This window comes from Marmota marmota, unplaced genomic scaffold (assembly GCF_001458135.2).
Source record: "Marmota marmota marmota unplaced genomic scaffold, marMar, whole genome shotgun sequence".
Taxonomy (NCBI): domain Eukaryota; kingdom Metazoa; phylum Chordata; class Mammalia; order Rodentia; family Sciuridae; genus Marmota; species Marmota marmota.
Genome location: NW_025999960.1, coordinates 20,498,854 through 20,570,942, shown reverse-complemented (window position 1 = coordinate 20,570,942; position 72,089 = coordinate 20,498,854). Strand labels below are relative to the sequence as shown.

The window sequence follows — 72,089 nt, the reverse complement described above, 5'->3', positions numbered from 1 at the left end:
TTCTAAGAAGTGAAGGACTTGTACCACACATTTACTATCTACCTTAACAGTCCTTTCCAAAGAGCTCAGCTCCTAAATAACCCCTCTTGAGGAATGGCAAGGACAGAAAAGTGGAGGGCTCTGATAACACCGGAAAGAACAAAGTAGAAGCTCTGAACCATGAAAGCAGTCTTAGAAGCCATATCTCTGGGATCAGCCCAGTTTCCAAATTCAACATAGAAAGGTTTGGCTTCAATCTTATCTAGTAGTTCCCTGTGGCTATGGACTCTCATAAAGGAGTATCTGGGTACCTATATAGTGAATAGATAATAAGCCTTTTTGACCCTGTGTTTTTTTGTTACTGTAACCAAAATACCTGACAAGAGAATAACTTAGAGGAGGAATAGTTTAGTTTGGTTGCAGAGGTTTAGTCCATAGTCACCTGAGTTCATTACTGAGTCTGAGGTAAGGAGGAACATCATGGCAGAAGTGCATGGTGGAGAACTGCTCTTCCATTCACAGCAGCAAGGAATCTGAGAAAGGAAGGGGGGAAAAGAGCCACAGGAACAACAACCCTTCCAGGGAATGCCCTCAGTGACCCACCTCCTCCAGCCCTGTCCCACCTGCATACAGTTATTACCAGTCTATTCAAACTAGGATGGACTGATTTGGTTATACCTCTCACAATCTAATAATTACAACTACAGACCACCCTACATTAGCACAGGAATTTTCAGGAGAAACCTCATATTAAAACCATAAGAAAAGTCAAATGGGACATTTGGCTCTCCCTGCACTTTCTTCCCTGGATTTCTCCAATGTTAACTCCAGTGCTAATGTCTCCCCATGGAAAGAATTTGGAGAGTGCTGCTGCTACCAAGAACAGGAGGGATGGCACTCCCCATACCTTCAAATCTGGCTTACTCTGGGGATAAATTTTTGTAATCTTTCAATAGAGTTAACTAGGGTGCCTTTCCCCTGACTCAAAAGAAAAAGGAGTCGCTCTACACATCATCTTCCATGGCTTACTTCAGTATAAAGTGCTACCTCAAGTCTCCCCTTCCTTCCAGAGTGTGAGACTTCTGCTTGATTTCTGCATTTCCTTCTTTTGCTTCCTTCAGGAATAATAACAGCCCTACAATCTCTCCATTGGATGGAATAGGAGAGAATAGGAAGGCGGGTACCCCCTGTCTTTATCTACCCAGGCTTCTTCCTGAGATTTATTCCTACACTCTTTCACTGAAAGAAGACAGAGGGACCTCAACATTCCCAAAAGACAAAGTTCACCTTCCTCTCTGGTTTGCGTTAGCGGTAAGCACAAACCAGAAGCATCCCCTTACAAGAAGGATGTGAGACCTCTGCTTATTTAGGCAGGAGAGTGGGTACTCACCACCTATTCTTCCTTAGCTTGCTCTAGCAATAAATCCAGATCTTTGAACTCACTCTGGAAGTAGTTTCTGCAAGCACTTAGTGTTCCAAATTTTCAATGTTCACCCAATGTATTGGTTACTAACTCACTGACTTCTTGGAGTTGATAGAGTTCAGAATTCCTGAGTCTCCCAAGCTATGAAGAGAATAAAAACATGAACTTAACATTTGACAACCGTCTCTCTAGCTTGGATGTGAGAAGGCTGATCAAGAGTTCAAGCATCTGCCTCACATTCAATGCTTATCGTAACAAAATTTTATTGTCATTTTTTCACAGAAATAGAACAATTAATTTTAAATTCTAATTTTAATTTATTAAATTAATTAATTTTAATTTCCTATGGACTAAAGAAAAGAGACTAACTAGCCAAAGCAATCTTGAACAAGCCAAACAAATCTGGAGGCCTAAACTTCCCTCATTTCAAAATGCATTATGAAGCTATTATAATCAAAGCAATATGGCACTGGCTCATAAACAGACACAGCAACAAATGGAAGAGGATAAAAAGCTCAGATATAAAACCCAAATTAGTTTATTTTTAACAAAGTTTCCATGAACACACAACAGAGAAATAACATTCTTTTTAATAAATACTGTTGAAGAAACTGAATATTCACATACAGAAGGCAAAAGTTGAACTTTCATCTCACACAGTAAAGTTGGGCTTCTAAACAAAACTACACAAAATAGATAAAAGACTTAAATATAAGAACTACAACTGTTGACTTGCTAGAGGAAAGCAAGGAATGAGCTCAGGGCATTGCTTTGGACAATGAGTTATTGGAAACAACTCTCAAAACACAGGCAGAACAAGCAAGAGTAGACCAAATGGGATGACAGCAAGCTAAACATATTCTGTTTAGTCAAGGAGACAATTAATAGTGAAGAGACAACCACGGACTGGGAGAAAATATCTGCAAATCATGCATTTGACAAAGGAGGAATATCTGAAATATATAAGGAACAAAATCAACTCAGGAGCAAAAAAAAAAACCAAGTAATTAGATTAAGAAATTGGCAAAGAATCAGAACAGGCATTCTTTAAGAAAGAAAAGCAAAGGGCAAACAAGTTTGTGAAAACATGCTAGGCATCTCTAAACATCAGGGAAACTAAAGTTAAAACCACAATAAGATATCACCTCACAAAATTTTGAATGCCTGTTATATGAAAGATGAATGATAACAAGTTTTGTTAAAGATAGAGGAAAGGGAAACCTATACACTGTTGGTGAGATTGTACATTATTAGTAAAGCAATTTGAGAAAATAGCATGGTGGTTGCTTCAAAAAAACTAAAAATAGGTTGCCATATGGTCCAGTTGTCACACTTCTTCACACTCCTGGTTATGTATTCAAAGGAAATAAAATTGGCACAGGAAAGAGACATGCTACTCCCAGGTTTATTGTGGTACTACTCACAATATCTAAGATATAGAATCAACTAAGTTGCCTATCAGGGGATCAATAGATAAAGAAAACATGGTATAAACACAATCAAATATTAGTTGGGCATAAAAGGATAGAATCTTGTCTTTTACAGAAAAATGGATGTAAATAATGGATGTTATGTTAGGAGGTATAAGTCAGACACAGAAAGAGAAGTACCACATGTTCTCTCTCAGATGTAGAAACCAAGAAAGTTAACTTGAATGCAGAACAGTGATTAGCAGAGGCTGGCAAGGGTTGGTGTACACGGAGAGTGAGAAAACGAGTCCAGCTGTGATTAGCAAACACTGCATACATGTGTTAAAGTATTATTCTGAACCCCACAATTAATACATAGCTAGAAATGTTCAAAGGGATGGCTAATTTTTCATTATTTGAGAAGACATAATTTCAATATTTATTATTGGAATTACTGGAATTTTCAGAGGTGAAATGATTGAATTGTAAAAGCTGTAACAATTAGTCCATCCTAGTTTGAATGGACTGGGTGGCTATTGTAGGCAGGTGGTGCATGACTGGAAGGGATGGGTCACTGGAGGCAGGCCCTGGAAGTGTGTATTTTCCTTATGCAACCCTCTCCTACTTCCTAACCCTGCTATGATCTGAGAAACTTTCCTCCCCTGTGCTCTTCTCCTATGAGAGCAATGGAGTTGTCCATGTGTAGTCCAAGGCTTCTGAAACCATGAGCCTCAAACAATTCCCTCCTGTAATTTGTTTTTGTAGGGTACTTTGGTCACAGAAAAGGAAAGTTAACAACATGCATCTTTGTCTTTTACAATGAGACATCAAAAATGAATTAATCTGATGATGTTGATCATGTTATGCAATCTAGTGTAAATAAATTTCTCAAGAAAAATATCTTTGGGCTGGGATAAAAATACTAAAGATAAATATGAAAAGAAAATTAAGAAAGAAATGTATTCATAATAATAAAATGAATAAAAGTTGGTAGCCTTGGGCACTGAAAACTTTAAACCATTGATAAAACAAAGTTAGGAATATAAGTAAATGAAAAACATCCCAAGTCCATGGATTAGTTAATTTGTTATAGTTAAAATATCCATACTAACCCATCATGATTTACAAAGTTGATGTAACCCTATCAAAATTCCAATTACATTTTTATTGTTACTGTATATATTTATTAGTTGAAATGTCATTGGTATGACTTAGAAACTGAATATTTAACTTGAATTAAAAATATATATCCTTCCAAAAATGGCTAGTAGCTCATTTTTTAGGCAGTATTGTCCTAAGTTGTCTTTCAAACACCAGGTTAAAAATAAGACATATTAAGAGCTGGGATTGTGGCTCAGTGGCAGAGTGTTTGCCTAGCACGTGTGAAGGAAGCACTGGGTTCAATCCTTAGCATCACAAATAAAAATAAAATAAAGAGATACATTATATATAAATGATTTTGTTGGAAAGATGATTGAGCTTGAATTAATGACAAGTTTCATCTTTTGTGGGTATATGGTTGGATGAACTTTGACAAACATGAAATTATGCAACCACTGCCAAAATCAAAATATAAAATATTTCTGTCACCTCAAAATGTTCTCTTATGATACTTCTCTAGACAATTCCTACCTTCAGCCCAAGGAACTACTCCCTAATTATATTTCTGTCCTAATAGTCCAGTCTTTTCCAGAATAATATAAATGGAATTATATTTGTATGATTATAAAACTAATTTATGTCTGTTTTTTTCACTCAGTATACTAGTTTTAAGATCCATTCATGCTTTTAAATGTGGGTATTTCATTCAATTGTATGTGTAAATTACTTTGGGATTTTCCATAGTTGCCCCAGACAGTGAATTTTTGGTGTTCCTATTAAATATTTTGTTGATTTTTCCTAATCATTTATGATACTCCTCAGGGATACTTTCTCTTCATTTTTTACTTAAACTACAGGGGGGCATTTTATTGACAATAATGAGTACTTTTGTAACACTGGTCCCCAGAGAAGAGTTTGTTTTAGTTTTATTTTAAGAGATTCCCTGGAGTTTATAGTAAGTAGAAAATGATGTTACTGTAACATTTGTATCTCTTTCTTGGAAGAGTTATTTATATTTCAACAGTGATTTTATATTTCCCAGTTTTTATTTCATTTCAAAGAGCATGTATCCAATTGAGGTTTTGAATAACAGCAATCTCAATTATGAGAACAAAATTTCAAAAGTTCATCATATCTGGAAGGGAAGCTAAGTGCTTCTTAAAATTATTGACATCAAACTCCCAAGTTTCCAAATGCATGTGAATTTGAGGAAAGGTGGAAATTCTTTACTTTGCCTCTTTCCACAAAAATCATTGGTAATAAATCTTATTGGATAATAAAATATTATTATATAAACAAATTTAATTGTCACAGAAGGGAATGAATTTTAGCTCAAACTGAACTGTAGCTCAATAAAGGTAAGTCCACTATAATTTTAACTTAATTTCAAAATCAGAAAGCAAAGCAAATGAATAAGGGGTAACTCCCAACTTTATATACTGACAAGTAATATCTATTTTATTCACATACTGTTGATTCTGTTTTATTTTCTTTCTCTGCCATTTTTAATGAATTATTTGCATGGATGAAGTGATGTAGGAAAAAATATGGAGCAATTCTTCCTTAGAATTTGACATGGCATGGATCTAGAACACTCTATTAGAAAAACGTGTTTCAGAAATTATTGGACTAACTCCTAGAAAAGCTTGAAAATCAGAACAGGGCAAAAATGGGAATCTTAGATATAGCAATGACAGAAATATGCAATATTTTGGTAAAAGTCTGTGACCACTTAGTTGGTGAAGAATACAGGTGTTTAGTTTTTATGAAAAATTATTAAAACTACTCATTAATATCTGTTTCAGAAAATAACATTATGCATGAAAAATACTAGTGTTTTGTCCATATTAGTTTATAAAAGAAAAGCAATGTTGATACATGGAAAGAAAAGCAATAGTAATAAAACAAAGGCAAAAAAAAATAAAGATAAAACGCAGGATTTTAGTAACCCATTTCTTTTAAAAGTCCACAAATGATGCATATAATGAAGTAGATGGACATATTTAATCAAACAGAGGAATAGAATAATATAGAATTAAATAGAATTCCTATATGTAAAAAGGTTAAGAAATATTATTCTCTTCTTCATATTCAAAAGTGTTGTAAATAATATGGTGGAAGTAAAACAAAGCACCCAAATCACATAAATATGTAAAAGAGGATGTTTCAAAAGATTATCTAGGGCTGGGGCTGTGGCTCAGCAGTAGAGCGCTCGCCTAGCACATATGAGGCCCTGAGTTCCAATCCACAGCACCACATAAAAACAAATGAATAAAATAAAGATATTGTGTCCCACTGCAACTGAAAAATAAATAAATAAGATTATCTAAAAATAGGACCAAATATTGTTTATTAAAATATATAATTTATGCGATTTTATCATTTTTTCCTATTGCTGGTAAAGGAATATTCACTTAAATTAAAAAAATACAAAAAATTGATAAAACTAATAGAATATTATTATTGTAGAGAATATTTAAAGAAAAAAACAATAAAAGTAGATTTTTCAAGTATTAGAAATCTATAGAACTAAGTCACTACCATCACAGTAACTATAATATAAGCCTGATTTTGAAACATCAGTGATACTCATTCTAAAAACACAAACAAGCTTAGAACAGTTTGTGCAGTTATGATAAAAGTAATGGAAAATTAATTTTAAATAATTAATATATAATTTAAATTATAAGTACAGGTAAGAGGTCATTTGGAAATAGTAAGCGCATATTTACAAAAATTATACATCTTTCAAATTCTGGAGAAAATTTGGATATTAAAGAAGGCAGACTAAAAGATATTTTGAATTAACCTATAGCATATAATTTTGTGTCATCTGATACTCTGGCTAAAAAAAAAAATCAAATGAATAAATTTGAGAATGTATATCCATCTCTGCTTTTGTATATGTGTGTGTTGTATGTGTTCTAATGCATATGTATTTAATTTTTGCTTCTTTTCCTATACAGATTTGATAAGGTTCACAAGAAAGAAATGAAGAACCAATCAATGGAAATAGAGTTCATTCTGTTAGGACTGACAGATGATCCACAATTGCAAATTGTGATTTTTCTGTTTCTATTTCTCAACTACTCATTGAGCCTAACAGGGAACTTAATCATTATTCTTCTCACTCTACTGGATCCCCGCCTCAAGACTCCCATGTATTTCTTTCTCCGTAATTTCTCCTTTTTGGAAATCATATTTACAACAGTGTGTATTCCCAGATTCTTGATAACCATTGTGAATGGAGACAAAACCATTTCTTATAATAACTGTGTAGCTCAATTATTTTTTATCCTTTTACTGGGAGTTACAGAGTTTTACCTCCTGGCTGCCATGTCCTATGACCGCTATGTCGCCATCTGCAAACCTCTGCATTACCCAGTCATTATGAACAGTAGAGTGTGCTACCTACTGGTGCTCAGCTCCTGGGCAACTGGATTCTTAATCATCTTTCCCCCTTTGGTCATGGGACTCAAGCTGGATTTCTGTGCTTCCAAAATCATTGATCACTTTATGTGTGAAACATCTCCTATCCTACTGATCTCTTGCACAGACACACATGTCCTTGAAATGATGTCGTTAGTCTTAGCTGTGCTGACACTTGCGATCACATTGGTATTAGTGATTCTCTCTTATGCTTGCATCGTTAGGACCATTCTGAAATTCCCTTCTGCACAGCAAAGGACCAAAGCTTTCTCCACCTGTACTTCCCACATGATTGTGGTCTCCATGACATATGGTAGCTGTATCTTTATGTATATAAAGCCATCCGCAAAAGAAAGAGTGACTGTATCCAAAGGTGTAGCTTTGCTGTATACCTCAATTGCCCCTTTACTAAATCCCTTTATCTATACTCTAAGGAACCAGCAGGTGAAAGAAGTCTTCTGGGATGTATTACACAAGATTTTGTGTTTCTCAAAAAACAAAATTTAAGAACCTCATACAAATTAGAAACTTACCTTAAAAACTAGAAAACCAGTTTCATACTTTTATCATGATCATGTTTTTCTACCTCATCAGTTACCTCATGAAGGAGATTCTCTTGAAAAGTCTTATCACTCTTGAACACCCTTCATTTTATTCTTTCACATAAAATATTCCTCTCTACTATCGTAACTTCCTTCAATCATTAAATCCAAGTTGTAATGAACATCTCCGTATAAACTATTAGACTCCCCAAAACATGACTTTGAACTTCACATAAGTGTAACTTGATGGATATGATTCGTTAATTAATTCAACATATTGTATAGTTATCTTGTTCCAGACATTGGGTAGAGTAAAATCCTTAGTTTTAAGAAGTTCTCATTACCGAAAGGTCACATACATATAAACCAAATATTGCTACACAGTGTGTAATTAGTGTTATAATAAAGGTTTACAAAAATATTATGGCAGAGATAAGATTACTTCTGTGGAATTTAAAAGATAAGGTATCATGTCCAGAAGAAAGTAAAATCTCTGCTGAAAATAAAAATATGTGGAAGGAAAGAAGATTGAGGTATGAGTATGTGTAAATTACACAGGGGTTTAGATAACTATATGCATTTGGAGACATTATTAAGACTAATGGTTAAAATAGAGTTTTGAGATATTTTAAGTTGGTTTATTAAAAGTTTTACCAAACACTCTCTATGATGCTGCATAAATCATGCAAACTTTTCTTGACTTAGTTTCTCCATATGTAATGTAGGAGAAGTAAAAACCATTACCTCTCATTCAGCAAATACATGCTATTGGAGCTGCTTATCACTCAGTGAAAGATAACACTTTAAGTTTGTGAAGAATTCAAGAATATGCTATTTGATATGCTGATGTAAGTAAAGGCAACAATAATTAAAGAGGTGTAAAGATTACAACATAAAAGGACCTATTAGCCAAAATACTCTTTTGGAATTATATCTAATGAATCATTAATTTATGAATATTTTTATAGTGATTACCTAGATAGATTTAAATTGTAATTTCTTTTTTGTTTTCAAATGATGCATAAAATTTAAATATAATTATGGTGTGTTCTCTGATATTCAATACATATACACACAATAATACTCAAATAAGGATATTTACTAACCCATGACTTCATACATTTCTCAGTTCTTAATGGTGTATATCAGGTTTTTATTCCTAGGGCTACTGGGTAAAAATATCAGCTGTAGTCAATACAGCCTTTATTTAATAAGCATTTCATACTATTTTGAAGTCATAGACTTTCTTGAAACTTCCAACTAAAGTCATTGAAAGAGTATGTAAGATGGAAATTTCAATATCCACCACTTTTATTTTAGGGAGTTTGCCCTTGGAATTGAAATCCAGCATGGGATGTCTTAGAATCAGGAGACAATTGAGGGACCATTGTTTTAACCTGTTTATAAATTTTGAGGTTTAGTGGTGAACCCAACCTAATTCCATTTTAAGATTGGGAGCCATCTCATCACAAAGTCATGAAAAGTTAATTTCTGTTTTAGTATAAATTATTGTGATTTCTAAACCTGTTTGGAATTCCTGCCTGTACCTTGAACTCACCCATGCCTGGCTTTCCCTGACCAGATAACAACCCTCTCTGAAACCTCAGGAGTGCCTCATAAATTCTGATGTTGGGATCTGAATTTACTCCCTACCTTGAAATATTATGCCATGTAGATCATTAATCTACTATCTGCCTTTGTATTATGCTTGTCAAAATCCCGTTATCTGTAAGTTCTCAAAACACCCCCCTTTGCAACTTTTTGTACTATAAAACCATGTCCCTGGAAAGCTGGGGTCTGATCTCTAGAGTGGGATTTTGGGTGAGACAGTTGCTGGCCAACATTTATGTACACAAATACAAGCTTGTTTTAATTTGATTTAAAATTGGAGTCATTGGTCTTTTCTATGCATCAGGGGTTCAACATTAGTATATAAATGGATGGGTCTAGATTACAGGTAATAAAGAGAGAAACAATTATATATATTTGGTTATTTTCACAAATTAAAAGTTTAATTGTCTTTAATTTTTTTTCCTAGAAAGGCTTAATTAAACTTTTAGTGAAAATAATCAAATGGACATAGTTGGATTTAATTCACCATTTCCACCCCAAAAATGTACATTAAATTATTTTAATAAAGTTGTTTATAATTATCTAATAAATCTTTTCAGGCACACAGAAATTACCTAAATGAATAGTTATCCAAAGAACTGAAAAACCAGCCTCTACCTCAGAGCAAAGCCTGTCCAAGGAAGGGGGCATGACCCTTGTCCTTGGAAAGACCCACAGAGTACTCCTAGGCACATACCCACCCTGCTGAGTTGTTTATCTACAAATAACAGGAGAGATCTGCTGCTCCAGGTGTCCCTGACTCAGTCAGCCTAGGTAAGGACCCATAGCAACCCCCTAGCAATCACCAATCATCATGAGACAGGGAAAATATCTGGGATGCCAGATGACCCTCCCAGTAGTTTATGGTGGTTGATAACATGTTGGGAAACCATGTAGTTCAGCACATACTCCCCTTGAGGCTTAAACCAATCAGTTCAAATAAATCCCCTTCTTGTACTAACCAATCACCCTTTACCCAACTTGTTCCTGCCAGAGAATGTGCTAATCCTATTTTAGAATTGTTTTATGATTTTCCCGCGGTGTGTGATGATTTGCTAAGAAATGCTATGATGTATGTGAAGTCCCTGCCTTCCCCAAAGAGTGTATAAAACTGCTGCAAACCCTGGGCTCAGGGCCTCTCAGCATCACCAGTTGCTGTTTGCGCATGGAGGACTGAGCTAGCTCCCAATAAACACCTCTTTGCTGCTTACATTGATCTTGGTCTCTGGTGGTCTTTTGGGGGGTCCGAATTTGAGCATAACAGAACCAGATATTTCAATCAAATAAAGACTCAAGTAAATCACTTGAAAAATGAACCAAGATAAAAAGATGGATATTTTAGTATATTTTACTATTGCTTTAATTATTTTCTGCTGCATTTCTTACTTGATAAATATTAAGTTATAGCATGGGTTCTAATCATTTATTTCTTTCTATTTTTCAGACCTTTAATTTATCCACTTAGCCCAAAGGGAAATGTTGTTAGGCTATGTTTTTCCTCAAACTTCCACATTCCTTTTTCTTACAGGCTCTCCCAATCCCTTACTTAAGTAAAGGTTTCCCAGGGTCCTGATTTACTGTAATAAACAACAATGGAAGCCATCCTTTAGAAATATTTGCACAATTTTAAACACATCTATATATTTAAATATTTTCACCTGCATGTAAATGTCTCATAAAGCAAAAAAACAAAAACATACCCAACAACTTTTAGCTGAGCTTTAGGAATTATGCTACATGTTTTTAAACATAACTAATTACAAAAGGTCTAGTTTATTTATTTGGAATATTTTATTAACTTATGTATATAATAAAATCACAGAGCTTCCTGTCCTAGTGATACCGCTGGTTATCGGTGATGAGTTCTGCTTCCTCACATGTTTAAGTTTGAACATTAGAGAAGCACGCTGAGGCAAGCAAGCAGGGCTTATTTAAAAAGGGGTAACATAGACTTCTGGGAGGGAGCAGGGGATCATAACTGGTATACTGGTATCTCAAGAAGCAAGGTGTTCTGCCCTTTTATGTGTCCTAGGCTTTCTTTGTTCTCCTGCCCTCTTCTTCTTATTTCTCTCCTTCCTCCACAGGTGACTGGGCCCAGGAATGCTCAGTGGGATGGCCAAAAAAATGGGAAACAGGTGGGCTGAAGGGGGAAGGGCAGGAGGGAGCAGCCTAGGACACATTAACAACCTTAGAGATCCCTATAGGGAGGGGCAATTCCTGGAACAGGTTACCTTGGCAACAGGTTGGAGCTGGGACAGATTCTTGATAAGGATGGAGGAAGGGCTCTGAAGGAATTAACATTTTAATCCCTCAGGGGACAAGCTTTGGTTTGGGGGAATTGGACTATTTCATTTAGCAAGAGAGTCTCCAGATCTATCCATTTACATCCAAATTCCCAGGACTTACACAAAATTGGCCTGACTCATCTGACCTGACTTGATTTACCTATCTCTACTGACTGCCTGTCTAATTCTGGCTTCACTAGTATCCCTACACTTTGGAAGTTTCTCTCTACAGGACAGAATCCTCACTCTCAAATGAATCCTCACACTCAAATGAAAGTGTTCACATATCAGGCCCTGGGGCATAACTCACTCACATTCCCTATAACTGTATCAAGGAATATTTCCAGGTAACTTGACTGGGAGATTTATATATCTGCATCCTTGGTAAATTTACTTCTTATTGTAATTTTCGATTGTATCTCCCAGGCGTGCCTTCCCAGTGTGAAAGTAGAAATATATGTGAACTCAGATCAATCATTGTTTGTCTCAGGCACTTTATTCCATAGTATACAGCAATTCTGGCAATGACAATTTCATTTTGAATTATAACAATTTTCATCGTGTCATGTCATCTAAAGAATTGATTTGCTTTCAAATTCTAATTTTATATGAATCTCATCTTTATTTTCTGAAATCTCAGTTTACATCTTTTTAAAATTGGGTCTACTTAGTTATAAATGAGAGCAGACTGTATTTTGATAAAATTTTATAAGGATAGAATATATCTTAAGCTAATTAAGACCCTATTCTTGTGTATGGGCACAGTGGTGGAATTCACTTAGATATTTTAATATACATATTTAGAAAAAATATGTTAGGTGTATTCTACTGTCTTTCCTATTCCTATCCCAACTCCCTTCCTTTCATTCCCCTTTGTCTAATCTACTGAACTTCTCTGCTTCCCTTCACTCATCTTCATTGTGCGTTAGCTTCCACACATCAGCAAAAACATTCAAGCTTTGACTTGGGGGAATTGGACTATTTCATTTAGCATGATAGTTTCCAGATCCATCCATTTACCAGCAAAAGTCATAGTCATTCTTTACAACTGAATAATACTCCATTGTGTATATATATATATATATATATATATATATATATATACCACATTTCCTTTTGAGAAACTGATGTGACTCCATTTTTGAAAACCCAGCTTCTACCTCAAGGCCTGTCCAAAGGGAAGGAGCATGACCCTTGTCCTTGGAAAAAGCCACAGAGCACTCCTAGGCACATAGCCACCCTGCTGAGTTGTTTGTCAGTAAATAACAGGAGAGATCTGAGGTGCCTGGTGTCCCTGACTCAGTTATGCTAGGTGAGGACCCATAGCAACCCCCTAGTAATCACCAATCAGCATGAGACAGGGAAAATACCTGAAATGCCAGGTGAACTCCCCCAGTAGTCTCAGTGGTTGATAATGTTATGCTCGAGTTCGGGACCCCCAAAAGACCACCAGAGACCAAGATCGATGTAAACAGCAAAGAGGTGTTTACTGGAGCTAGCTCGGTCCTCCACTCACACACAGCAACTAGTGACACTGAGAGACCCCGAGCCCAGGGTTTGCAGCAGTTTTATACACTCTTTGGGGAAAGCAGGGACTTCACATACATCATAGCATCTCTTAGCAAATCATCACACACCGAGGGAAAATCATAAAACAACTCTAAAACAGAATTAGCACATTCACTGGCTGGAACAAGTTGGATAAGGGTGATTGGTTAGTACAAAAGGGGGATTCATTTGAACTGATTGGTTTAAGCCATGAGGGGAGTACATGGTGAACTACATGATTCCCAACATGTTATCAACCACCATAAACTACTAGGAAGGTCATCTGGCATCCCAGGTATTTTTCCTGTCTCATGCTGATTGGTGGATGCTAGGGGATTGCTATGGGTCCTCATCTTGCCTGACTGAGTCAGGGACACCTGGAGCAGCAGATCTCTCCTGTTATTTGTAGATAAACAACTCAGCAGGGTGGGTATGTGCCTAGGAGTACTCTGTGGGTCTTTCCAAGGACAAGTACCCCAGTCTGGCTGGGCACAAACTCATGAGTCACTCAAGCAGGAACAAACTTTATTTCCAAAACTCCCGCGAAATGCCATGCACGTGGCTTCTCCCAGGACACACTACACTAACAGTAAATCCCTCCTCCAGAATTCCCTCCTACTGCACTTCCCCAACCAATGGGAGTCCCATGAGAGCTCCAAAGTAGCAGGCAGAGGCGGACAGCAGGGGTCTAATCTCCAATTGAATGCACATCTTAACATAATCATTATCAACTCAATGGCTTGCTGGCATCACCTTTCAACCAAAAATGCCATGTGTCATTCCTACTTGGCTATGGCTCTCAGTAGACAAGGGTCATGCCCCCTTCCTTGGACAGGCTTTGCTCTGAGGTAGAGGCTGGTTTCTCAGATAACATGGTAGGAAACCATGTAGTTTAGCATGTACACCCCTCACAGATTAAACCAATCAGTTCAAATGAATCCCCCTCTTGAACTAACCAATCACCCTTACCCAACTTGTTCCCACTAGTGAATGTGCTAATCAATGTTAAGAGTTGTTTTTTTACTTTCCCGCCATATGAAATAATTTGTTGTGTGATATTGTGACACATAGAGTATCCTCAAAAACCTATAAAATCTCACTGAACAAAGGACTGGGGCTCACTCCTCAGGACTGATGCATAGGAAATGGTTGTGAGTCCAGGCTCAAGCCTGCAATAAAGACTCTTGTGTGATTGCAGCGGATTCTGCTCCTGGAGGTCTATTGGGGTCCCACGAATCTGGCATTACACTTTATTCATTCATCTGTTGATGGGCATCTAGGTTGGTTCCATAGCTTAGCTATTATGAATTGTGCTACTATAAATACTGATGTGGCTGTGTCATTATAGTAGGCCAATTTTAAATACTTTGGTTTTATGCTATGAAGTGGATCAATGGTAGTTCCATTCCTAGTTTTTGGAGGAATCTCCGTACTGCTTTCGAGAGGGGTTGCATCAATTTGCATTCCCCCAAAAAATGAATGAGTATTCCCTTTTTCTCACATCCTCTCCAACATTTATTGTTACTTGTATTCTTGATAATTGCCATTCTCTCTGGAGTGACATGGAATCTCTGTAGTTTTCCTTTGCATTTTCCTAATTGATAGAGATGTTGAACATTTTTTTTCATGTACTTGTAGATCATTTCTTCTTTTGAAAAGGGTATGCTTAGTTCTTTTGCCAATTTATTGATTGAGTTACTTGGGTTTTTTGTTGTTGTTGTTGTTGTTTAAAGTTTTTTGGTGTTGAGCTTTTTGAGTTCTTTGTATATCCTGGGAAATAATTTCCTATGTGAGGAGCAGGTAGCAAAGATTTTCTCTCATTCTATAAGCTCTCTCTTCATGCTTTTTGATTGTTTCCTTTGCTGTGAAGAGATTTTTTAGTTTGATGCCAATCCATGTATTGATTTTTTATTTATTGTGCTTTAGGACTCTTGTTAAGGAAGTCAGTTCCTGTGCCAATATGTTGAAGTGTTGGGCCTACATTTTTGTCTAGTATGTGCAGTGCTTCTGGTCCGATTCCTAGGTTCTTGATCCACTTAGAGATTATTTTTGTGTAGGGTGAGAAATGGAAGTTAACTTGAATGGAAGCATATTATGAAACAATATTTATGATAACTAGGCACATACTTGATGGCATTTAATAAATTAATTCTTGTAATTTCTTCTCAATCATAGATTCAAATATACACCTTGAAAGTTAAAGAAACTTGTAAAATTTTGTAGTAAACTTTCTAAAAATACTGAGCATAATTTTTCTTTTATAACCAAATATTGATTTTGAGAAGAAATGGTCACTGTATAGTCTCATAATTGCTGGTAAGGACAGAGTTGGTGAATTCTGTAGCTATGCCTTTGTTGATGCTACAGGTAGTTTAGTTTTAGATCAGACCCCTGTACATATTCAGACAACACCTACCAGTTGAAAGAGAACGAAGTACAGAGGGGCTTTATATATCATAACATTATGTAGGTTTGAAAGTGCTTTCCACAAGAAATAAAATCTAGTTTTTTATAAAGTTGTTTTTTTTAATCTTGGAACTATTAACATTTCCAACATGATAAATTTTTGTTCTCTATGGGTGTCTTTAAATAAATAATATCTGAAAAGAATGGCTATCCACATGATCAATAACTCATACCATATATGAAACTTAAATAAGTCATTACTATAAAAATAGTTATAGTTATGACTAAAGTAAAAAACTTACAGAGAAATACAAAACAGAAAATACATGTGATCTTGGGAAAATTGAAGTGTGAGTCATAAGGAAAAATAATTGATAAATATAAATAATCAATATTATGCTCCTCAAAACCCATTGTTTGTGAATGGAAATACAAGCCACAACATGGGAAATATATATGAAAATTGCATATTTGAAAAAGAATTTTATCTACAATACATAATGAATTCCAAAATATAATAAGAATGATAAAAAATAAAATGGGCACTTATTTAAGCAATGATTTTATCAAAGGAATTATACAATGGCAGGTGAGCATAAAAAGGATGATCAGCATCGCTGGCCTTTGGAGAATTGAAATTATAATTTCAATGAGATACATCTATATCCATTTTGGAATGGTTAAAGATAATATATATTTTTTTCAAAACAACGGTTGTTAAGAATGTGGAACCTGGGGCTGGGGATGTGGCTCAAGTGGTAGCGCCCTCTCCTGGCATGCGTGCGACCCAGGTTCTATCCTCAGCACCACATGGAAACAAAGATGTTGTGTCTGCCAAAAACTAAAAAATAAATATTAAAATCTCTCTCTCTCTCTCTCTCTCTCTCTCTCTCTCTCTCTCTTTAAAAAAAAGAATGTGGAACCACTGAAACTCTCACTCACTGCTGATAGAATATATCACCATTTTAGAAAACAGTCCGGCACTTTATTAAAAAATCAAACATTGGATACAAAAAAAAAAAAATCAAACATTTATCTAACATATAACCAAGCCATATAGTCATAGATATTTTCTCTGGAAAAATGAAAGCTTATGACTCCATAAGATTTTATAGTCAAACATTCATAGTAGCTTTACTGTAACCAACAACAAGACACAATCCTAACACCCATCAACAGATGTTATGATAATAAGTTATGGTACAGCAATGAAATGGAATCCTGGTAAGCAATCAGAAATAAAGTTTTCTATATATGGAGCAGTATGGATAAATATAAAAATAATTAGACTGTGTGAAAGAAACCTAGTTAAAAGTTAAAAATACTCTATCATTTTCTTCATACATTATTCCAGAAATTGGAAAGCAATTTATAGAGACATAAAGTGGATAAACCATTCCAGAAGAATGCTGAGACATGGTAAGAGGGATTACAATGTTGAATTAGGGATCTTTTGGTTTCAATGACTATCTTCATTACCTTGATGTGGTAATAATTCATCTTTATATAATTCATAGAAAATATGAAAGATTTTATACAATGAAGATTACCTTACACTTTAAACATAAGTGTTTTACAGTGCAGTATACCTTGATAAAGCTTTTTAAAATGTACTTAACAGAATTGACAATATGGTGAAAAAATACTGCATATAACTCTGTGGGTTTTGCCCATACAATCTAACCTATTTTCTAAAATTGTATTATTAACAAAAATATCTAATATTCTTTTGTATCAGGAGAATTTCAATTAAAACCATTAGCAGATATAAGATTTGTTTCTCAAAAGACAGAGTCTTCTTCTCGGTCCTGGTTCTTTTCTGCCAAAAAACAAACAAACAAACAAACAAAACAATGTGTTAAATAATTCTAACCTGAGGATGTAACACAGAGATTCTTCTCAGGTAGCATGACTATAGGTCTGTACATTGAATATTTCAGCCAGATTCCAGCCAGAAAGCATACATTTTTTTTTTTGTACAGGTATTTTACCTATTAAATTGGTTTCTAACTTGGCTTCAGGAAGATGATAAAACCACATAATTTGTTCAATCCACATTCTTTATTTGTTTATAAGGTCAATACTTCTACTTCTTTGATGACCATCTTATTTGATAAGCTATACCCTGTATTTTGGACCCCTTTAACAACTCTTGAGGAATATGAAATTCCCATTTAGTATTCAAATTTGTAAATTTTTTATTTATTACTAAAATATGATTCACAATATTAGCAGTGAAATGATTCTGAGAATCTTCTCAGACTGCTAAATTTTGAGTACTAGCCACCAACTCCTAGAGTTCTATTTAAAATTTCTTCTGAAAGGTTCATCTTTGGGTGTTTTGATCCCCCCCCCAAAAAAAATTATTGTGAGATCATTTAAAAATAGCATTGAGTTGGTCCATTTTGTTCACTTATAAGTGTAAACTATTTAAATTATTGTCACTACAGAAAATATTACAGATGTCTATCTAGAGTTTTTGAAACCATAGAGCAAAGACAAGAAGCATGGAGGAAGTGGGTCCCTTGTTTCCTGTGTCCTGACCAGGCAAGATTAGTGATGGCCTGATCTTTCTCTCCCTCGTGGCTGCACACATCAAAGGGTTATTAAAAGCAAAAATATATTCAGTGTAGACATAGCATGACCCATCTATAGACAGAGAATAGCCTCTGTGTTCCCTGGGAGTCCTGTTCATGTACTCCTGTAGTTCCTGGTTTTGTCAGGCCTGCAACATACCACCATGAGAACAACCATGGTGGTATGTTGATAGGTCCCTTCAATTTGCGCGGGGATATTTCCTAGTTGGTTTATGCTTTTTAAGGCCTGAATTCCATGTTGGAATGGGGGCAGTCCTTGTTCTGCCCTTGTGGTTTGTGATCCTACCTTGTGATCGGGGCTGAGGTATCCTGTTCTCTAGAAAAAAACTGACTGCACATACTGTCTGCCTGAGAAAGCTGATTTTTTTCTCCCTCTGTGACTGTGTCCCTATGACCTCCCATTATTCCTGCTTATCCCTATCTATCCTACCCATCACTAACAATGCCCTACCAGACTACAGAAGATCTTTAACTTTCTAGTACTTGAAACATAAATTCCTTAGGGTTAGTGGACTGTGGCTTGTGTGGGTAAGAAGTAAGCAGAAGAAAATTTATTAAAAAACAAAAAACACTCCTGACACTCTAAATACTTAGAATTCTCTCTCATATGTTTTAATATTCAGATATATATTTTGTACTATGACATTTTATTTTATAGACCTCACTTTACTATCAATGAAATTATCAACATTCAATTTCCAGGAGCTTGTTTATTTTGTATAGTATGATACAAGTTCTTAGATAGCTGTTTAGTGAGGTAATGAATGAAAGAATGAGCATAGTTTTCTTCCCAGGGTTTGTGATCTGATGACTGAGAAGTATATTTCCTAAAATAGCCTGGTGTAGAGATATTGTTATACATGGGACACATATAGATCTTAAAGCCTAGACCTGTTTTAGCTTGGCAAAATCAACTTGCTTTAACAGTAAATATATATCCTTCTGTTTGTTGCTCTTTTTCCTGACTCTTCCCTGTATCAGAAATCATCTACTATGCTTTGAAATGGTTGAAAATCATGCTCACCAACCAGGACATCAAAGGCATCTAAAATAACATGAGTAGATTTCATGGAACTAAGCATTCAAAATGGCCAGAAACTTCAAGCAATACTATATAATGGGGTTAAATTCAAGGAGAATTTGAAAAAATACATCTCATCTCTTGCAACCTATCCACAACAATGATATTACTCTGAGTAGAGCCAACAATAAAAGTAGTGATTTGTGATACCATGATTTGATTTTCATAGACTCTCCATTGAATTATATGTAGCTGAGTCAATATCACACATGATCTGTATCTGTTTGTTCTGTAAGAACAGAGGACCAACTGAGAGGCCATTTCCCAGAGTTTCCTTTTCAATGTGGTAAATTAAAACCAGGAGAGGACTTTGTACAAAACATGGAAGTGGGCAGAGAAGCAAAGATTATTGTTCCCCAGAGGTGCTGTAGTCAGGCTGCTGAGCTAATGTGACATCCAGAGTATCTTCTCACTAAATGTTTGAGAATTACCTACTTTGATGCTAAGGTTTTGGTAGACACTCTCTCAGTAATTACTGAAACTCAATGCCATTTCCCATTTACACTTCCTGCACCTTCTCTGCAGGCTCCAACCTGAAATCTTCAGTACTAATTTTCTCAGCATTTTGTCATCAACAGTCACACTTTGGCTTTTGGCTCACTCGGGTCTTCAAAAGCAAGTTGAGTCTTTGAGTCTATTGAATTACAGAAACAAGATATCAAGTTTATTTTCAACTGATGGGGGCCCAGAAAGAGAGCAACAAAACATGGAATGTGTTCCTCTACAGATGTCCTTCTTCTTTTCCTGTAGGGTTAATTTCTTAAGCTTCCCTGCCTAGATGATGGGAATTGAGGAGTGGAATCAGCAAGACATAAGGAGATAGGCCATTCTTATTAATTCCACTATGACAAATTTTATTTCAAAAAGACATATGGAAGGATAAAAACTTTCAGATTGGCATTTCAATTTACTCACTTTTTACACTATTCAAAGAAATGATGCACTTTTGTGGAGATATCCCTCAGACAATAAAATACCAAAGTATTGGAATAAGGGGAAAAACTGGCTATTTCCAAAGAGGAGACATGCTGCTAAATCACATCAGCATAAGGAAAAAGTTATGGATGCATGCAATAGCATAGGTGAACTTTTTATGCTGAACAAAAGAAGTCAGACATGAAATTCAAACAGTGTGGTGTCACTTATGTGAAATTTCAGAATAGGCACTAATCTACACTGACTAAAGATCAGCAGTGCATCCTTTAATTCAATGGCTTATGGAGGTGTTTTTATATACATGCTTTAAATATATAAATATTTCCTCCAACCAAGATATAAATGAACTGTAGGTTGAATTTCTATCATGAATTAGTGTCACCTATAGTGTTGAGAAACTACTAAGAACCAAAGCCTGGAGTTAACTTATTTTTACCACAAATGACAACTATTTATATTTACATATGACTTATTCTTAATTATTACAATTCCATAGGAGAAACTTTTTCAATAGAATATCCTTTCCTTTTATATGTTATAGCTCTCCCCCAACACCCTTGAATTGTTATTTCCCTTATTCATCTTTCAAAGTTCATCATCAGTGCTGATTCTTCTTGGAAGTTTACTTTGAACTTTGAAGTTGCTTACATATTCTACTTTTTTCCTATCACAACATCAATTACATTACATAATAAATTGTCATGTTGTGTGTTTTTCACAATTTTACAAATGCAAAATGCTTAAGAGCAGATGTAATGCTTAGCAATTAACATATATATCACAATATCAAACTAAGTATATGTAGAAAGGTTCACTTGCAAAAAGCATTCAGTAGGGCTGGGGTTGTGGCTCAGTGGCAGAATGCTTGCCTCACACATGTGAGAAACTGGGTTCGATCCTCAGAACCACATAAAAATAAATAAACAAAATAAAGATATATAAAAAGCATTCCGTATATAAAACTACCCTTTAGAAGAATAACATTTCCAGGTAAAGATAGAATTTATATTCTGGATTGAAGAAGACAATCTATTCCTAGAGATTAGGAAGATCCACTTACCAAGAACAGCAGAGAGACTTGCAGATAGACTTAGAGAATCTAGTAAGATCTAAATAGTCAAGGGAAGATATGGCATAGATTTAAACTAATATAACAGATTAAAAAATTTCTCATTCATGTTCCAACAGCATGTTATTTATGTCTAAACACTGTCTTTTGTTGAAAAGAACAAAACCTTTGGAGCATATGCTTAAGAGCTTCTTTCACCTGCTGGTTCCTCAGGGTGTAAATGAAAGGGTTGAGTAAAGGAGAAACAGAGGTATTGAGCACAGCTACATCTTTAATTAAAGTCACCCTTTCTTTTGCTGATGGCTTCATATACATGAATATACAACTTCCATAAGTAATAGAGACAACTACCATGTGTGAGGAGCAGGTGGAAAAGGCCTTCCTTCATTGTTGACCAGAAGGGAATTTGAGAATAGTTATGATGATGAATGTGTAGGAGAGGAGCACTAAAAACAATGTGATGTCAAGTGTCATCACAGCTAAGACAAAAGCCATCAATTCTATGAAACGTGTATCTGTGCAAGAGATCTGCAGGACAGAAGATTCACACAGGAAGTTATCGATCACTTTGGAAGCACAGAAATCCAGCTTGAGTAGCATGAGCAAAGGGGGGAAGATGTTTAAGAATCCAGCTGACCAGGAGCTGAGCACCAGTAGGTAGCACACTCTGCTGTTCATAATGACTGGGTAATGCAGAGGTTTGCAGATGGCGACATAGCGGTCATAGGACATGGCAGCCAAGAGGTAAAACTCTGTAACCCCTAACTGATAGAGTCTGTAAACAAGTCAAAATAACACCTGGCATTTTGCCAGGGGAATGTTAGAGTTCGTAAACAAGTCTGGATGGTGCCTGGAAAACATGCCAGAGGGAGTGGTTTGAGAAGTAACAAAAGCGAGCTATTAAGTGTGGAGATTCCTGATTGGTTGACTGATGTATCTAGTTTATGCTAATTAGATAAGCTGTGTGGAATGTATAAATACTGCTCCTGTCCTACAATAAACGGCTCCTACTCCTGCTGTATCAATGTACACAAGTTATTCGTCACCCCCCGGTTATTTTGCTGCAGCCAGCCGGACTGCGGCACCTAACAGGAAAAAAAAGAATAACTGAGTTGCACAACCATTGTAGGAAATTGTTTTGTCTCCAGTGAGAATGCTTATCAGGAACCGTGGAATGCAGACTGTTGTAAACAAAACTTCTAAGAAGGAAAAATTTCGAAGGAAGAAATACATTGGAATCTTGAGACAGGAATCCAGCAGTGTGAGGATGATGATGATTAAGTTCCCCATCAGGCTCAAGATATAATTGAAAAATAGAAACAGGAAAATCATAATCTGTAGCAGAGGTCATCTGTGAGTCCAAGCAAAATGAACTCTATCTCCAATGATTGATTCTTCATTTCTCTTTTGTCCTATCAAATTTACAGAAAATAAAAACTAATATCATGAGTAAGAAGTTATTTCTTTCTTTTCAGCTATATAAAAGTTCCATTTTCAGAAACTTACCAATTCACAAGTATTTCTCAAGTCAGCTTAGAGTTTATCACAATGAACATATCCTTCACATCATTTGTCATCTTTATAAGAACACTGAGAAATCCTTCTCTTGTCTGCAGCTGAGTAGGTCCTCCTTGCCAGTTTATAGGACACTTAGTCATTTGAAATGCAGCTCTTCAATTTTATTAGTGTTAATCTATGACCAATCTTTCAAATGCTTTACCACATAGGCTATTTAAATGTTTGATATTTTTCTGGACCCAGATTGAACTCTGGGGCACTGAGCCACATCCACAGCCCCTTTTTGTATTTTATTTAGTGTCAGGGTCTCACTGAGTTGCTTAGGGACTCACTAAGTTACTGAGGCTGGCTTTCAACTTGAATCCTCCTGCCACAACCTCCTGAGCCCTGGAATTACAGGCATGTGCCACCATGCCTGGCTTGATTTTTTTTTTAATTTTTTAAATTTCTGAATTTAGGCAATATTTCAAATAATTTGTAATTCAAATGACACATGGTTATAGAAAATAGTTTTTTTTTTCATGTAGCCATAATAACTAAAAATTTAGGGATACATAAAAGAGTATAGGATATTTCTAAGGACGAAATTGTATATGAGGATCTAGTGAGTATTCAGCAGGGTGAACATGGAGGTATCAGATCAAAGCAGTGCTTAGCAAATAATTGAGAAGCATGAAAATAAATAACACAACTTTCACATGTGTGTCATCACTTGAACCCACTATGGCAAACACTGACACTACTGTATGGTTTTCCTTTACCATTTTCTGTCTTTTATCAGATCTGGATGGTGGGGTTAGAGAGGAAGATCTATGGAATAACAGTGATAACTAGTGCTTAAGTTACATTACCAAAATTATATTTTAGGTAGAATCATTCAATGCTCATTCTTGATTTACAGGTAGTATGCAGGTAAGAAAAATAGATTGTATTTCCAGAATATCTTGACAGGGAATTAAAACTTTACATATTCTAGCAAGATTATAATTCTATAAATATAGTGAGTATTGATTATTTATATGAATATTTAGAAGACACCTAAAGCTTGGAGAATGCACCTTTTGCATAATATATAAGAGTTGAGATGGCATATCAGTTCTTGATGAAGATGTTGTAAAGTAGAATGACATATAATGATATTCAAATGTCAGGAAAATAAGCTACTAAATCTATAACCATAATATTGTGCCTATTGAGAACTCTATATGCAACAATTACTATTCTTGGTGCTCTGCATGTGTTATGTGGGACAAAATGAAATTAAACATTTAAAAAATATGTGCTCAGGCTTGCATTCAGAGCAAGATGTCAGGTTAATAGAGGTTATTTTCAGAAGCCCTGGCTTTACAGTTGCACAGTTTTCTAAAAGCTTTATTTAATTTTTTATAAGTTTTAACTAGAAGCTTAATTGTGGAACTATGCTTCTAAAAAGAATTAGTGATACCCCTAAAAACTTTTTTTCTTAGGTGTTTTTACAATCATAACAAAATATTTAAACCTATTATTAATGGATGCTATGTAAAATCTTGTGTCTTTTGTGCTTTTGGGGTCTTGTCCAAAAATCCTTGCCTATTTTGATGACTTAAAAATTCCCCCTCTATCTTCTTCCAGTAGCTTCATAATTTCACTTTTCACATTTAAGTATTTCCTTCTTTTTGAGCTAGTTTTTGGAACTAGTGAGAGATGGGATCTAGCTTCATTTCTCAGCATTTGTATATTAATTTTACCAGCACTCTTTATTGGAAAGACTATCTTTTCTCCTATGCATGTTCTTAGCATCTTTGTCATAAAACAGTGGCTATGGAGGTGTGGGTTTTTGTCTAGGATTTCTATTCTGTTCCATTAAACTATGTGTCTGTTTTTATCTCAATACCAGGGTTTTTATTTTTTAAAATTTTTTACATTTATTTGTTCTAATTAGTTATACATGACACCATACTGCTCTTCGAATCATTGTATACAAATGGAACACAATTTTTCACTTCTCTGGTTTTATACAATGCAGGGTCACACAATTCCTGCAATCATACATGTACCTAAGGTAGTGATGCCATCTTATTCCACCATCTTTCCTATTCCCATGCTCACACCCCTCCTTTCCCTCTTCTTTGGCCAATCCAAAGTTCCTCCACTCACCCCATACCCCCCATACTAATTATGTATTAGCATCCACTTATCTGAGAAAACATTCAGCCTTTCATACCATGCTTTTTTGATTATTTTAGCTTTATAGTATATTTTGAAGGCAGGTAATGTAATTCCTCCTGCTATATTCTTTTTACTCTAGAGTGTTTGGGTTATTTAGGGTCTTTTGTGGTTGAATATGGGTTTTAGGATTTTTTTTCCTAGTTCTGTGAAGCATGTCACTGGTACTTTGATAGAGATTATATTGAGCCTGTAGATCACATTGGGAAGTATGGACATCTTAACTTTTGATTCTTCCAATTCAAAAACATGGAATGTCTTATTTTTTTCTGTCTTTCATCTTTAATTTCTTTCTTTAATGTTTGTTTTATTGTGATATTATTCCTATGTATTTCATATTTTTCTAACTATTGTAAGTGAGATTTTTCTCTTTATATTTATGTAATTCACCAATGACTTAGAGAAATGCAAATGATATTACATATTTAGGTTATATCCTGCAATTTTGCTGAATTCATTTATTACTTCTAATTGTTTCTTGGTGAAATTTTTATGAAGATCATGTCATCTGCAAACAGACAATTTTAATTTTTCCTTTTTAATTTGGATGCACTTTACTTCTTTCATTGCAGAATGCTCGGACTAGAACTTCTGGTATTATGTTGATAACATTGGTGAAGTATACATCTTCATTTTGTTCCAGATCTTAGAAAGTTTTCAACTTTTTCCTATTCAATATGATGATAGCTCTTGACTTTTATACACAACCTTTATTATGTTGGGTTATTTTCCTTCAAACCCTAATTTGTTCATTGTTTTCATCATAAGGGGATAATAAATTTTATCAAATGGTCTCTTCTGTATGTATTGAAGTGATCATTTTTTTGTCCTTCATTCTGATGACATAGTGTATCACATTTATCAATTCACATGTAGAACAATCCTTGCTTCTTTAGGAGGAATAGCATTTGATCATGATGAATAATTTTGGAGTGTAGCATTGGATTCAGAATTTTTGTATTTTGTCAAGAATTTTGAATCTGTATTTATCAAGAACGTTAGCATATATCTTTCTGTGCTTGCTCACTCTCTCTCTCTCTCTATGACTCTGTGTGTGTGTGTGTGTGTGTGTGTTCTTGTCTAACTTTGATATTAGACTAATAGTGACCTCAGAATCATTTTGTGAGAATATCATTTTCTTTATTTTTGGAATAATTTAAGAATAATTAGTATTAGTTTTTCTTTAAATGTTTGGTGGAATTCAACAGTGAAACCATCCTGTCCTTGGCTTTTCTTTAATGAAAGATTTTTGCAAAGCTCACATGTGAGGTGGAATTAATATCCAGACTATATAAGGAACTCAAGGAACTCATTAGCCAAAGAAAAAAAATAAAGATATAAACAAGCAAACAAAAAAATCTGATTTAAATATGGGCAATGAACCTAACAAGATATTTATGACAATAAAAGACCAACACAAATATGAGAAAATCCACAGTGTGACTAGTTATCAGGGAATTGCAAATAAAAAACACAGTATCACCTCACTCCAATGAAAGTGACTATCATCATAAAGACAAAAGACACCAAGTGGTAGTGCAGATATGGAGAAAACATTACACTTGCACATGTTGGTGGGAATGTGAATTAAAACCAACATGGAAAACAGTATGAAGGTTCCTCAAAAATTAGAAATAGAATTGTCATACTCTCCAGTAATCCCACTATGATCACATATTCAGAGGAAATGAAATCAGTATATCAAAGGAACATCTGTACTCCTATGTTTATTGCAGACTATTCAAATTAGCCAAGAGATGAAAACAATCTAAGTGTTCATTAACTGATGGATGATAAAGAAAATGTGGTACAGCCTGGCCTGGTAGCACACGCCTGTAATCCAATGGCTCAGGAGTTTGAGTCAGGAAGATCCAGAGTCCAAAGCAGCCTCAGAAACTTAGATAGTTAATAAGCAACTCAGTGAGACCTTGTCTCTATATAAAATACAAAAAAGAAAAAGGCCTGGGGACCTGGCTCAGTGATTAAGTGCCCTTGAGTTCTATCCCTGGGTACAAAAAAAGGAAGGAAAGAGGGAGGGGGGAAGGGGGGATGAGGTACAGTGTCACACCAGAATACTACACAACCTCATGGGGAAAAAATGAAATTTTGTCATTTGAAAAAGCATGGATGGAATTGAAGATTATTATGTTAAGTGGAAAAAGCTAGGCAAGTACTATATGATATCACTCATACGGAATCTGAAAACGTTTGTTTCATGAAAACTAAGAGTAGAATGATAGTTAGCAGAACAAGGCACAAGAAGGAAGAAGGAGAGATGGGGACTGTTTAATCATTGGGAATTAAGATACATTTAGATAAGAGTAAGAAGTTATTTGCTGTTGCACAGTATGGTGAATACAGAAGACAAAAATGCACTGTATATTTCAAAAAACTGAAAGAAAGGATATTGAATGTTTTCATCATGAAGAAATGAAAAATATTTGAGGAGATATACGTTTACCCTTACTTAAATAATTCAAAATGTACACACCAAAACTTCACATCATATTCCATAAATATAATCTTAATGTTATATGTATCAGTTAAATACTCAAAAATAAATTCACCCACATTTTCTTTTAATACTGTTTATTTTCAATTTTTATATTTAGATCAATAAATCATTTGCACTCAATTTTTAGGTATGATTTAAGAAATGACCTATCTTTTTATCTTTCCAATTATGTAAAAATTTGCCCAGTAATACACATTTAAAAGTTCATATATTTCACATATAATATAGTCTATATCAATCTTTTCATTCTATTCCACTTTATGTAATTATTAATACTTCTACAACTTGATATTTTCATTAACTATTTAATGCCTGATTATTGTAGTTTCTTGTAGGTTTTATTTTCTTAACAAATTCTTTAGGCCATAGTTGCTTTATTATTTCTTAAAAAAATGTGTTCTACCTATATTCATAAGAAAAATCTTGTTGGTATTTTTATTGAACTTTTATTAAACTTTTAGTAAAATAAGTGAGAACTTTCATAATTTTATAAAGAATAATCCTATTGAATCACAAAGATTTGTTGTTTTTTCCCTACCTTCAGAGAATGTGTATGATTTTTTACTTTATCAAACGAGTTATTTTCTTCAAAGTACAAAATCACAAATCCTAGCCCAGTCAAATAAAAAATAAAAGGAGAGAAAATTAAAATTAATGAAATCAGAAATGAAAGAGAAAATATTAAGACAGATGCTTCAAAAATAATAGAATCACAATAGACTATTATGAAAAAAATTCATGCCAAAAAATTGAATAACCTAGAGGAAATGGACACATTCCTAGCAATATATACTCTACCAAGACTGAATAAAGAATACCTGAATAGACTAATTACAAATAAAACTGAAGTAGTGATCAAAATTTACCCCAAAAAAGAAAGGCCCAAGATAAGACGGTTTTGAAGATAAATTCTACCAAAACTCAAGGAAGAATTAATACCAATTCTTTAACTCTTTGAAAAAAATAGAATACTTGCAAGTTCATGTTCTCTGAGATATCTATCACTCTAATACAAAAGCCAGAATATTTCAAGTATTTGACCACAATAGAAATACCAATTCAGCTTTGAATAAATAATATTGTGAATGGAATGTAAAATTACCTCAATAAGTAAGTTAGTAAACAGAGAATTTGTTACTAAAAATTTCAAGTAATGGCCAACTTTAGAAAATGAATATAAATTTGTATGAATATCTGAATATAGGAATTATGACATGTTTTGGGAAAGAGAACAGTAAGGGTAAGTAATATAAAATTTAGAAAATTATCTTTTGGATTACCCAGAAAAAAATTTCAAAATTTTGTGTAGAGTTTATTTTATGTGTAAATAATAATGAGTTTTTAAAGGGTCTAATCATAGACTAATGCCAACATAATGTTAAATAACATTTATTAACTTAGTAAAATTATTGAAGAAATATTTCCATTAAAAAGTACAAATAAAATTATTTATTTAATGGATAAGGGAATTTGTATTACTATTTAACTGATCCAACTTTTAAGATATTTGTTTTGAGATAATAATGAACATTCTGACACATTTATTTTTTTAGTTATGATATCATATATATGTATGTAAATTTTCTTATAAAATTTTATCTATATTTTCTTTTTTATTCATATATATATATAATCTGTTCTAGTTATACATGAATACATTTTGACACATTATACTTAAATGGAGTATAACTTCTTGTTTTTCTGGTTGTACGTGATATAGAATCACACTGGTCAGTGGTCATATATGCAATAGGGTAATAATGTCTGGTTCATTCTACTGTCTTTTCTACCCCGCTACTCCTTCCCCTCCCTTCACTCCTCTATGCCTAATCCGAAGTACCTCTTTTTTACCGTTTTCTTTTGAATAACAAATAAAGGTCTTTCACTTTAAATATTTTCTTTCAATTCAGAAAGGTTAGTTTGATGAGTGAATAAAACATGGCTGTATGCATAATCAAAATGGAAGTGTATAACTCTTAGAATCTATTTTGAAAGATGTTAATTCAAATAGTTAATTTTATGGGTAAATCAACTGGTAAATTAGAATGACTTTTGAGGGACAGGTGCCACTGAGATACTAAAAAATTATATATTAAACAAACTATGAATGAAGTAGCACAGAGGACTTAGTGATAACTCTACCTTGAAATGAAAAAACAGGTACTTAAGAAAAGTGATGTTTGAACTGGCTACTTAGAGGGCTCAGAAATGTTATTATATGAAGTATTTCAAAATAAATGACAGCTAGCCAAGCAGTTTAAATAGCACGATATTGCTTTAAGCAAATTGGTCCTCACTGATACATAACAGAATCAAAATTAGTGAATCTATTGGTAATACCTTAGGTTTTACTTTTATTACATTGCCACAAAATATTTACACATACGGGTGTATATATATGTACATATATGTGTGTGCGCACATATATAATTTGTGTGCTATTAATATTTGTAAGCATTAAATAATTCTCAAAGATCATTAGGTGTAAATTGGCAGGTTAGGAAAAAAACATGTATACATAAATAAAAAGGAAGACTATAAACAATTTATAATCAATTGTTTAAATATTTTTTGTCCTGAAATCATGTTTATAATCTATATATTTTCTACAATTCAACTCATTCTACAAATCTACAGAAACTTCTATAATTGTCTAATTATATATTATGTTTATTTTTCTCCCTGGTTATATTTTATACCATCCCTTTGGGTGCTATTTTCAAATATATTTTGTTCCAACCAATATACACAGTTTTAAAAACTGAAATGAAAAAAAGGACAATCTGATCTAATATACAATATTTTTAATATATGGAAAAAATCATGAAATTGGATGCATACCTTTGAAAATACTATTATATTTGATTAATTAAAAATTTTGTTTATTACACAAAATTTAAATTTCACAGACCTAATAAATTCAGCCCTAAACTAGGAATTTTCTAAGCTAGAACTTGAAGCTTCTACCATCTTAGTTTCACTGACAGGAAGTATGTCTATATCAATCTGCATATCTGTACTATATACACCTAGATCTGACATATATGTCAAACAAATAATATTTGAAAACAAAAAGAATTAGCATTGTTCTTATTTCAAAATTATTCACAAATCATTTAGAATTTGATTTAGGTGTATCCCAACTTAAGCAGAGGAAGTTTGGGGAGTTTGAGAATTTCAAATAAGTATTACATTTCAATATTGATTTTCAAAACCAAATTAGTAAGATTATCACATTTTCTTTGATGAAAATCATTATAAACATAACATCTTACATCTAAAAACTAAGGATTGTTACTTTACAGTATATGCACATATACATGAATATGTGTGAATATATATACACAAATATCTAAAATATTTAAATATATACTTCAAAGATAAACAGTGCTCAAAGATGAACATCAAAAACTCTACTACAATTTTCTTTTAATTTATTCAGTTACAATATACATCAATTAATTAGAAGCATAAAAAATAAATATTACTTCTACATTGTTTTTAATAGGTCATATATCAAATGCAATTTCAAATGGAACAATATTTTATAGCTAACATAACTGGCATTCTTAAAAGACAAAAGAGACATATTGAAAGTAGAAGCTTACGATTTTCACATGTTAATACAAAGAAAGCTAAGAGAACAGGGAAAACAAAGTCAAAACAAAAGGGAGTTTTAATGGAGATTCAAAGCGAGGCTACCATTTCAGACCAAAGTTTTAAGAAAAAATATTTTTTGAAAGACATAAAGATGAATATCAAAGCAATGAAATAAATAGAAAAGGGAGAAATGATCTCTTAGAAACTGTTGAAACTACCTGAGCCTCCTTTATTCATATCCTTTGAATAAAGAAGTAGAATATTCATTTCTTTGAAAAAGACACAATCCTGTGTATCAAATTTAAAAAGGCTTTTTTCACTTGTTGATTCCGTAAGGTATAGATGAAAGGGTTCAAAAGTGGAGCTACTGAGGTATTGAGGACAGCAATTCCCTTGGAAAAATATATTCTTTGTTTGATTGAAGGTTTAAGATACATGAAGATGCAGCTGCCATAGGAAAGGGATATCACGATCATGTGAGAAGAACATGTGGAAAAAGCCTTTTTCCTCTGACTAGTTGAAGGGATTCTTAGAATGGTCAGGGCGATATAGGTGTAGGATATTATCACCATGACTAATGTGACCAAGAGTGTCACCAAAGCTGAGATGAATCCCATCATCTCCAGGAGCTGTGTGTCTGTGCAGGAGATCTGCATGAGGGGTGTAGTGTCACAGTAGAAATGATCAACAACGTTGGAGGCACAGAAGTCAATATTGAGACCTAGGACGAGTGGTGGGAAGATGACAAAAAAGCCAGCAAGCCAACAACTGAGGACCAGCTGAATGCAGATTTTGCTGTTCATGATAGTCATGTAATGAAGGGGCTTACAGATGGCCACATAGCGGTCATAAGACATAGCTGCCAATAAGTAAAATTCTGATGCTCCAAGTAGGAAGGCAAAAAACACTTGAGTAACACAACTGGCATAGGAAATGGTCTTGTCCCCAGTTGCCATAATAGCCAGCAATTTAGGGATGCATGTAGTAGTATAGGAAATTTCTAAGAAGGAGAAATTCCGAAGGAAAAAGTACATGGGGGTCTTCAGGTCCGTATCTACCAGGGTAAGTGTGATGATGGTCAGATTGCCAGTGACGCTCAGCAAGTAGGTAAGAAGCAGGAAGACAAATAACACAACTTTCAATTCTGGGTCATCAGTCAAACCTGCCAGGATGAACACTGTCAGTCTTGTGTGGTTTCGCATTATGGTGCTCTGACATTTACCAGTTCTGGATAGAAAACAAATAATAATAATCTCTACAGAAAAATAACAGCAATAACTAGTGTGGAGGTGACATTAACAGTGGTTTTTCATGGAGAGCCAAATAATCTTCATTGCTGTATTAAAGATGATTCTGTCAGGAAGAATAATAGTTTGTATTTTCAAATTGCAGGCCGAGAATGAATACATCAACTTGCAATTGTACTGAAGAATAATCCATATAAGGGTAGTAACTGTTCATTCTGTTTATGTGAACACAAGGAAATTTTATAAAACAAAATTAAAAGAATTTAAAGAGAGAAAAATGTTTTTGCTTTCTTGAGAACACACAAGATTTGGAATGGCATCTCATTTTCCTGTTCAATTAAAGAAAGTCAACTCAATAAAGTTCAAGAATTTTGCATAATAAAATAAAGTTGTGCCTACCAAATGAAATGCAAGAGTACTCTTTTACTTAAGACAAACACAGAGACACAGACACACACAGTCCTGTAGTTCCATCTACAGGACTAGGAGATGTTCACTATTACATTCAACCAAACAATCTTAAGTGCATAATTGTTTTCTCATTTACTTCCACAGTTGAGACCCAGGTTCAAAATGATGCACAGGAAATAATTCCATTTACTCTTAGTATTGGCATTGTCTCATTATCTGTGGTCTCCCCAACCTTCCTGCTCTGTACCCCAATACCAAATCAATAGGAACTCTCTGATAGTGTGTGTAGTAAGCCACTGCAGTTCTCCTCTGGGATTGTGGTTCTGGGAATGGACCAAGGAAAGTGAATAGTGAGACACCTGAATATACAGACAAAGAGCAATACATACATGTGGATTTAGGAAGCTCGGTGAACCAGGAGAAGTGAAAAGAAAACTAAACTTAAACCTAGACACATAAGAAGGAGTTTTAGGAATAAGATAATGAGCTTAATTATCCTAAGATAATTAGTAAATATAATGGGGAAAAAATTTAAGATAGACATATATAAATTAGTAAATGAATATCATAAGGGAGACAGGTTCACTAATAAAATTTATCTCCATATGCTTCTAGTTATTTTAGTTACATTTTTATTCTTTGTCTAAATTAGAGATTGAAAACATGAACAATTTTGAGTTCAGCCCTGGCCTAAAAATAAAAGCAATAGTTGATAAATTCAAAAACATAAGGAATCACAAAACAGGACTGACACAAATTATAGGCAGGTATGCAGTTTCCTGTCGTGAGAATATTCAAATGTCCAACTAACAGGCAACTAAAGAGATATTAATAAATAGTTATTTTCTACATCTAGCATATATTGAGACAGTGAAATTAAGAAATAAAATTGTGTTTGTACAGCAAGTACATTGGAGATCTAGTATTTAAGTTAATGATATCTCCAGGGAAAAGTTTCTTCCTGCATATCATCATCATCACATGCATAAAATATTTACAGTTTCATGATAGGCATGGCATTATATGATAGTGCATGTAATTACTTGCAACCTGCAAAGCATACATTATGATTAGGAAAGCATATACACAAATAAAAATAGACATATAAGGGCAAATAAAACTGGTTTGTTATAATATCTAATGAAGTATACAGGAGGAATTTGAATTCTAAAGTAGATCTTAAAAAGAGAAAAAGAAATGAGACAAAATATTCTTAGCAGAGAGGGTCAGCTGAACAGAAAGTAAAAGGCACACTTGAATATATTAGAACAAGGAGTGGAATTCAGCTGCTAAAATTATGCATGTTAGAAAGGTTCACAAACAACTGAAAGAAATGACTGTTATGTTTATTAGAAATTTATTCACATTCATATGATTTTGGAAAAATCTATTATAAAATTTTCCTTATTTATGCAGATTAATGACATAATCAATGGCAAGAGTTGTCAAAATCCATACATCTAAAACACATAAATTAAAATTTCATCATATCAAATCATTTCATTGTTCAACTTCAACACTCATTCACAAATTATCCCTTAACATACACTATAAAGAGAAAATTCATATTCGAAGTCAGGCCTCTGAATGTAATTTTTTTTTAGTTGTCTTAACTATCATGATAAAAGATGAATTTAAAAACAGAAAGAGCTTTTCAACTAAATTATCATGGTATTCTATGGACTATATTCATCGCTTTTCCTATATCATTTTTAACTCTTACAAATGTTAATTATTTTGATCTTTTGAAATCCTAAAGCAATGCCAAAAAAAATAAATCTTTAAAATGCAAACATCAAAATAAAACACAATTTTTTTGGTGGTGGTTGGGGGTGGGTACTGAAGATTGAACCCCGGGGTGTTTTACCACAGAGCTATGTCTCTGGCCCTTTTTACATTTTGAGGCAGGATCTCACTATGTTGCTGAAAGTCTCACTAAATTGCAGAGGCTGGTCTCAAATTTATAATCTTTCTGTCTCAGCCTCTGAAACTACTGGGATTACAGGCATGCAGCACCATACCCAGCTGAAACAAATGTATTTTAAGGCCATAAAGACACAAGTTTATTGAGATAAAATCATCTGAGCCTTGATATTTAACAATTTTACCATACTGAACTGAGCTTGCAAACATTCCACTTCTCTCTGCATGTTCTTATCTGGGATAGTTTCTTCTCCTTTATCTGGGATAGTTTCTTCTCACCTGAAAACAGCACTTTTGGAGATGATTTAATTAGTTGTTTTATGGCATCACCACTAGTGTATTAAATCTCCCCTTCTCTGTAATTTATTTATTCATGTACTGAATCCTTTTCTACACATCACCCACACTGCCATATAAAATAAATCAATCCTGATCCCTTGACTATTTATACTTTCCATGCCCTGAATGAAAATAGCTAGACTGTGAAGAATTCTCAAGATGATAAGCAATCCAAGAACCATTTCCCTAAGAGGTTTTATATTATAAAAGCAGTCTCCCCAAGCACTCTACATTTTTAAAAACAAAATATATATGAAAAAGAGACTAAGATATACCTCCAGAGAATTCAGTATAGATCGCTTTAATATGTGTTTGCCTATCTATTTATGGAAAGGAAACATTTTTTTTTTTCAGAAAGCCACCTAAATGCACATAATTATTCAGATTATAGCTTAGCCATGCCTCTAGCATCACTTCTCTAATGACTGGTATGCCTTGAAGTTCCTAATTCAGTATCTTGAATTTGGGGGGGGCACTCAGTAAATGCAGTTGATAAAATCTATTTCTTCAAGCCTTTCATCATGTGCCATGATCATCTCCAATTAGTGACTGAGAATAGTGTTGGGGAGGATATCTGTGCTGTTTGGCCTGGAGGGTGGGTGGTTTGTGGGAACATGTAGATGCTGGAGTAGCCCACCATTATCTCTGTTATCCTAATAGAGCCTTCAGACTCAACACTTAAACTTAAGTCTGACATCAGATTGTCCAACCCAACAATTAAATGTCAGTTTCTTAAAATAGTTTGATAGTTCTGCATGGGAAGTTTTCTTCTAGAGGAAGCCTCTACAAACAGTTCTTTTTTCTTTTCTTTTTCTTTTCTTTTTTTTTTTTTTCACCTTTTCAAAATCCAGGAAAGGCCCTGTGACCTTAGGGTCCCGTGAAAAGAGAGAGAGTCATTGGAATTTGTTGAGAGCCACAACCGAGTCAAGATGGTGCCTGGCATTTTGCCAGAAGGAGTGGTTGAGAAGTAATGCCAGCGAGCCATTAAGATGATGATAATTAAGTTAAGCTGTGTATAATTATTAAGATAATGACTGATTGCTGTAACTGGATGATGCTAAGTTGAAACAAGCTGTGTATTCAGTTGTGTATATAAACCTCTGCTGTCCGGCAATTAGGCGACTCCTGCTACCTCGGGTGCCCGCTACTTTTGAGTTCTCTCGGAGTTCCGGTTGAGTTCCGGTTGAGCTCCCGTGGAGTTCGGGCAACAAAGTAGTTCCTGTTTGAACCTACAAGTGGCTCGTGACTTCCCAGTTATTTTTGTGCCCAGCCAGACTGCGGCAGGAATTCTTTATTCTTATATAGGGGACACACAAGGGGAGGTTCCATGGAATATTATATCCCAAAAAGGGAAAAGGGGTAGGATTACAAAGGAACAGGTTAATGTAACTCAATCCCACTGGGTAATGCCAACTCCTGGTGCCACACCTCATTATCTAAGAGGAGGTACAGGGCGCAATTATTGTTTAGTATCTCTTGCTCAGAACTTGAAGGTGTGTATTTCCAGAGCGGCTCCCTTCTTTCTTTGAAAAAGTAAGTGATGAGTCACTATCACAAGTTCCTGAATTCTTGTTCTGAAGGCATGACATCTGGCAGCTCAACAGAGCTATAAGCATCATAGCTGGAGACTTAGGTCTTCCTTGCTGTTGTATCATCTGCTTAGCCTGCAGCCTCAGATTCTTCCAACAGCTTCCATGAGGGTAGCTTCACCATTGGGTCTCTCTGGGCCATCTTCTTTCCCCTCATCCTTCCAAGGCTCCTCTTCTTGCTGGGAGTCAGGGCTAACATCTCTTGATTGATCCGCAGTTGTTTGAACCTTGGATTTAGGTCCTTGTCTTTTCAAAATCTGGGGATAGCTCTGAAGAAAAAAAATTGCAAGTACTTCTCCCCAAGACCTCTAATATCTAAATTATTTACTCCTCAAGTAGGAGTGATACCTGTCTTGGAGATGAGGAACACGTCCTTGTACCCCAGTGTTGAAGATTGAACACTGAGAAACACTGAAGCCAGCGCAGAAAGCAAGTTTAATGAAAAAATTATAGAAATAGACTTCTTTGAGGAAAAGGGGCCCCAAAGCTGGATGTCCATGGGAGGGGGTATATTTTTATAGACTCCTTTATAGCTCCTTTATAGATTCCAGAACCCCCCTTTTAATTATTCCCTTCATTTTCTTCTCCTCTATGTGTCTAAGGGCAGGAAGGAGCAGGAGATGGAAATTAATCGTTAGCAACCCAGATTGCCCAGGAGCATGATCACAGAGGTTGACACCCATTGTCCTCTGTTGGGTAGCAGGTCCTCATTTTCTCTTTACCCCCATCAGTCATTATCTACACTGACTGCCTGGCCTTTGCCCCTCATTAGGCCAAGGGGGGGCTGCAGGCAGATTGCTTTTTTGGCAAAGAAAGCCGGTGGGGGGTTGGTACAATGCCATTTTATAGAACTATTCTCTTAACCTCTTGTTTCCACCATCCTCATCTCTCTGTCCCCTTAAAACAGGTTTTACTCTATTTCCACTTCCACAAAATGTGGGAGGTTAATTCCAGGTGTTAAAGTTATATCTTTTTATTTTGTTGGTTTGGTTTTTCCTCTGTCATACCTTTGGTAAATCAGAACTTTCATCTGGAAGGTAAATAAATGACAAGGTCATGTTGATAAAAGTTAGCTAAAATAAAGTGTGAGTCCCTTAGACACTTCTCACAGTCCGTTTTTTTGATGCTGTAACAGAGTATCTGAAGACTGAGTAATTTTTAAAGGAAAGAGATTTATTTTGGCTCATGATTCTGGAGTGTAGGAAGTCCAAGATCAAATAACTGCCGGAGGTGAGGAACTCATACTCATTAAACTCATGACAGAAAGCAGAAAAGCAAGTGGGTCAATCAGGAGAGAAGAAAGAGAATTAAGTGCCCACAATAAGAAGCCTATTTCTATGATAAAGGGATTCAGCTATTCATGAGGTCTCTGACAATATGGCTCAAACCCCTCCCATCAGACCCAACCTTTCAACACTGCTAAATTGAGAAATTAAGGTTCCAACACTTGGGCTTTGGGGGGATACTATTAAAACAATAGTATCTACCTTGTGTCAAGATTACAACCCTAAGGCTATGCTAACCAAATCCAACTGGGTTTGTTGTTAAGGCAAAGAAAAAATACTTAATTCCCAGGAGTGATCACAATGGAATCTTGACTTTGCAAAATCAGTCCATTTAACTTCCTACCTCTATTTCTTGACCATTACCCAGGAACTAATTGAGTGGAGATAATTCCTTTCTGGAGAAAGCTCTTTTCATTGACCATTATTGCCTTACCTGCTCCTTCCTGCCCTTAGAGGACTACTAGCCTCCACCTCAGTCAGAAAGAGATGACTGAGGTGGAGGCTAGTAGTCCTTTGCTGAGCAGCTTGTACGCTAAAAGTTGTCAAACTTTAGATGTTCTGAATATGTGACTCAGCTGAATGCATGACTCATATGACTTTCATTGACAAGTGTGCAGCTCCCTTCACCAGGGCCTGGCAAATACTGACCTGTTTATTTTCACTATACTTTGTCTTCAGAATGATCTAATCTATTATAAAGACTTTCAGTTGAACATTTTACTTGATTTATTATTTTTTATTTCCAAGAATATTTTTTCATCTTCCCACTTCCAATTTTCTTATTCATTTTAAAATTTGTTTTAATTAGTTATACATGACAGTAGAATGCATTTATGCACTTCGATATATCATATAGATGGGGTATAATTTCTCATTTATCTGATTGTACATGTTGTAGAATCACATCAGTCTTGCAGTCATATACGTGCATAAGGTAATAATGTCTGTTTCATTCTACCTTCCTATTCCCATATCCCCTCGCCTCCTTTCACTTCCCTCTACCTAATCTAAGGTAACTCTATTCTTCCGTATTGCCCCCACCCTTATTGTGAATTAGCACCCACACATCAGAGAATACATTCAGCCTTTTTGGGGGGGAGGTTTGCTTAGTATGATATTCTCCAACTCCAGCCATTTACTGGCAAATGTTTTTTGTTTGGTTCTTTTTCAGTATCTCTATTTCCTTCTTTTTGAAAAAAAAAATATTGTTTAGTGTTGACAGACCTTTATTTTATTCATTTATTTATATGCAGCACTGAGAATTGAACCCAGTGCCTCACACATGTGAGGCAAGCACTCTACCATTGAGCCACAACCCCAGCCCCGTCTATCTCCTTCTTGATGTCTCATAAATATCCTGTACTGATTTCCTTAATTTGTTCAGTTGTTTTTCTGTGTTCTCTTGGAATTCATTGTTCATTTTTATAACCTTTATTTTGAATTCCTTATCTAATATTTAATTTACTTTAATGTCTTTTGCTAGTGAATTATAAACTTTAGAAGGTGTTTGTTTTAACTTTTTTTCATATTCTCATTTCCTTGTGTTAGATTTTATGCATTTGTTTGCATGAATTTCTCTTCCATTGTGACCTTTTTAGGTCACAGCTTTCTCTTGCAAAAGGCTCCTAGAGTGATCTAGAGTGATATCCCCTGTATGTGTGGCATTCACAGTCTTTATGTTAATTCTATTTATTTATTTATTTATTTATTTATTTATTTATTGCTGTAGGAAATACCTAGACTGATTCTATAGTTGGCTATTGTAAGTTGTGCTGCTACAAATATGGGTATGCGTGTATCACTTCAGTATAATTTTGGGAGGCCATCATCGCACGTGATTTGAGTTACCTCCCTGGCTGGGTGAGAGGCGCTTAGACATATCCTTGTGTCCAGAGCTTTCCCCACCCTTCTCAGGTCCAAAGGCTTGTCCATGTGGAGGCATGTCTGGCCACTACCCGAAGAAGACTCAATCGTCGCACCTGACCTTGGGACACTGCCCCACTTAATCTTCATTGGATGGGATTTTCCCCAGAATTTTTAAACCTCGCTACTCTAATAGGTAGCTGGAGGCTAGAGCTAGGAGAAGCCGTCCTGGAGCTGGTTTAAAGGTAATTAGAGCCTGACTCTTTAATTCAAAACTCCCTTCGGATTTCTTACGTAGATGAACCTTCATTTATGAAGCTTGTGCTGGCCGAGGTCTAAATATAATGACTTTAATTGAGGGAAATGAAGATCAAAACCACTCTTGAGATTTTATGTCACCCCAGTTAAAATGGAATCCATACATAATATCAATAATAATAAATGCTTGGTGAGGACACGGGTACAAAGGAACTATTTTAGTCAACTTTTACTCAGCTGTGACCAAAAGACCCGACCACAACAATTTTATAGGAGGAAATGTTTATTTTGCTCATAGTTTCATGTCTGTCCATAGACCACCGAGTTCATTGCACTGTGCTCAAAGTGAGGCAGATCATGGTAGTAGGGTATGGTGAAGGAATGCAGCTCAGGACATGATCATCAGGAAAAAGTGTGAGCCACATAACAAATGCATGCTCCCAGTTACTCAAGTAGTCTCACCACAACTTACCTGCCCTTGTTTACCCTGTTAATCTGTTTAAGTGGATTAATGCACTGATTAGACTAAGGCTTTCATAACCCAATCATTTCACCCCCAAATTTTCTCACCTCATATGTAAATCATAACAGGAACATTTATACCTTGTTGGTCGGACTGCAAATTAGAAAGTTTTTTATATAGAAATGAGGTAAATGAGTTAGAGACCAAAGCAAACAAGCTATTTAAGAGACAATTGATATACTTTGAGTATAGCTCTTCTTAACACTTATTCAATATATACAACCGTAAAACAAATGTTAGCTATAGCTTTCTCTTTCAGAAATGAGAGATATTGTGCACAATAAGGATTTTAATATTTTTTAAAGTCTAGGATAGTTTGCACATCACAGTCTCAAATAACCCAGTCTTATCTCTGGTGCTTATACAAATATTTATTCAGAAATTCATAATTTATTTAAAATTAAGTGCGGATTTTCTTCCACTAATCATTTCTCATTGTAGATTAGGCCTATGATTTTTTTCTTTTGTATTCCAATTATCTCCTTACAGATAGTCTAGAAATGGAAAAAAAACTTATGCATTCTAAGTAGTTAAATATAGTAAATATATTCCTGAATTTCACAGTTATTGATAATTCTTTTCAGTATAAAGAAAAGGGGGAGAAATTACATTCTTTGATCCCTATGAAATTATTTCTGAATTTACTTTTATATTAGACTTTTAGAAGAGCTAAACATACTTAAATCTTAAATATAAAAAATAAGTTTAGTAAATAAGCAATATAGTATTTCAGAATATAAAATAAATATTTGACATGATTACATTTGACAAAAAAATTAAGACACACGCAAGAGTGTTCACAGGAAAATCTGAGATATTCTAGCATCAGAATTTTTGTCAGATGTGAAAGATTTTGAATAAAATTTCTTTTGAATATAGATGTTATCTATAAGGTAGAAAATTTGGGGCATTTAAAATTCAGTTACTGATTGCAAACAAAGAGAAATAGTGACAACTGAAGGGTATTTCTTTAATAAATCATCTTGTATTTCAAATGAAATATTCTTAAAGCACTACAGTTTTATGAAAACCACCTGAACAAGCATGCCCTCTATTTTAAAAGTATACTTGAATATTCACAATGCCCCCATGAATATTTATCTAGCTACATAGATTTAAAATTTTTCACTATTGTTTTTAAATTCAGGTTCATTTACTTGCATGGAGATCTGACAAGTTACATTTCCTTTTAAATATTTTGGGACAGAATCTGTTTAGCAATTTGTTAAGTCAAAAAAATCCAATCATTAAGAAATTTTCTGTAAGATCACCAATATCTTCTGTGAAAACTAAGACATAGACAAATATTCATAGAGCAAACTTATAAAACTCTTTTAGGGAAAATTCTTTTGATCAAACTGACATATGATACCACACAAAGGAAAAGAGTCAAAACATTCAGTTTTACATAAATGTCTCTGGTCATTGTATCTAATTTTAATGTTCAATTCACTTAGTTTGAAAAATAATATACTCTATTAGAGCCATATGGACTTAATTTTATGTATGATATCTTTTAAATCTATGGAGTACTCTGAAAGGATGTTACTGTTATTTTGCATCCTAAATGACATAAAGCCAAAGCGATTTCAATTTTATTTTGCTAACAATGCATGAGGTTTGTGAATAGTAAGAGACCATTTTTTGAATCAGTGTGTTTCTAGTCATATACTTTTTTATTTTTTGTCGTTTGCAGATTATCTGAGCCTTACATGCTGTATATATTTTATGGATTCACATGCATGACAATATCTGTCATACAAAGTCTTGAGATGAAACTTCTACATTTCAAAAAACATGAAAGACTATAAGTAATCCATAAGGGCTATCTATAATTTTTATTGGATAACTGCCATAGCAGCCATGTTTTAATCTTTATAAAAATTCTTTATCTGTTTCTGAAAATAAATAACCTCTTTAGGGATAGCTAAAATTTTGAAACTGTCAAACTATGTAGTTAAAGAAATGTTATTAAATTGATTTCCTTCCAGTTTCTAGTAAATACTGAATTTTAAAAAATTATATTTCATGTTCTATATCTACTATATATAAGATCACTGGGTGATCAAATCTAGAAAGTGTATTAGACTACATATAAAATATATAACAAATTGAATCCCTGAGTTCCAGCATATTGAGAAGAAATATGGAAACAATGAATTCCTACTTGTCTCCCTCTGACAGAATTTTGAGAGGAAATAAATACAGCAACAAAATAAATAAAGGCAAATGATTTTAACCAAAACCAGAAAGTGTCTTTCTTATGTGCTCTCAGCATGAAGAAAAATAGAAATAAGTATTAGGCTTTGGAGATTAGGCAGACCACAATAAAAATTATCAGTCAAGAAAAAGGTCATGAGATTTTGAATGTAGATATTGAATAGTTCTGTGACTCACTCCACTCTTCTTAGTTTACTCATAACCTTAGTAAATCATTAAAATGGTTCACTTCAGTGAGAAACTGAAGTGTTTTAATGTGTTTAAGTGTTTAAAACTTTAATGTTTTTGATCATGTGCTTAAAAGCATCTTTCATTTGTTTGTTTCTCAGTGTATAAATGAAGGGATTGAACATGGGAGCAATGGAAGTACTGAACAGAGCTATACCTTTATTTAAGGACACTCTTTCCTTTGCAGAGGGTTTCACATACATGAAGATGCAGCTGCCATAAGAAATGGACACTACAACCATGTGAGAAGAACACGTAGAGAAGGCTTTCCTCCTCTGTTGAGAAGAAGGGATTCTCAGAATAGTCCTGATGATGTTTGTGTAGGAGAGAATTACCAACATCAGTGTAACCAGGAGTGTCAGAATGGCTGAGAAAAGCATCATTAATTCTATTTGATCTGTGTCTGTGCAAGAGAGCTGAAGTATAGGGGAGACATCACAGAAGAAATGATCTACAGCATTGGTTGCACAGAAATCAAGCTGGAGACCCATGATGACTGGTGGAAAAACGATCAGGAAACCAGCCACCCACGAAGCAAACACCAGCAGGTTGCAGACTGAGCTTCTCATGATGGTCATGTAGTGCAGAGGCTTGCAGATAGCCACATAGCGGTCATAGGACATGGCAGCCAGGAGAAAAAATTCAGTGGCCCCCAAGAGAATAGTGAAAAACAGCTGTGCTGCACAATCATTGTAAGAAATGGTCTTATCACCTGTTGCCATACTAACAAGAAATTTGGGGATACAGACAGTTGTGAACGAAATTTCTAAAAATGAGAAATTCCGGAGGAAGAAGTACATGGGTGTCTTGAGATGAGAATCCAATAGGGTGAGGGCAATGATGGTCAGGTTCCCTGTAACACTCAACATGTAAGTGAAAAAAAGGAGAAGAAAAACCACCACCTGTAATTGTGGATCGTCTGTTAATCCAAGAAGAATAAAGGCTGTGACCTTTGTGTGGTTTCTCATAGCTGATTTCTACATTAAAAAAATACATAATGAAGAAAAAAATAGAAATGCAGAAGAAAATTCTCCATGAGATACATTTTTTCTTGAGATCTTTCATAAACATTTTGCTCCCCACACCCAACCTCCTTCAATATTATATCAGCTGTAGTAACCTAGAATATTTTGCTCATATAATTTTTACTCAAAATTTTGCTAAATAAATGCAAGGTTCTGAGTTTGTTTTATTATCTCAAAGTCTATAAATACAAACATTCCAAAGGGATAATATGTTGCATTGATTAAAGTTATTTAAATGTAAAAACAAAGTAAATCAGAATATTATCACAGTATTTAAGCTTTTACTTTCTACACTATATTTCATATTTTTTCCTCAACATATTTACTTTGCATTAAATTAATTTACTTCATCTGGCATCATGATTCTTTGCTAAATGTTTTATAAGCAACATACAGTTAACTTCAACATCTCTAGCTCATAAACAATGAAGATTTAGTATCGTTAACATAGTTGTGGAAACTCTCCAAGATTTACATCCTCATGAACACTTTTAGATCTGATTTCTTTTTTTTACTGAAGACTTGAATTTATTTTCTTTCTCTTTCTGAGTCTTCCTTGCATTTTTCCCATATTTTCACCTTATGAATATTATCTTTTTTTGGTTTACTTTGATATTATTTTTAATTACAATTCATAATTGTATACCTATCTCTTACCCATACATCTCACCTACCCTGGTAGTTGTTCTCTTTCTTCTGTTACACACCTAAGCAGATATAAAGCATATCCTCGCATATGATGCTTGTGTTAATGATATAAGATATTTTACTGAATATTTGCAGTGACAGAGGAGGGGTCTACAAAACAAAATACAATGTTACATATAAAATGTTAACTATGCATCCCTGATAATTTTCTTAAGTGTCATTTTTATGTGGGTTTCTCCATGATGCCATTGTACTTCTTCTGGATTTTAACATTCCTGTTCAATTTTCTTTTTGGTTGAACATATAACAATTAAGAATTAGGCTAACATTTAATTTTTTTTATTTTTTTTCTTCTTCTAGATCATGCTTAGTTCCACATGTTTATCACCTGAGAAGTCTATTACCATTTATTAAAAATATTTTTTAGTTGTTGATGGAGCTTTATTTAATTAATTTATTTATATGCGGTGTTGAGAATCGAACACAGTGCCTCACACATGCTAGGTAAGCACTCTACCACTGAACCACAACCTCTATCACCAATTTTTAACAAAAAAATGACAATACTTTCCCTAAAAGGAACATTGGATCATAAATTTATTTAAACCTTATTGTGTGTTGTATATTCCACCTCTGATTTTAATAAATGTACAGAAATTTCCAGCAAGTATAAATTATTATAAAATAACTAAGTTTTTGTCATAACCCCTCTTCATTACTTTTTCACTGTTTCCTTTCCTTTCTCATTGTTTTCAATTGGTCATTTTTCTAAAAATTTCAATGTATCTATATTCTGGTTATTTAAGCACAATTCATATGCAGTGTGATTTTTTTTTCAAATTCAAACTTACAGTCATTGAAGGAGAAAAGACATAATAAAACCTCAATTAACAGAAGGTGAATTATAGAGGGTGCAAAAGTATAAAGTCAGAAGTAAATTCATATATGAATAAATTTTAGTATAAATTTAAATTACAGTTTATATAAAACTGTTTAAAAAAAACTTATTGACCTCATTATCTTGCTACTTAATCACATAATAAAATGTTCTCTAGATGATAGTAAGAGTCATGCATTTCTAACTATCATTATAACCCCAGAGCATTAGTTAATTTATTAGTGAGATAAGAGATTCCTTCAGATATGAAAACAGAATCTTATGTGAAATTTTAAAATTATATTGAATTAAATATAATTTCTTAATAAATATGGGAGAAAGTCTTTCAAGTGCAGGAGAAATCCATCTTTGCAGTGTCATATTCATAACTACCAAATGTACAAGAGGCATAAGCAGTTATAAATATCAGGAGGAAAATTGCATTTATCTAATCAAGGCTCTGTCATAACTGTATATCTGTTCAAAACTTCATTCTTACAAAATTAGTTTTCCAGGTTTTCTTTGAGCACAATCGACTCCTTCTGTCTAGCTTCCAAAATGGTCAGCTTAACGTGTGCATTATAAAAAAAAATTAGTTCTAAATTCATGCCGTACTATTACAGATTCAAAAAAGAATAATTTTCTTTCTTTAGATTCATGTAATAAATTTAATAAGATTAAAATATATAATTTTTCCAAACCTTAATTTCTTCAGGAATTTCACTCTCAATTGTCTTCTTTTTATGTAAGTCCAGAACAGAGGCAATTTCTGAATGTTTCACAGCCAATGTGTCTTTATGTTACTTTAACCCATATTTCTATCTTGATGTTGTCTCCAAAACTACATTAGTACCAACAAAATTCACTCTGAATATGTAAGTTTTAAGATTTTGTCACTTCTCATTTTTTATTAAAAGAGTCAATATTCTCCAACTTATGCTATATTAAATTTGAAGAATATTTTCTTGGTTTCACTTTTTTTTTTAGTACAAAAAGGTGGAGAACAGACATTTAGGGCTTGTTGACTTTGAGATGTTTCTACCCTGTATGAGCTTGTTTTGTGTTTTTTAGGATGGCAAAAATTGTGATCCTTTTGTACATAGGGCCACTTCTCTCAAGAGGACTAACTGACTTAAAAAATTTTTTAAAGAAGAAATCAATTCCCTGAAGACTACAGTACTAGGATGTTAAGAACAAACTAAAATTATTTTATTGACTGGAGAAAATGCTACAATTTATAAGCTTAATTTTAAAAACAAATTTAAAACTACTTTTTGTGGTGGCTATATGCTATAAATCATACAGGGGTGGTGGTGGTAACAAAACCTTATTCAGCTTACATATGCATAACAAATGCTCATTTCAAACAAGAAAAAATAAAAATAGCATCTATAGTGTAGAAATACTGAAGGGCATTATCCAAAATTTTAAATTTCAATTAATTCAATAAAGGGCTTATATTGCACATCAATCATTAAGCCTCTGAAGCCACCCTCTTGGTGGAAAATTTAACAGATTTAATCAGATTCAGGATCTAAAAAGAAAACAGGAAGTGCAATAACATTAACATTTAAGAGAATCACAGAGAATTAGATTCAAGGAAAATTAGGACAACATTGTTTTTGAGGACAGGCACATGGAAGTCACCTGCATTTGCTCTGTCCTTTGCCTGTCCACATCCAATCCGTAGACAAACTTTGTTGGTTGTACATAGTAATTATATTTCAAATACATTTGCCCATCTTCATTTCCACTGATAAGTACTTAACCACAAGTTGCTATAATAGATAAGTTTGAACATAACTGTGGCAATACACATGAGACATTTAATGAACAGTTTAATGAGCAATAACACGCAACAAAAAATGCAATTATTATAATTATGCATCTTGGTCTCTTTTCACAAACTGAATATACCTCAATGATCAGCAAATGAATAAACAGAAATTTGCCAGTAATTAGGAATCTTGCTCCTACTTTCTTCTGGTCATTAGCCCTTCAAGATTGACTACATTCCTTAAGTTCAATGGAACAAGTTATTTTTGCCAATTTTAACAAATTTGAATATATAGATCAATAGTTGGCAAATGAAGAAAAATAATGGAGAATCACCTGGGAGGTTTTTATTGCTAGATCTGGATATAATTCTCAAATTTTCCATTGACAGGAGCTCAGTTATATAGACAACCTAATGCCAAATGGTCAGCATATTTTGTCCAAATGGGTCCAGCAGGAAAGTTTCTGGGAAGAAATTACTGTGGCTAATGTAATTAAATTCATTATAATGCAATCTATCTTAACCTACAACCTCAATTTAATAACCTGTGGTAGCCTTACTTTACTTTCTTCATAGATCCAATCCATTGTCTATAGAGAATTTAAAATTGTATTTTTAAAAATCTAATTCATATTAGGTCACTTCTTTACTAGTATTAGGTCAAAAACCTACTTGAAATGCAGGTTATTTGGTCAGCAAAACATTCCAGTTGTTCTAACTACATGTCAGCATGTCTATCAACTCTTTATTTACTATGTTATCTTTATTTACTATGTTATCCAACTCTTTATTTACTATGTTATGCTCCAACTCTTTGTTAGCTCTCTCCCTATCTTCATCCTCACTCTACCCTCAAATACCAGGTCTCAGATGATATAGCATTTCCACACAAAAAGAAATGTTTTATGGGGGAGAATACATTTGAGAATACACTCCTCTTCCTTATATCTTTTATCTCAGAATTTTGTTACTCTTTACACAATCAATATTTATTTTACATGTCATTTTTTCACATTAAAAAAAATCTGAATCTCCTACAAAATTCTCAGGACAGAGGCTATGTCTGTTTCATTATTCATCCCTACATACTTAAGATCTGGAATAATCTCTGCATCAAGTGGGAAGTGAGTATGTATGTGTTTAAAGACAAAAAAAAAGAATTATTTGGATATGAGAACAGGTGAAGGCTATTCTGAAATTCTGGACAAAATGAAACATAAATTAAAACAATGCCACTGACTAAGAAAGCATAACAAGAAGAAGCCTGGGAGTAATCATGGAGAACTATTGGAGGAGGCAGTAATGATGAGCTAATTTTTAAACATCCAATTCAGAATGTCATCTACATAAAAAGTCTTCCAATAAAGCTCTTCCAATTTTTCAAATAAAATAGCAAATACAAAAAGAGTGTAGCTAAGTGGTAGAGTGCTTGCCTCCTATGCTTAAAGTCCTGGATTTGATTAGAAATGCAAAACAAGATATAAAAATTACTAAATCAAACAGGCAACTCTATAAGCATTTGAAAAAAAAACATTAAGGTAAAGTGTTTTAAAATAAGAATAATGCATCAAATTTCATGTCAGAAATGCACTAATCTCGTCACCATTGAACAAAATGATCCTCAATTGCTCCCTATATTCTTTCCCCATCTTAGAGAAACCAAATGCATATTAACCAGGAAACTCCTCATTATAACTCTAAAGAATTGTGTGTGAGCAAAGTGACTTAATTATTCCTTCCTAAATTATGATTTTACTGTTTATTATTATGTCAATATGGCTTATTGTCATGTTATTATGTTATTGAAGCTATAACGTATTCCAAGTTAAAAAAGTCAAAATTTCCTGAACTATTAATGAAAAATACTTACTCTCTGCTCTGGACTCCCCCATCATAAATTCTGCCACTCAGAGAATTTCACTGTTAATGGGTTTCTCCCCCTCTTAAATTTTCCACTTACAGATTAATTATTGGCTTTTGGATATGGAAGATGAGCATTTGATTTTATTATACCTCCAAGCCCTCCTATATACATTGTCTCTGTATTTTATTTTATTTTTCATAATAATTTTTATAGAAATTATCAATAAAATTTGTACCTATATTATTTTGACAGTACAAATATTTCTAGCTGGGTTATGTTTGCCTACATTGTTTTTTCATTTAACATTTTTTTGCTTTCATTAGACTTAATTTTTTCATCAAAATGATTCTACAGTTCTTTATATATTCTTCAGTTTTTCCCTCTCCCAAGCTAACCCCCAAAAGTACAGATGTGTCCTCATTACATTCAAAGACATTAGATAAACTCTCACTTTCATTTTTTTTTAATTTCCAGCACTATCACAACTTGAATAATTTTTTTCTCCCAGCCATCAGAATTAGTTGATTTCTACTCCTGGTACAAGAAATTTATGTTTCCTATAATTGTGAAGATTATGTTTCAAATAAAACAGCAAACACAAAAGGAGTGTAGCTAAGTGGTAGAGTGCTTGCCTGGTATGCTTGATGCTGATTCAAGTGCTGTAGTGTACTTAAATTTTCCAATATTAGATTATATTCTTTTCAAAATGCAACTAAAACTTACAAATGCAAAAATTTTAAATACTAAATTAGGAAGAAAAATAAATTTTATTGAGAATAAAAACGATAGTAAATCGCAAACTTAGTTATTAGAGTCATAAAAGAAATAAATTTTATGTACTGCCTATTATAATTTTATCTAACATTTTTCCTTAAATTTGGACTATATTGTTTGATGAAGTTCTCATAGTTTCCTCTTTTCAACTGACCACTTTAAATTGTACATTCTGCAGCATAGAGCGCATTCCCAATGTTTGAAATCATGACCTACATTAAGTTCTCTCCTTCCATCAACCCCTGAAAAATACCAGTTATTCCAGTACCATTCTTGAAGACTGTTGTTGCTCCATTGTATTGCCTTTGCTCCCTCCTCAAAGATGAGTTGACTATTTTTATAGGGGCTTATTTCAGGCCTCTGTTCTGTTCCATTGATCTGTGTCTCTATTCTTTCTCTCATACCTCACCAACTTGATTACTGTAGCTTTATAATAAGTCTTAGAGTAAAGTGAGTCTTCCAAATTAATTTTTCTCTTTTAAGATTTTGTTGGCTATTCTGGGTCCTTTGCCTCTCCATATAAATGTTATGATTAGTTTGTCCATATCCTAGAAATAACTTGATGGGATTTTCTTGAGATCACATAGACTCCATAGATCAATTTGGGAAAGACTAACACTCTAAAAATATTAAATGTACTCTATGTGTGTGAGAGATTCCTCTCCATTTATTTAGTTCTTTGATTTGTTCACCAGTTTTGTAGTTTTTTCAGATCATTCTTGATAATTTCATCACATATATGTAAGTTGGTAGTTTAAAAAAATACTGTCTAATTTATTCCAATTCAACCCTGCTTTTTAAGAATACTCTGGTGATCTCAAATTTTCAGCTATAATTAGATGGTCATTATCATTAAGTTTGCATATTTCCCCAAATACCAAGTTATACAAGGTGGGTTCTGCTTGAAACATAAGTCATTTGAAACTTCACTCAGATGGAAGCACCTACAGTGGTCACAGGTTCCTTATCTCAGAAGGCATCCAAGTGGAGAATTATAAATAATTTTCACCTCTTTACAACCATGAAAATCTTCAAAAATGATTCTCCTTGATGACCTCTCAATAATTTTTTGTACTTATAACATCCCCATCTCCTTCTCATCCCTTTGTGGAAATGGGACATCTGCAAGTACCACAGTTCTGCCTGCTCTGTGCCCTCCCCTGTCTTCCTTGTCTAGAAGTAGTTTTATGTAAGTGACTGGAATTTTTCTACCTTTTTACTAAACTTAATTGTTAGCGGTTCATTTTTAGACTTGTTTATAAGTTTTTCCTTTTTAAACATTTTCTAAACCAGTACATAACATTTTTTAAACTAGTACATATTTATGGGGTACCATGTGATGTTTTGATACATGAATACATTGTATAATGTTTCAATGAGTGTAAACTATCTGTCTTCTAAAATTTCTATATGGTGAAAATATCAAAATATTTTCTCACAATACAGGGAACATTGTTGTTATCTATGGTCACCCTGCTGTGCAATGACACACCAGAACCTTATATTCTTATCTGACTATAACTTAGTACTCACTAACCATCCTCTCCCTATCTCCTTGATTCTTTCTAACCCCTGTTATGATCACTGAAATGTTTCTTTTCTTAACCTTTTCCCCAGCTTAATTTGCTTAATAAGTCAAAAGCTTCACTCCACACCTATCACATATTTTAAACAATAGTTTCAGTGAATATAACATGAATTTCTATGATTTTTAAAGTAATGCTTTAATATCTTATGAAAATATGCAAAAATTACAATATGTTTTTTGTAATTTTGGAGATTTGTGGAAGTTCTAACAACTGGAGATTTCTGTTCTTAAAAATAATTTGTTTTTGGAAATGGTTATATCAAGTCATCTTAACTTGGAGAAACTGAGTTCTGGGCACCTCTCAAAGAAATAGGTGCATATTTGGAAAACATCTGATTTGTGTCCATAACTTCGTTGTTTTTTAAATTCCACATATACATACATCTTTTTCCTCCCATATGTTTTACAATAGGATATTTTTTGTGGGTTTTTATTTTTTTGGAACTTCCTTACATTCTTATAAGCCAATAGCCAGTATTGATTTACTTCTCATGATATGTGTAGAAATTATTCTTTAAACTTGTAAGTTAGAGTAAAACTGATTTGAAGTTAAAGCAATAAAATGTAACTCAAGTTTGTCAAAGAAATCTCTTTCAATTCTGTTTCTGGGAATTCAGTACCATTCTGGAATGCCAAAGGATTGGGGTTTGAGAAAATCCAGAAACTGTTTCTGGCCTGAGTATTGATTGCTTAATAATTTAATGGGAAATCAACAAAGTTTCTGTAAATGGTTTTGCAGAACAATGAGTATTTAAAAGTGAAAGCAAAACAATATAAGACATCAGATGCCACACAATGACTGGCAGCTGTTGGCCTGGTTGTGTGAGTATGTGGGGGGTTTGGGGGGTGTACCTGTATGGTACTCACTATGTGTCTCAATAACAACTAGGAAAGAGCTTTGGAGATGATGAGGTTTTGCAATTATAATAGGAAAAACCTACAGAGCCTTCATTCATTTGACTACTCTGAACTTTTTCTTCACCCTAGGTAAGGACTATCCCATGTGCAATCATAAACACTCACATCATCCCAATAGGAGAGAGCACACATTCAAATTATTTAGTCAACACAGGAAATAAATTTATATGTTCAGCTTCTCACTTAAGGGTTGTTTGGTCTCTGAGTTTAAAATCTACAAGTATATCCTTTCTAGTTGCAATTCCATTGATTAAAACTCCAGGTTCTGATAATCACTATCCTGAAAGTAAGGACCCAAGTGATAATTTGATTGAAATAATTTTAACAAGGCAATAACTCTGTGTTCAGTACAGAAGCAAATAAAATGGAGAAAAATCTACCTTAATTTGAAAATAGATTAATAAGGAAAAACTTGTAAATAGTACTATATTTTATCATAGACCTAAAAATACATTTGTATATACACATATCCCTATGTCTTTTTTTTTTTTGAGAACTAGTGAATGATGTCTGCAAATGAAAGCAGCATGAAGCAAGTAGAGTCACACCAAAACAAGAGGCCATGTGGGATGCAACCAAGAAGGCCATAGGAATGAGGATGCCTAAGCCCTTTGGAGAACATATCTCACCATGACATCTCACCATGAACATGTTTTCCCAGTTGGGTTTCAGTTTTATTTTGATCTCATTCCTTTTTTCTCTGGCCCTATTCTCCCTTTTGGAAAGGGAACATTTATTCTGTGTCAATGTCTATTGGATATATGTAACTCACTTTTGTTCTATAGGGACTCACAGCCATGTGTTTTCCTTGAGTCTCAGATGAGACTTTGCACTTGAACTTCCGTGCAATAATGGAACAGCTAAGACTATGGGACTCCTGGAGATGGATTAGGTGCATTTTGCTTTGTGAGATAGACATTAGCTTTGGAAGGACAGGACAGAATGCTGTGGTTTGCATATGAGGTGTCTCCTGAAAAGCTTACATGTTAAGAAATGCAGGAATATTCAGGGGTAATATTATTAGATTATGAGAGCTGTAACCTAATCAGTGGATTAATTCACTTGATGGATTAATAATTTGAATGCATTATTGGGTGGCAACTAGGCAGGTAGGCCATGGATAGAAGAAGTAGGTCATGGGAGTGTGGCTTTAAGAAATCGTATATTGTCCCTAGCTCCTCTCTCTGTCTGCTTCCCAATTGCCATGAGCTTAGCAGCTTGTCTACCATACCCTTCACCATGATGTTCCTCCTCACTCAGACACAGAGCAATGCAGTCAGTCAACCATGGACTGAGTCTCTGAAACCATGTGCCCAAAATAAACTTTTTCTAACCTAAGTTGTTCTTGTCAGCATTTTTTGTCATAACAACAAAAAGTTGATTAACACACTACTCAAGTCCTTCTAAGCAATAAAACTTCACAGCCCAAAACAACAGGAGTAGGAAAAGAACAAGAGGGGTTTGAATGTATTGTTACATGTGAGATACACACACACACACACACATATACATATATACACAAAAATTATAGATGCATATTAAAAACAAAAATTGCATATATACATATGTGTGTGAGTGTTTAAGACAATTAGAATATTTGATCCTAAAAGCAAGAAAAGTAGCTCTTATAAAACACCAAAATATTTATAGTGGTGACTTTTCTAATGAAAAAATATTTTAAAATATCATTGTATATTTCATTACTTAGTCACAGCATTAAGTTAATACAATAGAGAAATAAATGAGTGACATTGACTAATCTATTCAGTTTAGTTAATGGGTCATGAGGGATTTTCACTCATAAATTAGAAAAATCAGCCACATTTAAACATGTTCTATGTAAATATGTTCTTATGACTTTCATTGACAGTCTTTCATCCATTGCTTAATTTTAAAATATTACATTTGTATTTGAGAAGACCACTCATAGCAAAATTATAGTTTTAGACATCTAAAATAATTGTTGAAGATAAACTTGGGGTATAGTAAGATGGGATCAATACAAATGATTTATAATCTTCTCCTATAAAATTCCAGTGTGATATATAGTGCTAGGTCTGAATTTGGAAATTAAACTTCTATCCCCAGAGGCAAGAAAAGAAGTACAGAGATATAATTTTATCGTATCCAATTATTTATCACATATACCTATACTTCATCTTTTTTCGACATCACACATACAAGTAGACCAAATGCCTCTATAAACTTGTAACATTTATTGACATAATCTTATATCCCTCAAATATTCTTATAATGTTAAGGTTCAATACTAGATCCTTTTCAGCTTTCACATGTCTGAATCTGTCCATGAAGGCATCACAAGATGTTTGCTGTAGTCAGCCACAGAGCATTAATGTCAGGGCCAACACTCCTCAGGATCAAAGTTTCAGCAATGATTCATGAGAAGAGGTATATAGATTACTCAACCCTCTAACCTTAAAAGTCAATAAGCTGTAGGTTTCTGTTTTATATCATTTCCCCCACAAAATTAAATTTAGGGGCCATTTATACTACCTGACATCATAGCGGACACTTCTTGGTTGTCTTCCCATTCTGATATAATTTTTCCACTTCTAAACCATTTCCAATGAAATTAATTGCACTTCCATGAAGGTTTTCATGTCAAAGGTTAGCTCTTGTGTTTATAAAATGTCACTGAACATTCAATATTTTTTTCACTTCTCTAAAGTTACCGTAAGAAGGAAATATTTGTTTAAAAGTTATTTTTTTTATTTTCTTTAAAATTCAATTTCTTCATTAATCTAAGATTCAAATGTGGGGTAGTTAATGTGCTGAAATAGATGGACAGTGCCAAAAGAAAATTATATTCAAACCAATACATCTAAACAGGGTACACAATATGGTGCCATGAATGAATGTCACACAGATTGAAGTTTATCTAAAACATTATTCATATGAACAACAAAAAATAGATGGGTAAGTGCAAAGAAAAAAAAACCTAGGTTTGAAAAAATAATAAATGTCTCTTCCTGGATATACTTGTTAAATATTTAAAGTCATGTATAGTCTCCTGGATATACTAGTTAAATATTTAAAGTCATGTATAGTCTATATCACTCAGTAGTATCTACCAATAGGTGAATCTGTTGTATTCAAGATGAATGATTGTGAATATATGTGAAAAACAGAGTAATTAAGGGAGCATACTCCATTTATGAACTTAACAAAGTCTATCAGCCTATTGTTTTGGTCAATTTTTTCATTGCTGTCACCAAAAGACCCAACTAAAACAATTTTTGGTGAAGGAAAAGTTTGTTTGGAACTCACAGTTTCAGAGGTCTCAGTCCATAGACAGCCAACTCCATTGCTCTGTGCCCAAGGTGTGGCAGAACATCAGGGTGGGAGAGTGTAGTCAATGAAAATTTCTCAGAACATGGCCACCAGGAAACAGATAGAAAATCTACTCACCAGGCATAAAATGTTGATGTACCTCCTCCAGACCTCCTACCTGCATAGTTAGTTAGTTCCTGTCAGAGAATTAATGCACTGATTACATCAAGGCTCTCAGATCCCAATCATTTCACCTCTAAACTTTCTTCCTTTGTCTCACACATAAGTCTTTTGGCTCATATCTAAACCATAACACCTACAGTTAATACTAAAAAATGCATTAATTTGCATTCATTTTTAAAAAAATTTTCCTTGAATATGACATTTCATTTTCCTTGTAAAATACTGTGAAACGTACTGACCTTCATCCTATACCCACCAGAGAAAAAGAAGATGGTAGCTACTACATAGGAGATACCCAGTAAATATAGGTGGATAGAGGCATGATTAAACAATTGAATGATTGCACAGCATTGAAAAGTGTAAACCAAAATCAAGCATTGTATGGATATTAGATTAACAATGCCAGGATGCCAATAAATGGTGGCAGAGGAGTCACAAAGTGTTGGGTAACTTCAGTGCACAGTAGTAAAAGATTCAGCCATGAAAGCTAGATTAGTCCACTTGCCTAAGAGGGTTCCTGTGTGTCACCCTTTGAAAGGCTTCCTTCACTTCCTTGTTTCTCAAAGTGTAGATAACAGGATTCAGAGCAGGTGTGACCACTGTGTACATGAGGGCAGTTGTCTTGTCTGTGTCTGGAGTGTGCGCACTCTTGGGTTGGAGATAAGTGAATAATGCAGTACCATAAAACAGAGAAACAACCAGGATGTGAGAGGAACACGTGGAGAAAGCTTTGTGTCTGCCAGTTGCCGAAGGGATTCTCAAGATGGTCCTAATAATGCGCAGATAGGAGCACAGTATGAGGAAACAGGGACTCATAATAAAGAGCACAGAAATTGCAAATATCACAATCTCATTGTGGGAGGTATCAACACAAGCCAGCTTCACAACAGGCATGATGTCACAAAAAAAATGCTGAATCTCTCCTGTTCCACAGAAGGGCAGAGTGAAGATCCAGGTGATTTGAGCTGACTCCACCACCACCCCAGTGATCCAAGACACTGCAGCCAATTTCAAACAGACAGGAGGGCTCATCAGGAGAGTGTAATGTAGTGGATGACAAATAGCCACAAAGCGGTCATAAGCCATGGCTGCTAGCAGACAGCATTCTGTCAGTCCCAAGATGGCAAATACATACATCTGGGCTGCACAGCCTCCCACACTTATGGTCTTGGTCTCCACCAGCAGGTGCACCAGCATCTGAGGCACCACGCTGGTGATATAGCACATCTCCAAAATGGAGAGATTCACCAGGAAGAAATACATGGGGGTGTGTAGGAAAGGGGTGACCCAGATCAGGCAGATGATGAGGAGGTTTCCACACATGGTAAATAAGTAGACAATTAGGAACACAACAAAGAGGACAGGTTGTAACTCTGCTAGAGAGGAAAAAGCCACAAATGTGAATTTAGTGCAGAGAGACTGGTTTCCACTCATTGTGGGCTCAGAGCCAGACATCTGTGAAAACAAAGAAGGCAGGTAGTACTTAGGACTCCAATCATGTAACAGTCATCTACCAAACCTCAGCAAAGAGCTCTCTGGAATCAGTGGCCTGAGAACATACACACCTGGATTCCCTTTGGTAAATCTATCTAAATTACTGCCCTATTAAAAGGGATGCATATTCCCTCGACATTTGAATGGGGAAGTTATGCTATTTTCACAGAAATTTAGAAGAAGAAAAAACACCTTTAAGTTATATATTCTGATTTTTTTGAGTTTATCTTATCAATATCTTAATTATATATAAAACTGTCTTGTAATTAAACATGGAGATGTAATGGTATGTTTTATTGGATATAAACATATAAAACATGTGAAAGAAAATATCAAAGTGTTATATTCTCATCTGAATTCAACAAACTTCCTCAAAGCTAAACTTAAAAGCCTGAAAAGGAGTATATTTTCAGTCACTTATTTATACTTTCATGTACCTAGTTTCACTTTCTTGATTTGAACTGAATAAGTCAATGACTAGGTATCCATGGTCAAAAGAAAACCAAAACCACAGAATATGTTTCTCAAAACCTTACAGGAAATTTTGAGTAGGAGAACATACCTAGAACCATAGGTAATCTTTCCTCTCCTTGTTGAATTTCTAGATCTTCTGTGATTCCAAATCATAGCATGATAATGACATAGGCAGTATTTTTATTCTTACTAGAGACCTTAGGGATTATATGTACCGATTGGCTTAATTATGTTAGTCTCAAGGGGAATATGTTTAAAACAATTAATGCTCAATGTCAATTTTGTTTTCTCTTTGAAACTATGTCTTTTATTACTGACAGTTATATAAGTTTCTTTTTTTTTTTTTTGGTTTTTGTTGCTGTTGTTTGTTAAGAAACTATTTTCCCCCATTTATTCATGTTTTAATTGGTGCCTTATAGATATAAATAATGGTGGGATTTTTGTTACATATGCATATATGCACACATTAGAAAAATATAATTTGGTCAAAAAAATCCCCAGTACTTCTCATTTCCTTCCCCTTCTCTCTCTCTGGTCGATTTCCTCTAATCTACTCATCCTTCCACCTTTCTTTTCCTTTTTTCTCTCTAGCTTCCACATGAGACAAAATATATGACTCTTGACCTTTGACTTTGGCTTATTTTGCTTAACATAAAGGACTCAGATTTTGTCCATTTTCCTGCAAATGACATCATTTCATTTTTCTTTATGATGGAATGAAACTCCATTGTGTATATAAATACCATGCTTTCTTTATCCACTTATTTATTAATGGATACTCAGGCTGGTGCCATAGTTTGGCTAATACGAATGTGCTGCTAAAAAGAAATGGGTATGCATGTTCCACTAGAGTATGATGCCTTCAGTTCTTCAGGATAAATATCAAGGAATGGTCTAAGTGGGTCATAGGGTGGATCTATATCTAGCCTTGGGAGGAGACCTCCTACTGATTGCAATAGTGGCTGTACTAATTTACAATCCTGCCAGCAGTATAAAGTGTTCATTTTTCTCCACATTCTCACCAGTATTTACACTTATGTATTCTGTCTTAATAGCTGCCATTCTAACTGGAATTAGATGAAATTTCACAGTAGTTTTGATTTTCGTTTCCCTAATTGTTAATGATGTTGTACATGTTTTCATTTATCTGTTGACCATTTGTATTTATTTTTTTGAGAACTGTTCAGTTCATCTCTGCCCGTTTAGTGATTGGTTTATTTGATTTTTTGTTTTTTGTTTTTTTTTGGTTGTTGAGGGCCACAACTAAGTTAAGATGGCGCCTGGCAGTGTGCCAGGAGGAGTGGTTTGTGAGCCAACACCAGCGAGCCATTAAGATGATGAGGATTCCTTAATGACTGACTGCTGTATCTAGATGATGTTAATTAAGTTAATCTGTGTGTAATTAGTTGGGTATATATAACTCTACTGTCCAGTAATAAAGGGCTCCCGCTGTTTCAAATTTCACCAGTTGCTTGTCACCCCCGGGTTATTTTGCCCACCCAGACTGCGGCAGATTCTTGATGTTCATCTTCTCTCAGAGGCAGCCACTGCACAGTGATAAGGTCCATGACATTCTCACTCCCCTTTACACTTTCTCCTAGTTTCATGTTTAATGAATTGTATATTCTCAAGATTCTTATTTTCATATCTTCTATTTCTCACTTATTGGAATGAACCTTGTGTATTCTCCTCCACAAAGACAAGGTTTCTGAAGTTCTCATGATGCCTCAGGCATGAGGCATGTGTTTGGTGGAGCAGTGTTCTCTGGTTGGCATGAAAACTCTGCACCAATGAATGTGTCAAACTCAGAATGTAAGGAAGAAGAAAAGGCACCCTGCCCCATGGTCCAGCAGCTCAGAAACACGGCAACAAAAGAAAACATCATGCATAATCAGTGACATTTTACCAAACTTACCTCTTAGAATTGTGATCATAAATGTCCCCCAAAATCTCAAGTGTTAAAGACTTGGTCACCAGCTAATGGCACTAGAGGGATGTAGTGGAAACTTAGGAGGTAGGGCCTGGATGGAGGAACTAGGTCATTAGGAAGCATTCCTTTAAGGGTTACATTGGAACCCTAGCCCCTTCCTTTTTCTCCCTTTGCTTCCCAACTGCCATGAAGGAAGCAGCTTTAGTCTACCACCTACTCCCTGCCATGATGCTCTGCCTTGCTATAGGCCCAAAGCCATGGGGCCAACCAACTATGGGTTGGAACAGCTGAAACTGGGAGCCAAAATAAACTTTTTCTCCTTTGGTTTTTCTCAGGTATTTTGTCCCAGCAATGGAAGGCTGACCAACACACCTCCTCCAAAAGATCTTGGACCTTTAAAGCTTTATTTCTTTGATATATTTTTATAGCAAAATATTGAGAAAATTAAAAAAGATATGAGATTTTTCTGCCTGATCCCCACCTGAATCCTATGTTGTGTTTATTTCTTAATGTGGTTCTGAAATGAAAGGAGTATACTATGTTAAGAAAAAATGATATGGGAATATGATGGGATACAAGAGAAAAAAGATATGAGAGAAAAGTCAAAAGTTCTTTCATGCTGCTTCAGATCTTTTTTGAGCTGAGTAACTGGATAAGAGACAATTAGGCATTATACTCAGAATTTTCTTGTGAGATGAGAAAATTCATAATTTTGCTGAAAAGAAATAAAATGGTAATTATCTTGCTTAATATCATACAACAAGGGAGTAAATATTAGTATATCAATGGATATTATATGCATTTGTATTTGTACTTTCTCTTGTATTCCTTTAATTTTCTTTCCTGCCTGTTGATAGTTAAATCCTGATGTTGAATTTTATTGATTTGCTAAATATCAGCATTATTGAATAAAAGTCCACTCATGATTTTAAAAGAAGGAGAGCATTTATTTAACATTAATCTGTTTAAGTGGATTAATGCACTGATTAGACTAAGGCTCTCATAACCCAATCATTTCACCCCAAAATTTTCTCAGCTCATATGTAAATCATAACAGGAACATTTATACATTGTTGGTGGGACTGCAAATTAGAAAGGTTTTTTTAATAGAAATGAGGTAAATGAGTTGGAGATCAAAGCAAACAAGCTATTTGATATACTTTGAGTATAGCTCTTGTTAACACTTATTCAATATATACAACTGGAAAAGAAATGTTAGCTATAGCTTTCCCTTTCATTTCCAGAGAGGAAGGAATATCAGAAATGGGAGACATTGTGTACAATAAGGATTTTAATATTTTTAAAAGTCTAAGATAATTTGCACATCACAGTCTCAAATAACCAAGTCTCATCTCTGGTGCTTATACAAATATTTATTCACAAATTCATAATTTATTTAAAATTAACTGGGGATTTTCTTCCACTAATCATTTCTCATTGTAGATTAGGCCTATGAATTTTTTTCTTTTGTATTCCAATTATCTCCTTACAGATAGTCTACAAATGGAAAAAAACTTATGCATTCTAAGTAGGTAAATATAGTAAATATATTCCTGAATTTCACAGTTATTGATAATTCTTTTTAGTATAAAAAAGGAGAGAAATTACATTCTTTGATCTCTATGAAATGATTCCTGAATTTACTTTTATATCAGACTTCAAGAAGAGCTAAACATACTTAAAGCTTAAATATAAAAAATAAGTTTAGTAAATAAGCAATATAGTATTTCAGAATATAAAATAAATATTCGACATTATTACATTTGACAAAAAAATTAAGACAGGCAAGAGTATTCACAGGAAAATCTGAGATATTCTAGCATCAGAATTTTTGTCAGATGTCAAAGATTTTGAATAAAATTTCTTTAAAATATTGATGTTATCTATAAGGTAGAAAATTTGGGGCATTTAAAATTTAGTTCCTGATTGCAAAAAAAAGCCAAATAGTGACAACTGAAGGATATTTCTTTAATAAACCATCTTCTATTTCAAATGAAATATTCTTAAAGCACTACAGTTTTATGAAAACCACTTGAACAAGCATACCCTCTATTTTAAAAGTATATTTGAATATTTCCAATGCCTCCATGAATATTTATCTAGATACATAGATTTAAATTTTTTCACTATTGTTTTTAAATTCAGGTTCATTTACTTGCATGGAGATCTGACAAGTTACATTTCCTTTTAATTATTTGGGACAAAACCTATTTAGCAATGTGTTAAGTCAAATAAATCCAACCATTAAGAAATTTTATGTAAAATCACCAGTTATCTTCTGTGAAAACTAAGACATAGACAAATATTCATAGAGCAAACTTATAAAACTCTTTTAGGGAAAATTCTTTTGATCAAACTGACATATGATACCTCTCAAAGGAAAAGAGTCAAAACATTCAGTTTTACATAAATGTCTCTGGTCATTGTATCTAATTTTAATGTTCAATTCACTTAGTTTGAAAAATAATATACTCTATTAGAGCTATACGGACTTAATTTTATATATGATATCTTTTAAATCTATGGAGTACTCTGAAAGGATGTTACTGTTATTTTGCATCCTAAGTGACATAAAGCCAGAGAGATTTCAACTTTAACAATGCATGAGGTTTGTGAATAGTAAGAGACCATTTTTTGAATCAGTGTGTTTCTAGTCATATACATTTTTTTTATTTTTTGTCATTTGCAGATTATCTAAGCCTTACATGCTGTATATAGTTTATGGATTCACATGCATGACAATATCTGTCATACAAAGTCTTGAGGATGAAACTACTACATTTCACAAAACATGACAGACTATAAGTAATCCATAAGTGTTGTCTATAATTTTTATTGGATAACTGCCATAGCAGTGATGTTTTAATCTTTATAACATTTCTTAATCTGCTTCTGAAAATAAATAATCTCTCTAGGGATGGTTAAAAATTTGAAACTGTCAAACTATGTAGTTAAAGAAACATTATTAAATTGATTTATTCAAGTTTGTACTAAACACTGCATTTTTAAAAATTAGATTTCACTTTCTACATCTACTAATTATAAGCGCATTGGGTGATCAAATCTAGAAAGTGTATTAGACTCTATATAAAATATATAACAAATTTAATCCCTGAGTTCCAGCATATTGAGAAGAAATATGGAAAAACTGAATTCTTACTGTCTCCCTCTGACAGAATTTTGAGAAGAAATAAGTACAGCAACAAAATAAATAAAGGCAAATGATTTTAACCAAAACCAAAAGGTATCTTTCTTATGTGCTCTCAGCATGAAGAAAAATAGAAATAAGTGTTATGCTTTGGAGATTAGGCAGACCACAACAAAAATTATCAGTCAAGAAAAAGGTCATGAGATTTTGAATATAGATATTGAACAGATATATATTGAATATAGATATTGAACACTTCACTCTTCTTAGTTTACTCATAACCTTAGTAAATCATTAAAATGGTTCACATCAGTGAGAAAGCTTTATGTTTTTGATCATGTGCTTAAAAGCATCTTTCACTTGTTTGTTTCTCAGTGTATAGATGAAGGGATTCAACATGGGGGCAACGGAAGTACTGAGCAGAGCTATACCTTTATTTAAGGACACTCTTTCCTTTGCAGAGGGTTTCACGTACATGAAGATGCAGCTGCCATAAGAAATGGACACTACAACCATGTGAGAAGAACACGTAGAGAAGGCTTTCCTCCTCTGTTGAGAAGAAGGGATTCTCAGAATAGTCCTGATGATGTTTGTGTAGGAGAGAATTACCAACATCAGTGTAACCAGGAGTGTCAGAATGGCTGAGAAAAGCATCATTAATTCTATTTGATCTGTGTCTGTGCAAGAGAGCTGAAGTATAGGGGAGACATCACAGAAGAAATGATCTACAGCATTGGTTGCACAGAAATCAAGCTGGAGACCCATGATGAGTGGTGGAAAAATGATCAGGAAACCAGCCACCCACGAAGCAAACACCAGCAGGTTGCAGACTGAGCTTCTCATGATGGTCATGTAGTGCAGAGGCTTGCAGATAGCCACATAGCGGTCATAGGACATGGCAGCCAGAAGAAAAAATTCAGTTGCCCCCAAGAGAATAGTGAAAAACAGTTGTGCTGCACAATCATTGTAAGAAATGGTCTTATCACCTGTTGCCATACTAACAAGAAATTTGGGGATACAGACAGTTGTGAACGAAATTTCTAAAAATGAGAAATTCCGGAGGAAGAAGTACATGGGTGTCTTGAGATGAGAATCCAATAGGGTGAGGGCAATGATGGTCAGGTTCCCTGTAACACTCAACATGTAAGTGAAAAAAAGGAGAAGAAAAACCACCACCTGTAATTGTGGATCATCTGTTAGTCCAAGAAGAATAAATGCTGTGACCATTGTGTGGTTTCTCATAGCTGATTTCTACCTTAAAAAAATACATAAAGAATAAAAAAATAGAAATGAAGAAGAGAATTCTGCATGAGATATATTTTTTTCTTGATATCTTTCATAAACCTGTTGCTATCCACACCCAACCTCCTTCAATATTTTATTCAGCTGTAGTAACCTAGAATATTTTACTCATATAATTTTTACTCAAAATTTTGCTAAATAAATGCAAGATTCTGAGTTTTTTTATTTTCTCAAAGTCCATAAATACAAACATTCCAAAGGGATAATATGTTGCATTAATAAAGTTATTTAAATGTAAAAACAAAGTAATACAGAATATTATCACAGTATTTAAGTTTTTATCTTCTATACTATATTTCAAATTTTTCCTCAACATATTTACTTTGCATTAAATTATTTTACTTCATCTGGTGTCATGCTTCTTTGCTAAATGTATTATAAGCATCATACAGTTGACTTCAACATCTCTAGCTCATAAACAATGAAGATTTAATATACTTAACAAACTTGTGGAAACTCTCCAAGATTTACATCCTCATGAACACTTTTAGGTCTGCTTTCTTGTTTTTACTGAAGACTTGAATTTATTTTCTTTCTCTTTCTGAGTCTTCCTTGCATTTTTCCCATATTTTCGCCTTATACTTATTATCTTTTGTTGGTTTACTTTGATATTATTTTTGATTGACAAATCACAATTATAAACCTATCACTTACCCATACATCTCACTTACCCTGGTGGTTGTTCTCTTTCCTCTGTTACACACCTAAGCAGATATAAAGCATATCCTCACATATGATGCTTGTGTTAATGATATAAGATATTTTACTGAATATTTGCAGTGACAGAGGAGGGGTCTACAAAACAAAATACAATGTTACATATAAAATATTAACTATGCATCCTTGATAGTTTTCCTAAGTGTCATTTTTCTGTAAGTTTATCCATGTTGCCATTGCAACGTCTTCTGGATCTTAACATTCCTATTCAATTTTATTTCTGGTTGAACATAAAACAATTAAGAATTAGGCTAACATTTACATTTTTTCTTGTTTTTTTTCTTCTTCTAGATCATGTTTTGTTGCATATGCTTATCACTTGAAAAGTCTATTACCATTTTTTAAAAATATTTTTTAGTTGTTGATGGACTTTTATTTAGTTAATTTATTTATATGCGGTGTTGAGAATCGAACACAGTACCTCACACATGCTAGGCAAGCACTCTACCACTGAACCACAACCTCTATCACCAATTTTCTACAAAAAGTGACAATAGTTTCCTAAGAGGAACATTGGATCATAAATTTATTTAAACCTTATTGTGTGTTGTATATTCCAGCTCTGATTTTTAAAAATGTTCAGAAATTTCCAGCAAGTATAAATGATGATAAAATAACTAAGTTTTTGTCATAACCCGTCTTCATTTCTTTTTCACTGTTTCCTTTCCTTTCTCTTGGTTTCAACTGGTCATTTTTTCTAAAAATTTCCACATATCTGTATTCTGGTTATTTAAGCACAATTCATAGGCAGTATGATTTTTTTTCAAATTCAAACTTACAGTCATGGAAGGGAAAAAGAAATAATAAAACCTTAATTAACAAAAGGTGAATTATAGAGGGCGCAAAAGTATAAAGTCAGAAGTAGATTCATATATGAATATTTTAAATCTAAGTTTAAATTAAAGATTATATAAAACTATTTTTAAAAAAAATTCTTGACCTCATTAGCTTGCTACTTAATCACATAATAAAATGTTCTCTAGATGATAGTAAAAGAGTCATGCATTTCTAACTATCATTATAATCCCAGAGCTATCTGTGACATATTAGATAATTTATTAATGAGATAAGAGATTCCTTCAGATATGAAAAAAGAATCTTATGTGAAATTTTAAAATTATATTGAGTTAAATATAACTTCTTTATAAATATGGGAGAAAGTCTTTCAACTGCAGGACAAATCCATCTTTTCAGTGTCATATTCATAACTACCAAATGTACAAGAGGCATAAGCAGTTATAAATATCAGGAGGAAAAATGCATTTATCTAATAAAGGCTCTATTGTAACTGTATATCTGTTCAAAACTTCATTCTTACAAAATTAGTTTTCCAGATTTTCTTTTAGCACAATTGACTCCTTCTGTCTAGCTTCCAAAATGGTCAGCTTAATGTGTGCAGTATAAAAAAAATTAGTTCTAAATTCATGCCATACTACTACAATGATTTCAAAAAAGAATAATTTTCTTTCTTTCGAATCCTGCTATAAATTTAATAATATTAAAATATATAACTTTTCCAAACCTTAATTTCTTCAGGAATTTCACTCTCAATTGTCTTCTTCTTATGTAAGTCCCAGAACAGAGGCAATTTCTGAATGTTTCACAGCCAATGTGTCTTTACGTTACTTTAACCCATATTTCTATCTTGATGTTGTCTCCAAAACTACATTAGTACCAACAATATTCACTCTGAATGTGTAAATTGTAAGATTTTGTCACTTCTCATTTTTTGTTAAAAGAGGCAATATTCTCCAACTTATGCTATATTAAATTTGAAGAATATTTGCTTGGGTGACACATATTTTTTTAAGTCCAGAAAGGTGGAGAACAGAGATTTAGGGCTTGTTGACTTTGAGATGTTTCTACCCTGTATGAGCTTGTTTTGTGGGTTTTAGGATGGCAAAAATTGTGATCCTTTTGTACAAAGGGCCAATTCTCTCAAGAGAATTAACTGACTTTAAAAAAAAAATTTAAAGAAGAAATCAATTCCCTGAAGACTACAGTACTAGGATGTTAAGAACAGACTAAAATTATTTTATTGACTGGAGAAAATGCTACAATCTATAAGCTCAATTTTAAAAACAAAATAAAAACTACTTTTGGTGGTGGCTATATGCTATAAATCATATAGGGATGGTGGTGATAACAAAACCTAATTCAGCTTACATATGCATAACAAATGCTCATTTCAAACAAGAAAAAATAAAAATAACATCTATAGTGTAGAAATACTGAAGGGCATTATCCAAAATTTTAAACTTCAATTAATTCAATAAAGGGCTTATGTTGCACATCAATCATTAAGCCTCTGAAGCCACCCTCTTGGTGGAAAATTTAACAGATTTAATCAGATTCAGGATCTAAAAAGAAAACAGGAAGTGCAATGACATTAACATTTAAGAGAATCACAGAGATTTGGATTCTAGGGAAATTAGGACAACATTGTTTCTGAGGACAGGCACATGGAAGTCACCTGCATTTGCTCTGTCCTTTGCCTGTCCACATCCAATCCGTAGACAAACTTTGTTGGTTGTACATAGTAATTATATTTCAAATACATTTGCCCATCTTCATTTCCACTGATAAGTACTTAACCACAAGGTGCTATAATAGATAAGTTTGAAAATCATGGTGGCAATACACATGAGACATTTAAAAAACAGTTTAATGAGGTATAACAGGCAACAGAAAATGCAATTATCATAATTATGCATCTTGGTCTCTTTTCACAAACTGAATATACCTCAATGATCAGCAAATGAATAAACAGAAATTTGCCAGTAATCCAGAATCTTGCTCCTACTTTCTTCTGGTCATTAGTCCTTCAAGATTTTGTCCAAATCGGTCCAGCAGGAAAAGTTCTAGGAATAAATTGCTGTGTCTAATATAATTAAATTCATTATAATGCAATCTATCTTAACCTACAATCTCAATTTATTAACCTGTCGTAGCCTTACTTTACTTTCTTCACAGATCCAATCCATTGTCTATAGAGAATTTAAAATTGTATTTTTAAAAATTTAATTCATATTAGGCCACTTCTTTACTAGTATTAGGTCATGAAACCTACCTGAAATGCAGCTTATTTGGTCAGCAAAACATTCCAACTGTTCTAATTACATGTCAGTATGTCAATCAACTCTTTATTTACTATGTTATCCATTGTAGCAATGGCTTTCCACTGCTCCAACTCTTTGTTAGCTCTCTCCCTATCTTCATCCTCACTCTACCCTCAAGTACCAGGTCTCAGATGATATAGCATTTCCACACAAAAAGAAATGTTTTATTGGGGAGAATACATTTGAGAATACACTCTTCTTCCTTATATCTTTTATCTCAGAATTTTGTTTCTCTTTACACAATCAATATTTATTTTATATGCCATTTTTTCACATTAAAAAAATTCTGAATCTCCTACAAAATTCTCAGGGCAGAGGCTATGCCTGTTTCATTATTCATCCCTATATACTTAAGATCTGGAATAATCTCTGCATCAAGTGGGAAGTGAATATGTATGTGTTTAAAGACAAAAAAAGAATTATTTGGATATGAGAACAGTTGAAGGTAATTCTGAAATTCTGGACAAAATGAAACATAAATTAAAACAATGCCACTGACTAAGAAAGCGTAACAAGAAGAAGCCTGGGTCTGCCTCGTGACCAGTGCTGGCTTCATGAAAGAAGGTTCGATTCATAAGTAAATACTAGGGAGTTTTAATTTAAACAGTCAAGACTCTTATTACCTTTAATACTAGCTCCAGGATGACTTCTCCTAGCTCCCTCCTTCAGCCACCTAATGCGGTGGTGAGGTTTACTGAAGAGACTATCGAGAGCCAGAGAGCGAGAGTCAGAGAGAACACACCAGGGAGTGGGCTGTTATTGGGGAACAAAAAATTCCAGGGAAAATCCCATCCAATGAAGGTTAAGGAGGGCAGCATCCCAAGGTCAGAGGCAATGATTGGGTCTTTGGGGCAGTGGCCAGGCACGCGTCTACACTGACAAGCCTTTGGACCTGGGAAAGGGTGGGGAAGGCTCTAACACAGCTGTGTCTAAGTGCCTCTTACCCTGCCAGGGAGGTAACTCAAATCACCTGTGAGGATGGCCTCCCACACCTGGAAGTAATCATGGAGAACAATTGGAGGAGATAGTAATGATGAGCTAATTTTGAAACATTCAATTCGGAAAGTCATCTATATAAAAAAAAGTCTTCCAATAAAGCTCTTCCAATTTTTCAAATAAAATAGCAAATACAAAAGGAGTGTAAGCTAAGTGGTAGAGTGCTTGCCTGGTATGCTTGAAGTCCTGGATTTGATTAGAAATGCAAAACAAGATATAAAAATTACTAAATCAAACAGGCAACTCTATAAGCATTTGAAAATAACATTAAGGTAAAGTGTTTTAAAGTAAGAATAATGCATCAAATTTTATGTCAGAAATGCACTAAGCTTATCACCATTGAACAAAATGACCCTCAATTGCTCCCTAGTTTCTTTCCCCATCTTAGAGAAACTGAATGCATATTAACCAGAAAAGTCCTCATTATAACTCTAAAGAATTGTGTGAGCAAAGTGACTTAGTTATTCCTTCCTAAATTATGAGTTTACTGTTTATTACTGTGTCATTAAGTCTTATTGTCATGTTATGTTATTATGTTATTAAAGCTATAATGTATTCCAAGTTCAATAAGTCAAAAATTCCTGAACTATTAATGAAAATTAGTGACTTTCTGCTCTGGACCTCCCCCATCATAATTTCTACCACTCAGAGAATTTCACTGCTAATGGGTTTCTTCCCCTCTTAAGTTTTCCACTTACAGATTAGTTATTGCCTTTTGAATATGGAAGATGAGCATTTGATTTTGTTATACCTCTAAGCCCTTCTATATACATTGTCTCTGTGTTTTATTTTCTTTTTCATAATAATTTCATAGAAATTATCAATAAAATTTCTACACTATTTTATTTTGACAGTACACATATTCCTACCTGGGTTATATTCTTGCCTACATTGTTTTTTCATTTAACATTTTTTGCTATCATTAGACTTAATATTCTCATCAAAATGATTCTACAGTTCTTTATATACTCTTCAGTTTTTCCCTCCCCAAGCTAACCCCCAAAAGTACAGATATGTCTTCATTATATTGAAAGACATTAGATAAATTTTCACTTTCTTTTTTTTTAAATTTCTCAGCACTATCACAACTGGAACAATTTTTCCTCCCAGCAATAAGAATTAGTTGATTTCTACTCCTGGTACAAGAAACTTATGCTTCCTATAATTGTGGGGATTATGTTTATCTTTTCCTGTTTCAAAATGTTGATTCAGGTTCTGTAGTATACTTAAATTTTCCAATATTAGATTATATTCTTTTCAAAAAGCAACTAAAACTTAACAATGCAAAAATTTTAAATACTAAATTAGGAAGAAAAATAAATTTCACTGAGAACAAAAATGATAGTAAATTACAAACTTAGTTATTATAGTTATAAAATAAATAAATTTTATGTACTGCCTATTATTATTTTATCTAACATTTTTCCTTAAATTTGGACTATATTGTTTGATGATGTTCTCATAGTTTCCTCTTTTTAACTGACCACTTTAAATTGTACATTCTGCAGCATAGTGTACATTCCCAATGTTTGCAATCATGACCTACATTAAGTTCTCTCCTTCCATCAACCCCTGGAAAACACCAGTTATTCCAGCACCATTCTTGAAGACTGTTGTTGCTCCATTGTATTGCCTTTGCTCCCTCCTCAAAGATGAGTTGACTATTTTTATAGGGGCTTATTTCAGGCCTCTGTTCTGTTCCATTGATCTGTGTCTCTATTCTTTCTCTCATACCTCACCAACTTGATTACTGTAGCTTTATAATAAGTCTTAGAGTAAAGTGAGTCTTCCAAATTAATTTTTCTCTTTTAAGATTTTGTTGGCTATTCTGGGTCCTTTGCCTCTCCATATAAATGTTATGATTAGTTTGTCCATATCCTAGAAATAACTTGATGGGATTTTCTTGAGATCATGTAGACTCCATAGATCAATTTGGGAAAGACTAACACTCTAAAAATATTAAATGTACTCTATGTGTGTGAGAGATTCCTCTCCATTTATTTAGTTTTTTGATTTGTTCACTAGAGTTTTGTAATTTTTCTCAGATCATTCTTGATAATTTCATCACATATACATAAGTTGGTAGTTAAAAAAAAATACTGTCTACTTTATTCCAATCCAACCCTGCTTTTCAAGAATCCTCTAGTGATCTCAAACTTACAGCTATAATTAGATGGTCATTATCATTAAGTTTGCATATTTCCCCAAACACCAAGTTATACAAGGTGGGTTCTGCTTGAAACATTTGAAACTTCACTCAGATGGAAGCACCTACAGTGGTCACAGTTTCCTTATCTCGGAAGGCATCCAAGTGGAGAACTATAAATCATTTTCACATTTTTACAACCATAAAAATCTTCAAAAATGATTCTCCTTGATGACCTCTCAATCGTTTTGTGTATTTATAACATCCTCATCTCCTTCTCATCCCTTTGTGGAAATGGGACATCTGCAAGTACCACAGTTCTGCCTGCTCTGTGCCCTCCCCTGTCTTCCTTGTCTAGAAGTAGTTTTATGTAAGTGACTGGAATTTTTCTACCTTTTTACTAAACTTAATTGTTAGTGGTTCATTTTCAGACTTGTTTAAAGTTTTTCTTTTTTAAACCTTTTCTAAACCAGTACATAACATTTTTTAAACTATTACATATTTATGGGGTACCATGTGATGTTTTGATACATGAATAAAATGTATAATGTTTCAATGAGTTTAAACTATCCATCTCCTAAAATTTCTCCATGGTGAAAATATTCAAAATATTTTCTCACAACACACAGAACCTTGTTGTTATCTATGGTCACCCTGCTGTGCAATGACACACCAGA

At 33.9% G+C, this 72,089-nt stretch overlaps 5 protein-coding genes and 1 pseudogene across 5 annotated transcripts; 1 reads left to right on the top strand and 5 right to left on the bottom strand.

The window, feature by feature from the left end:
* The first annotated feature begins 6,900 nt into the window (after window positions 1-6,900).
* On the top strand, window positions 6,901-7,848 carry LOC107148884 (olfactory receptor 6C6). The gene has a single exon (XM_015493616.1). The coding sequence runs from the start codon at window positions 6,904-6,906 to the stop codon at window positions 7,846-7,848; it is 945 nt and encodes a 314-aa protein (XP_015349102.1). The 5' UTR covers window positions 6,901-6,903.
* Window positions 7,849-21,539: 13,691 nt separating this feature from the next.
* Window positions 21,540-22,816, bottom strand: LOC107148883 (annotated as a pseudogene).
* Window positions 22,817-31,517: 8,701 nt separating this feature from the next.
* LOC107148882 (olfactory receptor 6C74-like) lies at window positions 31,518-32,456 on the bottom strand. The gene has a single exon (XM_015493615.1). The coding sequence runs from the start codon at window positions 32,454-32,456 to the stop codon at window positions 31,518-31,520; it is 939 nt and encodes a 312-aa protein (XP_015349101.1).
* Window positions 32,457-43,173: 10,717 nt separating this feature from the next.
* Window positions 43,174-44,109, bottom strand: LOC107148767 (olfactory receptor 6C74-like). The gene has a single exon (XM_015493491.1). The coding sequence runs from the start codon at window positions 44,107-44,109 to the stop codon at window positions 43,174-43,176; it is 936 nt and encodes a 311-aa protein (XP_015348977.1).
* Window positions 44,110-56,578: 12,469 nt separating this feature from the next.
* LOC107148881 (olfactory receptor 10C1-like) lies at window positions 56,579-57,541 on the bottom strand. Its single transcript, XM_015493614.1, has one exon. It carries the CDS (start codon window positions 57,539-57,541, stop codon window positions 56,579-56,581), a length of 963 nt encoding a protein of 320 aa, XP_015349100.1.
* A 5,851-nt stretch (window positions 57,542-63,392) lies between these two features.
* LOC107148880 (olfactory receptor 6C74) lies at window positions 63,393-64,460 on the bottom strand. Its single transcript, XM_015493613.1, has one exon. It carries the CDS (start codon window positions 64,372-64,374, stop codon window positions 63,442-63,444), a length of 933 nt encoding a protein of 310 aa, XP_015349099.1. The 5' UTR covers window positions 64,375-64,460; the 3' UTR covers window positions 63,393-63,441.
* Between the last annotated feature and the right edge of the window lie 7,629 nt (window positions 64,461-72,089).

What these genes read in the sequence shown, in the direction of transcription:
- LOC107148881 (XM_015493614.1), bottom strand. Translation starts at nt 57,541, where the DNA reads ATGTCTGGCTCTGAGCCCACAATGAGTGGAAACCAGTCTCTCTGCACT.
- LOC107148882 (XM_015493615.1), bottom strand. Translation starts at nt 32,456, where the DNA reads ATGCGAAACCACACAAGACTGACAGTGTTCATCCTGGCAGGTTTGACT.
- LOC107148884 (XM_015493616.1), top strand. Translation starts at nt 6,904, where the DNA reads ATGAAGAACCAATCAATGGAAATAGAGTTCATTCTGTTAGGACTGACA.
- LOC107148767 (XM_015493491.1), bottom strand. Translation starts at nt 44,109, where the DNA reads ATGAGAAACCACACAAAGGTCACAGCCTTTATTCTTCTTGGATTAACA.
- LOC107148880 (XM_015493613.1), bottom strand. Translation starts at nt 64,374, where the DNA reads ATGAGAAACCACACAATGGTCACAGCATTTATTCTTCTTGGACTAACA.